General features: G+C 33.5%; 4 protein-coding genes across 9 annotated transcripts in view; all 4 read right to left on the bottom strand.

The window, feature by feature from the left end:
• LOC101217045 (DNA ligase 1) overlaps positions 1-8396 on the bottom strand; it is a 9107-nt gene extending 711 nt beyond the window's left edge. Inside the window, exons 1-7 of one of the 2 annotated variants that reach the window (XM_011650892.2) lie at positions 8172-8396; positions 3048-3153; positions 1592-1908; positions 1076-1181; positions 662-985; positions 506-585; positions 291-415 (exon numbers count right to left, since the gene is read on the bottom strand). In XM_011650892.2, coding sequence (XP_011649194.1) covers positions 291-415; positions 506-585; positions 662-985; positions 1076-1181; positions 1592-1908; positions 3048-3153; positions 8172-8296 — 1183 coding nt within the window. In that variant the 5' untranslated portion in view covers positions 8297-8396. The remainder of the gene's footprint in view (positions 1-290; positions 416-505; positions 586-661; positions 986-1075; positions 1182-1591; positions 1909-3047; positions 3154-8171) is intronic. The other variant, XM_004145315.3, reaches the window with a different exon arrangement.
• A 21619-nt stretch (positions 8397-30015) lies between these two features.
• On the bottom strand, positions 30016-31011 carry LOC101216812 (putative gamma-glutamylcyclotransferase At3g02910). Its single transcript, XM_004145314.3, has one exon. The coding sequence runs from the start codon at positions 30849-30851 to the stop codon at positions 30318-30320; it is 534 nt and encodes a 177-aa protein (XP_004145362.1). The 5' UTR covers positions 30852-31011; the 3' UTR covers positions 30016-30317.
• A 17820-nt stretch (positions 31012-48831) lies between these two features.
• On the bottom strand, positions 48832-53372 carry LOC101208760. The gene is made up of 5 exons (XM_004145313.3): positions 53209-53372; positions 52534-52657; positions 49896-49995; positions 49400-49489; positions 48832-49153 (listed from the first exon to the last, which is right to left on the bottom strand). The coding sequence occupies exons 1-5, from the start codon at positions 53243-53245 to the stop codon at positions 49016-49018; spliced, it is 489 nt and encodes a 162-aa protein (XP_004145361.2). The 5' UTR covers positions 53246-53372; the 3' UTR covers positions 48832-49015.
• A 1319-nt stretch (positions 53373-54691) lies between these two features.
• Positions 54692-68278, bottom strand: LOC101208726. Of its 5 annotated transcripts, XR_968694.2 has the most exons (14): positions 67914-68278; positions 67353-67433; positions 65896-67008; positions 65411-65496; positions 65209-65303; positions 65023-65109; positions 64636-64938; positions 64033-64539; positions 63143-63878; positions 62777-63007; positions 62554-62678; positions 59173-59579; positions 56382-56499; positions 55890-56032 (listed from the first exon to the last, which is right to left on the bottom strand). XR_968694.2 is itself a non-coding variant. In XM_011650894.2 (13 exons), exons 1-13 carry the CDS (start codon positions 67983-67985, stop codon positions 55085-55087), a joined length of 4791 nt encoding a protein of 1596 aa, XP_011649196.1. In that variant the 5' UTR covers positions 67986-68275; the 3' UTR covers positions 54692-55084. The 5 variants fall into 5 exon arrangements, 4 of the variants coding, with proteins under 4 accessions (XP_011649196.1, XP_011649197.1, XP_011649198.1 ...); XM_011650894.2 differs by lacking the exon at positions 56382-56499 and having other exon boundaries at positions 54692-56032; positions 67914-68275; XM_011650895.2 differs by lacking the exon at positions 56382-56499 and having other exon boundaries at positions 54692-56032; positions 67353-67423; positions 67914-67985.
• Between the last annotated feature and the right edge of the window lie 3811 nt (positions 68279-72089).

A 72089-nucleotide genomic window follows, 5' to 3' on the forward strand; every position in this document is an offset into this window, starting at 1 on the left:
TGATTAAGAACAATAAAATAGTAATGAAAAGCTACAAACTGCTGCTATATCCGTAGTGCTAGTATGTTTACTATTCTAGAGCCATCAGCCACAAAGGGTAGACCTGACAACCCAAAAAAGGCCCACCAAAGAACATATTTTACAAATTAATATAACTTCTGCTACATATCTTTTTCTTATATGAAACTAATTTCATTGAACTGAAATTACGAGAAACCAAGCCCATAAATAAGATCGTAATCTACTTTTTTCCCCACATCCAATAGTACCACTCCATTCCTTTCATTCACCTTTTTCCGTGGAATTAGCAGATAGTCCTTCTCTGGATAGTATCCCCTCCAACTCCTTTATAAGTTGTGATTCACGTTTGCTTTCAGGTGCCTGCTTGACTTTCTTATAAATCGATGGAGGAACACTGTATGCGAAATTACTGATCTTAAATCTTAATTCTTTACACATCAACTCAGAAATTAAGCATGTAATTGGTGAGAGATAGAAACAAAACCTCATCCCACATGATTTGATAACAGATTTCAAGTGCTCAACACGCTTGCCATAGACAGGAGTGGAACTTGAAACTTCCTTCTGTGAGGTTTAAAAAAATCACCCGGAATTCAATATGTTAATTATTAAATATAAGAAAGGAGAAAATGAATCTAACCTTCACAGGTTTTTCATTAGATGAACCAGATCGACCATCTTCAGAGACATTTCCACCACCTTCATCACTATCCTCATCTGATGTATCCTGGACATGCTTGCTTTGCTTCTGGGCAGAGACAGTCTTCTTTGTAGACCTTTTCCGCTTTTTTGTTTCATTAGAGTCCGGTATTCTTCCTTTAGTTGCATTTGTCTTTCCAGGGTTTACCTCATCGTTTTCCTCCTCACTGCTGCTCCCTTCAGTAGAATAAGAGCTTTCTTTGCTGATCTTTTTCGGAGATTTCAAATTAGAAACTTGTTCAGCAGCTTCACAAGAAGTCAATATCTGATTTTAATATTCATAAGAAACAATTTATCAGTATGGTTGTTGACATTATTAGCCTAGAGAAATGGGTACTCAACAGGATTGACTCACCTCCTCTACTTGTTGGCTTATAAACTTCTTACAACTGTCAAGAACATTTTTAGTGAGTTTAAGGTCATCCTCCAGAAGGCGGCGAACTCCAGCCATAGTAACTTTCCTGAATAAACACATTGTTTTTACTATTTATTTGTTTCCTATCAGATTGAAGGACAGGAAGAGCATCTATGCAAATAACATTAAAACAAATAGACCTGTCTCCATAGAACAAACATTAAAACAAGTAATAATTTGAGGCACAATGACTTTATGAGTACTTGATTAGCAATTCTAATACCCACTCTTCAAACAATCTCTTTTTCAATTCCACTATGTTTTTAGTGAACTAGAAGTAAATCAATGCATTATGAATTTCTAGCAAGAACAATTCCATTAGGATGTTTTTCCAAACCAATTTTGGACTTTAAGAAAGCAACGAGGATCAAAATACAGGAAAAGGTACATAGCTATGCAAAGGAATGAAAATTCATAGCATAAAGATGATCCATAATGGAGAAAATAATAACTTACTCTGAATTAGCTTTAAGATAAGAAGTTCTTTTTCTAATCGCTTTCATAATTGTACTCTCACTAGGAACATCTTTGTCATCTTTGCCTTTGATTCCTTTGATTCCATCAGATTCAACATTTTTTGTGCTACGTCCTGTGAGAAGGCCCATAACTGGAGAGTCCTCCATTTTTTCCTCATCTTCCAAGCAAGGTTCCTTTGCACCTTTCTTGGACTGATGCCCTTCAGGTGATTCAGGCGCTTCTTCTTTATTTACACTTTTCCTCCCTGTCAACTCAGAATCCTTGGATACATTGTCTTCCAAATCAGCTTCTAAGCACTAGGATAAAGAAGGAAATAAAGAGCTCAATTCAAGGATGATGAAAGATGTCCAAAAGACATTTTCTTCCAAGTACTCAAATAACTAGAAAATATAATAACATTGTCATCATGAAATTTTTTGGACAATATTTGTGATCAAGAAATTTAAAACTCTGAATCTCAAAAGACGCCTCATAAAGTATTTGGAGCATATTACTTCCAACTATGATCATGTTTCTCAATAAGAAATCGACTTCGTTGAAGCATATATTAAATAGTTACAGAAGAAGCCACCAAGGCTTATAAAGAGATACCTGAGTGCATGGTCAACCTAGGACTATAACTGCAGAACAAGATAGAAACAGAGAGAGTACACCAAGAGAAGGCCAAAAGATGAGTGATGTCCCACCGCACCCAATCTCTCACTCCTCTCCAAAATTCTAGAATTTTTCTCATTCCACATCTTACCAAGTGTGGCTTTCGTAGTCACCATCCAAATGATATTTGTAGACTTGAGTTTGGATGCCACACATCAATTGTATAACATTCAGATTCATACACATGGAATCAACAGGAAATCCCAGTAGAGTTCAGTAAACTTACTCAATTACGACATAGAAGATTCACATGATGAGTATCACATGCTAGTGACAAAATGGTCTAAGGGGTTGTGTTAACAAGTTTAAAATTCTTCAAGGAGGGTACCCACGAAGAGTTTGAATGACCAAGAAGCAAATGAATGAGCTAACTTGATGAGGTGAACCAATATTCGTGCCAATAAGGTATAGGTTCCTTCTGTGATTTTTGGGTTCATTGGTCTGGATTAATAATTGGCGACATGATATATATACCTACAAGATCACAATTCTTATAATTTCTTATGTCTACATTCGTATTATATACCTTTGTCAACTTGACTTCAGCTTCTAATAAAACAGTGTATTAACAAAAGAAAAGATAAAAACCACTTATTCCTTGAGGCTCTGGTCTCTCAATTATCATCTTTCCTTAAAATATAAAAACTTATCAAATATCAAAACAAAGAAATAGATATTCATATACACTTGACATGATATCATAGAGCAGAAGGCATAACAGAAATAGTATGCCACCTCCTAGAAAACCAAGATGTCATAAAGAGAAATAAGAAAACATTACCTTCACCAAACACTGCTTGACGTATCTTTTGTGTACATCTAAAGTATACGTCTCCATACACAAGTCCTTTTCCAACAACCTTCTAACCCCCTCAAATGTCAAAGAGCTGTAACCAATAACAGACAAATGAATAGCAGATTGAATAAAGGTATCAAAGTTTTTAATATTCTTATAATTAAGGTTTATAAGATAATAAAGTAATTGTTAAACGATAAAAAAGAAAACAATAAGTTTATGTGTAAAACCCTATAACTGGGAGAAAAAACCACGATAAAGAGTCGATTTTTATTATTTTCACACACCAAAAGTTACAAGAGAAGAAACTAGGTGTTAAAGCCCTAATACAGAAAAAAAAAGAAAATTTAGGGTAAAGTAAAATACTAAAGTACCCCGAGACAATAAACTATCAACAAAGTCCCTTGTTCCAACACTCCCCCTCATGTTGAGCATAGATATCAATCAGACCCAACTTGCTAACACATGAGAAAAAACTTGGCTTGAGTAACCCTTTGGTGAGAACATCAGAAACTTGTAGAGAAAATGGAATATATGAAATACAGATACTGGTCCAGTGTCTCTTTTATAAAGTGCTTGTCAAATCTCCACATGTTTCGTTCTATCATATTGTCTAGAATTATTTGCTATGCTTCTAGCCAATTTATTATCAGAATAGAGCTTCGTAAGAACAACCCAATCAGAGTGGGTATGAACCTCAATGCATTTCCTGTGAGTTTTTCCTTTACCCGGAGGAGCTTTTCAAATACCTCATGTTGAGACGGGAATGATCATCAACAAAGGACACAAACCAACGTTTTCACGAAGAGGTGGTAATACTCGAGGAACCCCAAACATCACTGTGAATAAGGGTGAAGGGCTAAGTAAGTTTATAGGTTGAGATAGAAAGATGACCCTACGGCTTTGCACAATGCACACATCACAAGACAGGAGACATCAACTTTATTAAATAAGCAAGGCGAAAATGCTACAACATACCATCTTTTGTTGAAGTTGAAAAATAAGAAGACATCTAACTAGTCCTATAACAATTCCTAAAGAGAGCATCGTCATCAAGGAATTAGAATCCCCTATTGTGTCGTGAAGTGTCAATTGTCTACCTCGAGCTCAAGTCCTAAAAGAAAACATTATCTAGTGAGAAGGCCAACTTGAAAATTCAGATATCCAGTTATCTTACTAATAGATAGTAAATGTGGTAAGATATTTTAAGTACATACAACACATTTTGTAAAGTTAAACCAACAAAGAGTGAAATATGACCCTTGCCCGCAATTGGAGCAAGGACCAATCTGCAATCTGAATCTTTTCATTACCAACACTCGGAAGATATAGTAGAAAATTATCATAAAATCCAGTCAAATGATCTGTAGCCCCTGAAATCAAGTATCAATGGTTTCTTGCCATTTATTAATTCCTAGGTAGGTTGGTCACTATGGATTGAACTCATGACCTCTTAGTTAGTTATTGTGACTATGTCTCCTTTTTTACCACTAGGTCAACCCATGATGGTTGGTTTCCCTATCTTATTAATTAGCAATGATTGACGTAGGGAGTATTCTTCTTTCCAAATGCACTCTTGAGGATCCCCTAGTTTAGGTCTTGGTATCTCAACACTTGATACCCAAACTTGTGATGCCCTTAAGATCCTAAAACCAAGAGAAATAATTTTGACCATTCAATTTTTCTCCTACAATTAACCCCATGAAATTTCCCATACAGCTACAAATAGTTTGCAGTAGGAAAAGTGCTTAACATCTCTAAATACATCGGTAGACTCAAAGGAACGTCAAAATTCACGGTACTAAAAATTATGTTTGTGGAAGCATTTAGGGCTGTCCCAAGAGAGCAATTTGTTGCTGAAAACTTGTGTGAAGATTAGCCAACTGTTGTTGTACCATTATCAGAGATAAACCAACCAAATCTTGATGTTCATAACTAGGCAACGCAAGATAAGGAAGAACTGGTTATTGCGAGACGCTTGTGATAAACCAACCAAATCTTGATGTTCATAACTAGGCAACGCAAGATAAGGAAGAACTGGTTATTGCGAGACGCTTGTTGCCACGACAGAGGATTTATCTCTGTGGTAGGCAGATGACGAATTTTTTTTAGAAATAACACATTTTTGGTTTTATATTTCAAAAGTAGCACAGTTTGGCCCGGGATTAGATCATTTAGCTCAGGATCATCTCAAGGCAACTTTGGCCCGAGATCAATGACATAATTGCTTCTGTTTTTAAACTCAGATACATCTCAAGGCAATTTTAACCCGAGATCATATTGCATAATGCTTTTGTTCTTTAGCTCGAAGACATCTCGAGGCAACTTTGGCCCGAGATCAATCGGGATCAGTGACATAATTGTTCTATTTTTAAACTCGAGAACATCTCAAGGCAACCTTAACCCAAGATCATAATATATAAATGCTTCTGTTCTTTAGCTCGAGGCCATTTCGGGGTAACTTTGGCCTAGGGATCAATGACAAATTGCTTCTGTGTTTCAGCTCGGTACATCTCGGGTCTCGGGGCCAAGATGGCCCAAGAATAGTTAACCTAAATGCATTTCCAACTCAGGGATTCCCGTGGCAAATTTGGACCGAGAAGAGTTCACCTCAATTTCTAAATCATTTAAGTTACATGATTTCAATATATAAATTACTTTTGTCAATCTCATCAGTTTTTTAAGCACGCCACACAGAATATTTGGAGTTTAGTGTTTTCGAAGAATATTTAAGGTTCAAAATACTAAGGGTATTTTGATCATTTTATATATCCCTTTATTTTCAAGTTTATAATAAAAGAATGCACTATCTCGGTGATCACTCAGCCGAGATTCACTAAGAAATTTCCTTCAAAGAGTTCTTTAAAATTTGGGAAGATTCTCGAGGTAGATCTCAGGCCAAGATTGACCTCAAGAAAAACAAAACTACGAGTTTTCTAAAACTATGCTACTTTTGAAATATAAAACCACAAAGGTGCTAGTTTTGTCAATTTCCCATAGATGACTCACTAATCTCAGTTCCACAGTGTATGTTCGATTGGTGGCGCTAGAGTTGGATGGATATGCAAGAATTGAGGATAACAACCAACAGCGGCTTGGATGGCAACAAAAATGTCAAGGGTGGAAAAATCAACGACTCCAGCTACGACATTGACGACGGTGGTTAGAGGCCCCATTGGCAACTGTGGCAGAAGGGAGGCTGGTGCAAAACTAAGGTTATCTTGCACTGGTTTGTTTTCACCAATGGCATCTAGAGTAAAAAAGGCCACTAGATTTATGTAGAAAACCCTAGAACAGGTTGAGAAAACCATGCAGATGGTCACTTTCATTATTTTCACACACTTAGAAAGTTACAAAAGAAGACAACTTTATAGACTTTAGCAAGCCCTAATCCAAAAAAGAAAATAAACCTAGGGTAAAATAAAATACTAAAATACCCTCGGGGCAATTAACTATCAACAAAGCCCCTTGTTTCCAACAGTAATAAATAAAATCTCTGGCAACTGAAAACTTATAAGCTTCCAGTTATATTGCTCGGTGACTAGTAATACACTCATACTTTCACATTATCCAAACTTTTTAACCAGTAAATAATGGTGGTTAACAACTTAAATTCATTTTGCGAACATTGTAAGATTTTTAATTATACAAGGACAGCTATCTTGAGCCCATAAATAATCTCCTGCCATTGAGTGTGATATCAGCAGCTCTTACAAGTTGAAAGTAAATTGCGAAAATTTTCAATTGTGTGAAGTAGAGCAGCATCCTGGTGTCTTATCCTTCAAAAAAAAATACACCATCTTTTGAAGGTATTTTTAAGAGAGAAAAAAGTTCATTCAAATCCACTCACATTGTTGATCTACACAACCTGCAGTCACGACAATTGCTCTATACCAGATGTTTAAATTCCAGCTAGTTTTAGATCTATGGCACAAAAATACTTGTCTAAGGGCAAAAAAAGTTCTGCTTATTCAATAAACAGCAAAGTGAAATTACGTTTGGTAACTGATCTTAAAACCCCTTCTCTCTTGTTTTCTTAGATGACCTGTTTCTGAGTCATTGGCGGCTTTAAAAAATCTTTCAGTTCATGAAGTTGTAAAAAGTGACATGAGAGAAAACAATGTTATCGTTATTGTCAAGTAGAGCTCAATGGTAAGTCCTTAGAATGTAGGTTCAAGTACCTGAACTGCATTTGCAATGTAATATTCTAGAGAAAAAAAACTGAATTTTTATCAGCCGCCTGTCCATGGTTATTAAAATTAGTTCTGGAAAAAAAAATCAACATCTGATATGAAATTGATTTCCAAACCAACTACCAGTGACAAAGGAATTATTTAGGAGACCACCAAAACATGGCTAACACTAGCAGTTAAGAATTGTTGGATGTATGAGAGATAAACTACACAAGTATCACGTATTTAGTATTTAGTTGTTAAAAGTGCAGCCTAATTCAATAATCTTTCCCCAGTGCATGAAAAAGAAAAAAATGGAATCGAACACTATAATTATGTCAATTCAAAAATTAACAATTACAAACAAATGTAAATGTTATGTTGCTACACACGTACAGACATGCAAGAAATTGACGTGAACGTTATGCTTGTCGTGTTTTTAGACACGAGCCTACATGATTTGATATCAAACACTAAAAGCCGCTTATACAACCGCCTAAAAATTTAACAATACCGAGAAGAATGGAAGAGGTAGAAAAATTCACCTCTTTTACAGATTCCACGCCCAAAAGAAACCCTAGAGGCTAAAGCAACCACGAACTTAAAAACAAGAAACTCAGCTGACGGAATAGGTCCGAAAATTTATACGAGTCTCAAAACGTAACACACATAATTAAACAAGACAAGGAAAATATTACCAAGATTTACAAATAGGAAAAGAAAATCAACTAGTGGTGATCTAATAACCATTTTCGGAAGTGCAGGATAAAACATAACAGCATCATTAACAGCAACTGAAAACGAGAACACCAAAAATGACAGAGAATAACATAAACATCTCCCAAGAAACATAAACTAAAAGACAAGCTTGACAAGTCCACACAGAGGAATTACGGTGATGGGAATGAGGAGAAATTGAGAGAAAGAAAAAGCTCACTCGGCTTGTTCCTTGAAGTGAGAGATGCGAGAGCGCATAGCGTTATGAATCTTCGTCTCTATACCAACAGCTACATCCATGGGTTCTTCTTTCGGAGTATCGTTGCCTTGTAATTCCTCTGCCATTTTGCTGTTCCACGACTCGCACCGATTGTTGTGCGAAGAAAGGAAATTATGGGCTCTCGAGTGAAGGTTGTGTTAGGACTTTCCAAGAATGACTATGCTTGACAGGTAAAAAAGGGGGAGATTTTTTATACTGTGTGGGCGCTCATATAGAATGAAGATCACGCCAAATTTTATTTCGATCTCCACTGTCCGTTTGTGTGAAATGAGAAGCCTTTGGAAAAATGTTGACTGACTATTTAGAAGCCACGTCATCTTCGGTTTTCTTCAACCGGTTCAGTTGGATTTTGGATGGTTGATGGAAATTTGTAGGCTATTTGCATAAGTAGTCGTCATTGCCCATTCTCGCTTTTGAATAATTAAGTGGTTTTTCTAAATAGAATTAAGTGTAAAAATGTTTAGATGGTATAGAACCATTTTAAAAAATGAAAAGGCTAACAACGTGAAATAACAAAAATACTCACCATTAATTAGTTGCATGTGCATGAAAAAATGATTTTGTACGATCTCGTAGCAAGTTTAAATGATCTTGTACATTTGTAGAAAGTCTAAATAATCTTCTACCATTCTAACTAGTCTAAACAATCTTCTAGCTAGTAAGTCTAAATGATTTTACACTCAATCTAAATGATCTTATACCAAATTAAAACGATTTATTAATGATAATAATTTATCTTTATCTATCTGAGATAAATAACTAAATTTGTCTCCTGCATTTGTTGACGAATTCATGAGAATGGAGTGAACTTTTTTTATTTTGTTACATACGTCGTTTAAAAATGTTTAATTTAGGGATGGAGGTAATAAAATCCTTAAATATTTAACCTCGGTTGGTTTTGAATATTTTTAAAAGCGTGTAAGAGCCAAAATTAGGGCGCGTATGATACACGCGCGTCTACTAGAAAAACCATGAATTTTTTTTGCAGGTGACGAACGAAGGGGAGCTATGGTGCAATCGGTGTAAACCCCAATCGGCTTACGATCAAATCTGATGCTATTCTAATCCATTAAGGCTTCTCTGGTGAATATTCATCATCGTTTTTCATGGGTTTAAAAGTCTTCAGTATTGATTTTGTTTTTCAATTCACTGTGAAGTATTAGGTGTTAATCGGTACTCATTTTTTATTCTTGCTTGAGTTTCTGGCTGAGTCTTCCCCTGTATGTGCACGATCTACTTTCTTTGTTAATTTTGACTGGTGAAGATCGTGGGGGCTTTTGTGAATAACGAACGGCATGAACTGAGATGTTGCCAAAGATGGGTGACTTCAAAGGGAAGAAGGCTGAGAGAGGAATAAGAAGAAGCTCAAGAAGTATTGGTTGAAGAACACAAGGAGTTTGCAAGATCAACTTATTCATAGTTCACTAAGCACATCTCTGGTTTTTTATTGATTACGAACTACACAAACAGAATTAAGAGGTGAGGTTTAAATTTACTCAAAGCTAATTCATTTTCAAACAAACTTTATGAAGAAACCTTGAGCAAATTCTTATGTTCATTTGGTAAATTTTGACAAAGAAAACATGACAGGTTGTTTTCACGCAAGATCAGAAAGTCTCTGGTTTGTTTTGTATTTTAGGGTGTACCGATGGAGTTAGAATATGTATTTGGTATGGTTGGAAATATTATTCAATTTACTACAACTTTTCTGAATAAACCATGAATAAAAAATGACTAAAAATAAGTTAAATTGCAAGGACAAGCTAAAGGGGTCGTTGTACCCGCAATTGTTGGAGTGGTTCAATTTCGAGGGATGCCTGAGATTATACACAGGGAATAAAATTTACATGTCTTGAGATAAGTTTTAAAGGACCTCAAAATGAAGATTTAGACCTAAATAAATCTCATTTTGGTTAAGTACTGGAAGAGTTATGATTATTTGAAGTTTGTGCTGTAAATGTGGAAAATTCTGAGAAATGTGTAGAGTATGGATTATTTTTTTTAAGGATAGACTTCTTTAGCAATATCCTTAATGAGCTATGTCAAGCATAATATTTTAAAGGGCACTTGCAAAATGGCAAAATAAGTTATAATAATTAAGTTCATAGCACACACATTTTATTATTTGTGAAAATGGTAAAAACGAAACCTAGCCCACACATCAAGTGGTAAAATGTCACAAATGCCCTTGTTACTAATATACATTTGATACACCTCATCAGCATTGGCCCAATAAGCCTCACATTTCAGGGGTAAGATCCGGTGGATAGCTGGGAACACACGGTATAAGATGGAATTGATTCCTACCCGCTTTAGGGTTAGTAGATAGGTTGTTCTCTTAAACACTGAATCCAAGTCTTGAACAAGGGGCCCCACCCTCTCATTGGCCCGAGAGGGATTAAGTTTATAAGTTGAACCTTAAACCAATTGTTTAATAGTGGATTAGTGGGACTTAAGGAGCAAGATGTAATCTTGGGAGTAAAACAGTATTTTGACCCAGCCAAGGTTACGAGCAACCTGTGAAGGATTAACTTACTGATTGTGGTTTTATCAAATGGACACAAATATATCTATAGTGAAGGGAGTGCAACTATGGGACTTTAGTGGAATGACCCATTAGTTAACGAATGTTGATTAACTCGGTCTAAAAGAGTTTAGCTAGTTAATCTTGAATCGTTGGAGCCCATGATCTATAGGTCCATTAGGTTCCCCTACTAGCTCATTTGGTTTAAACTTATAACATTGTGATGAAATAAGTCGAATTGTTCGAATTGGGAGAAGAAAGAGAAATCAACAAATATAGTGATATAGTCGTCGGTCTTCTAATTAGAAATAGAGCTTTATGTTTTACATACTATAAGTATGAATGTGGATTCATACTATAAGTATGAATGCAGATTCATACTAAGAAGCTCAGAATTGATGGAATTGGTCAAAAATTGTAAAAAATCAAAATGTTGATTTTTGACTTTGAAAAGTCAAACTTTGACTAGCCTTGTATTCAAATGTGATTTGAATTTTGAAAAATGAATGCGGATTCATGCTCCGGAGGTTGGAATTAGTCAAGACAGACAAAATGGTAAAAGTCAAATTATTGACTTATTTTGACTTAGAAAAGTCAAAGTATGACTTTTGACTTGAAATATCTAATGACCATTTTACCCTTGGACTAAGTTAGTGGGAAAATCCAACATTTTGTTGGATAATCCCACTAACTCTTAGTGAGATATGTGGCTATATGAGATGTAGACACCTAGCCCACTAAGTTCCACTAATTGTTAGTGGAACATTAGGTTTTGAGATTTGGCAAATTAATTAGATTATAAATAGGGGTGTTTTCAAATGGTTGAAAACTTTTGCCTTTTTTATCATTCTCCAATATCTCAACCTAGAAAAAACACTTCTACCTTCCAATCTCCTTTTATCTTCATTACTTTCTAACCAAATTGGGTCACACAACCCGATTCTTTGTCTAGAGGATAGTAGTTGAGTACTAGTGGTGGTCTCAGTTTGAATTGGTAAGGAGATATCGAAGTTTTTTTGAAAGCTTCAAAGGTAATATTTCCTAAAACCCTAATTTGATTAGTTTAGGGTTACATGTTAATTGTGACAATTAGGGTAGAAATTTGATTCTTTTTCTGTTGTGCATGTCTTAGTTCTATCACTGGGTGGTCCGATTTTAAGTGATATCGAAGTTTCTTGCCGAAAAAAGCTGAACGGTGATGCCCCATACTCGGTTTCTTGGTTCCGTACCAAAACGTGGAAGAAAGGGCAAATGGCCATGGAATGGAACGACCCAACTTAAAACGGTGCCGGAGGCCTCGAAAGTTCATGTTCAACTACTGGGTGGTCTGATTTTGAGTGATATCAAAGTTTCTTGTCCACAAAAGCCGAACGGTGATGCCCTAGACTTAGTTTCTTGGCTCCGTCTCAAAACGCCGAAGAAAGGGCCAATGGCCATGGAAAGGAACGACCCAACTTAGAATGGTGCTGGAGGCCTCGAAAAATCATGTCCAACTACTAGGTGGTCCAATTTTGAGTGATATCGTAGTTACTTACCCACAAAAGCCAAATGGTGATGCCCCAGACTCGGTTTCTTGGCTCCGTCCCAAAATGCCAAAGAAAAAGCCAATGGCCATGGAACGGAACGACCCAACTTAGAACGGTGTCGGAGGCCTCAAAAGTTCACGTCCAACTACTGGGCGGTCCGATTTTGACTGATATAGAAGTTTCTTGCCCACAAAAGCCGAGCGGTGATGCCCGAGACTCGGTTTCTTGGTTCCGTCCCAAAACGCCAAAGAAAGGGCCAATAGCCATGGAAAGGAACGACCCAACTTAGAACGGTGTCGAAGGCCTCGAAAGTTCGCGTCCAACTACTGGGTGGTCCAATTTTGAGTGATATCGAAGTTTCTGGCCCACAAAAGCCGAACAGAGATGCCCTAGACTCGGTTTCTTGGTTCCATCCCAAAACGCCGAACAAAGGGAAAATGGCCATGGAATGGAACGACCCAAATTCGAACGGTGTCGGAGGCCTCGAAAGTTCACGTCCAACTATTGGGTGGTCCGATTTTGAGTGATATCGAAGTTTCTTGCCCACAAAAGCCAAACGGTGATACCTCAGACTCGGTTTCTTGGTTCCGTCCCAAAACGCCGAAGAAATGGCCAATGGACATGGAAAGAAACGACCCAACTTAGAATGGTGCCGGAGGCCTCGAAAGTTCACATTCAACTACTAGGTGATTCGATTTTGAGTGATATCGAAGTTTCTTGCCCACAAAAGCCGAACGGTGATGTCCCAGACTCGGTTTCTTGGTTATGTCGCAAAAAGCCAAAGAAAGGGCCAGTGGCCATGGAAAGGAACGACCCAACTTAGAACGGTACTAGAGGCCTCGAAAGTTCACGTCCAACTACTGGGTGGTCTGATTTTGAGTGATATCGAAGTTTCTTGCCCCGAAAAGCTGAACAGTAATGCTCCATACTTGATTTCTTGATTCGTCCAAAAATGCCGAAGAAAGGGAAAATGGCCATGGAAAGGAACGACCCAACTTAGAACGGTGCCGGAGGCCTCGAAAGTTCATGTTCAACTACTGGGTGGTCTGATTTTGAGTGATATCAAAGTTTCTTATCCACAAAAGCCGAACGGTGATGCCCTAGACTTAGTTTCTTGGCTCCGTCTCAAAACGCCGAAGAAAGGACCAACGACAATGGAATGGAACGACCCAACGGGCATCTGGGCGTGCCATGGGGCTATGTCGTGGGCTGACACTCGAGCTGTCATGGGCACTTGTCGTGGCATGCATGCGGGGTCTGTGAGCTGTCCTTGAGAGGTGCCTGCCAATGCCGTGGGCATATGACGTGGTCACCCTTGGGTTGTCTCGGGACCATGTTGGGCTACTCCTAGGCCATGCTAAAGGAGTCGTGGCACGTATTGGCGCAATTTTGGGGGTGATTTTTGGGGTCAAAACTTCACACGTGACATCAAGCTTACTTCTTTTCATTTCTTTCTTTTTTCTTCTTCTTTCTTTTTCCCTTTTTAAATTTTATCTCTAAACCAAACTCCAACTAACTCTAATTTATGTTTAGGAACTTGTAATTTTGGAGTACAATATAAGTATAATTGTTTGTGTTATATTGTTTTTTTTTTATTATTACTATTAAAAATAGCCAAATCAATTAAAATATTTATAAGGTATTTTAAAATTTGATATTCGATAGATCGATCAATGTCACTAAACATATAAGGGTTTATCAATATCTATTATTAATATAATATAGTAAATATTTTGACGAATTTATTATTTTTGATAGTTTTGTTCTATTCTTTTTTACATATATTAAATATATAAAATATCAATTTTTTGAAAATTTCATATAGGATTATTAACAAGTTTAACAAATAGATAAAATGATTTTCAACATTATTCTAATACTATGCTTTAAATTATGTAAAGATAAATCTCTACAAATCATGGATGAATTATTTTAGAATGGAAAAGAATACAAAAATGTGAGTGTTGAGCAAGAAATTTTGACCAATTAAATTACGTCACATCATCACAGTAAATAGTGATGATTATACTTTTGTTTGAGTTTGGATAATTAAGTTACTCAATCCAACCCAATTCACGTCCAACAAACAAACGAGCTCAAGCCCAAGTCCAAGAATCAAATGGGCCCAAATCCAAACTCATCTTGCAAATTGGCTCAAATCCAAGCCCAACAAGCAAATAGGCTCAAGTTCAAGCCTAGTAAGCACATGAGCCCAAGTTCACCTAAAGCCCATGAAATGTCAATAGAGAGCACTGTCATTCATTTTAAAAGGGGTCTTTGGTTGAAGGAAGAATTGAAGCTCTGAAGTACTGAAGCTCTGATGAAATACTGAAGCTCTAAAGAATTGAAGATTCAAACTTCTACAAGCTCTCAAGACGTGCAAGTTCGTATCAACTTCGAGATCAACAACTTCTGAAAGATTGAAGACTTGGAAGATTAAACTTTTCTTGGATTCCAGAAGATCGAAGTTCAAATCAACTTACAACTGCAACATCCTGAAGATCGAAGATCAAAAAGTTCTAAGTTTTAACTTGTATTCGAGAAAAAGCATAAAAAGAGTAAATACTAGAGGTTGTATTCACAATATTCTTTAATATATAAAGTTCAATTCCACGAAATACATTTCTTCGAAATCTCGTATGAACAGTTTGGCACGCCCAGTGAGACATTCTCTACCTTTCATCTCTTTCTGTTTTGAAGAACATCTAAAGAAATCATGACATCCCAAGGCAATACTTCCAAAGCTTCAAGTAACATCGGCAAGCAGCCAAATACTCACAGCCGCTCAAGGGAGACTCAATCATCTGAGGAAATGCCATCCTTTGAGGCCGCAAAGAACATTTGGGAGAAACTGTCCAAGCCACCAAAATGTGGAATTATAGTCAAAGAAATTCCTATGATTGACGAACAAATTTCCTCCCGTGAACCATCGAATGAGAAGATGCCTCATCCAAATATCATGTCGATTATGGTGACTGACGTGGATACAAGTGAAGACAGAATGACTGAGCCTAAAAAGAAGATCATCATGCTCATTAAGGCCGTTGAAGAAAAGGATAATGAGATTGCATCTCTCAAGAATCACATTGAACGTCATGATGTTGCTGAATCAAGTCATACACATACTATCAAAAATACTGACAAAGCGAAGACAATTATGCAAGAAAGTCAACCACAAAATTAAACCTCAATTGCATCGATGTATGTTCAGCAGTTGCAGGAGATGGCTACAAACTCCATCAAAACTCAATATGATGGACCTGCTCAAACTCTCTCTCTGTATTCCAAACCATATACGAAGAGGATCGACAATCTCATAATGCCGAATGGATACCAACCACCCAAGTTCCAACAGTTTAATGGAAAGGGTAACCCAAGACAACACGTTGCTCACTTCATTGAAACATGTGAAACTTCTAGTACGAGAGGAGATTTGTTGATAAAACAGTTCTTTCGAACTCTGAAAGGAAACGCCTTCAAATGGTACATCGACCTGGAACATGAATCCATTGATAGTTGAGAGTAACTTGAGGGGGACTTTCTCAATCACTTCTACAGCACCCGACGTATCGTCAGCATGATGTTGTTCACAAATAGCAAACAACGAAAGGGGGAGCCAGTCATCGACTACATAAACCGATGGAGAGCTCTAAGCCTGGATTGCAAAGACAAGCTCATAGAAATGTATGTAGTCGAGATGTGCACCCAAGGCATGCATTGAAAACTTCTCTATATTTTGCAGGGGATAAAACCACGCACGTTTGAAGAGTTGGCGACTCGTGCCTATGATATGGAACTAAGTATCACTCGTAGAGGAGCAAAAGATTTTTTGGTTCCAAAAATGAGGAGTGACAAGAATGAAATTGATGACACTAAAATGATTACAGATAGTGTCATAAATGAGTCTATGGTTGTTCATGCAACCCCTTTGAAATCTTTCTCTAAAAGAAAAGAAACAAAAATTGAAGGAAAGCATGATAGAGAGAAAAATCGACGCCCAACTCTTAAAGAAAGACAAGAAAAAGTTTATCCATTTCCTGACTCTGATGTTGCAGACATGTTAGAGAAGCTGTTAGAGAAGCAACTTATTCAACTACCAGAATGCAAACGACCGAAACAAGCAGAGAAAGTAGATGATCCTAACTACTGCAAGTACCATCGGGTCATTAGTCATTCTGTTGGAAAGTGTTTCGTGTTGAAGGAGTTGATTATAAAGTTGGCTCGTGAAAAGAAGATTGAGTTAGATATGGATGAAGTAGCTCAGACAAATCATGTTGCAGTTGAGATGACTTCAAGTGTTCCGCCATCAACACAACTTTATGATTAATGGAAAAACTTGGTCCAGTTTGGGGCTTTTGAACCTGTACATGTTCGATTCCAACAAAGGATCGTGACAAAGAAATCTCAAAACAAAGAAAAGCCTATTGAAGATGATTGCGAAGGATGGATAGTCATGACTCGTAAAAAGGGGAGACAATCAATTTTCGTACAAACGAAGTCGCACTTCCATCAGAAGCATGGAAAAGGAAGCAACTCTCGTAAAAAGGAGAAAATAAATAAGATGTGAAAGTCTAAGCCTATCAAAGGAAAAGACGAGGACTTCATCCGACCCCGACGGTCGATAACTTTGAAAGAATTTCTCCCAAGAAGCTTCCTTGATGATCATCCAAAGAAAGTATTAGAAGTCTTTGCATGTCATGTTGTTAGTATAACAGAAGTCAACAACAATTATGCATCTTCTGAAGAAATCGACAATTCAAATGAAATTAAGCAAAGGACCTTTGTCTTTGATCGTATCAAGCCTTCAACTACTCAATCTTCAGTCTTTCAAAGATTGAGTATGGCCATGAAAGAAGAAGAAAACCAATGTTCAACATCTACTTCCACTCGAACTTTAGCTTTCAAAAGGCTAAGTATCTCCACATCAAAGAAAGATCAACCTTCAACATCTGTTTTTGATCGACTAAATATGACAAGTGATCAACATGAAAAAGAGATGAAAACTTTGAAGGTAAAATCGCTTCATGAAGAAAATAATGGCGAGAAGATACGCAGTTGTGTCCCATCACGCATGAAGAGGAAGTTATTTGTTGACATAAACACAGAAGGTCCCTTAATCGTGAAGCCAATAATTATTATATTCACCAATTCTATAAATGAAGAAGGTGAACAAATTTTTTATGAAAATATTTGTTAAATGTGTAAAGCTCCTTATCGCAAGAGCCTAAATTGCTATGACTTGATCTCTATGTTATAAAAAGGATACGTAGGCAGCTTAAAGTTTACTTTAAGTTCAGTCGCATGAAAAAAAAGTTATTATGCTTCATCGTAATGATGTAATCTCAATAGAAAATGAAATTCATGAGCAGTTACAACAAAAAAGAAAGGGGATAAAGGGGGCAAAGTCAAAGTAGCGAGCTTTACCTTTTCTCTCAAGTGTTGCAGCTGAAAAGATATTCATCTTCATCTTCTCTCAAGTGTTGCAGCTGAAAGGATCTTTATCTTCACCTTCTCCATGTGTTTCAGTCGAAAGGATTCATCTTCACCTTCTCCATGTGTTGCAGTCCTAAGGATTCATCTTCATCTTCTCCATGTGTTGCAGTCCTAAGAAACTTTAATTAGATTAACTTACCTGTAAGGTCCAGATGATTTATTGAAATGGAAAATAACTTTATAGCGGGAGCACTTTGCTCCACTCCTCACTTCCACCCTCAGTTTCAATGGATCATTTCGACCATCTTTTTTCAAGGAAATTCGCATCATACTTTCATTGTGAATGCTAAATGAAGTACTCCACTTATACCCCTCGACCCGCAATTGAAGAGAAGAAAAAAAAACTTCACTGATGGAAGTTTGAACGAGAAACCAAAGCTCTATAAATTTGTTTATTTATTCTATTTTACGGTAGAAACCTTCTAGAGTTCAAGTTTAGCATAGAACTGTCATCCAAAGGATTTTGGAGGATCAAAAGGATGAAACCATGTTGATAGCTGAGAATCACATTGCTGCAAAGTGAGTTAGAGAGAAGACTAATCCCTCAAAATTCTTGTCCGAGGAAAGAGTCTATCCTTCCTTGTTGGTTGGTAGTCATTCTTTGGAGGGATTTCCAACTCTGAAAATCGTTAGGAGTTTCTACCCTCTGTTATTCTGTTCTATTGAAATATATATGTAGATGTAGTTAGAAGATACCATACACAAGCTGCTAAAATTGAAGAAGTAAAGAATAAAGACTAATAAGAAAAACTTGTGGGCACACTAATTTATTTATTTTATACAGGCTCAAATATTGTATTTGCAGTAAGTCTCACATGCATCAACTATTTTTGAGGTTGTGCACTATGACAAAATCTTGAGATATTACTTCACTAGGACGACCAACTTCAAGTTGTTGTTCAGAGTTTTTTTTTCTTTTGAGGAAATTTAGTTATATTATTTAACTATAAAGTTAAGCTATCAATATTGTGCAGGTCAGTGCTTAACTGCATAAAATTATCAACAAATACATTCAGGCCTTCTCAATAACGATACCACATTTCACAAATCAATCAAGCAGTTCAGGTAATAATATCTCACAGCCATCAACAGATGTAGTCAGATGCATTTTTGTGTTGAAGAAATGATAGGATGTGCTGATCATTTTATGATTATAATCTGGGACAACACTCGGTTTGAACACATTCTTGCAATGCTAGTGCATTTATGCATCAAATGTACCAACGGTATCAAAAAATCTCGCCAAAAGTTTTTCTAATCAGATTATAGATTAGTGTGAAGAGAGAGCATGGGATCTATGGATTAGCATGAAGGGGGGCATTTAGCTAACTAGAACTTTTTGCCCGTATACAGGAAGATTTCTTGAGCCTATATTATTCTATTTTATTATCTTTCATGATTTACCTTTTAACATAGTAGATTTTTTTCCATGTACAGACAACTTCATTCATAAATAAATTTAAGGATTATTTTCTTATCTGATGCAAATTCCATTAAATGTATATGGTATGCTTAAGTACTCTTTATTTTCTGTGAGATAATGAAATTTTTCTTCTTAAATATTGTTGAATTTCCTTTTCTCTTGTATTATTATTATTTATTTATGTAATTAATTTTTCCTAATTTGTTGTTGGTCTTTCTCTGTTTAAGAAGATATTGTCCTGACTTACATTCTGTTTTGCCCTATTTTCTTTTCTAGTTTACGGTGATTTTTTAGACTTGTTGTAATAGGCTGGAGTCCGCTCTCATTGTAATAGGCTGAATTTCGATCTCACTGTTGTAATAGGTTAGTCTTATTTGGGATATGATTTTTGGTGCTAAGGAGGTGTCAACCTAATTGAGATGTCCGGGTGCACCTTCTGATCCCCTAGTTCTTCTTTCGCTTGTTTAATCTTCTTTATTTCGCTCTTTGTATAATTCTCTTGTACATTGAGTTCTTATTATTAATAAGGAGGTTTGTCTCCGTTTTTTCTTTTGAAAAAAGAAAACCTTATATTTGGTTCAATAATGTAATGAATAATATTACATATTTACATTACTTTACTTTCCATTTTTAAGTAATATTTTATGATAAACCAAAGCATGTTCCTAGATATACTTTATCATCAACTGGAACAAAATTATCACAACTTAGAGACAAGAATTTATTTTATGCACTGCACTCCAGACAAGAAAACTCAATCCAATTGAACTGTCGTAAAGATATCAAACCTTTGTTCTGTCAGAAGTCATGCTAAGAAGAGTTGAAAGCTTGTAATAAGATCCATCAAAACTGAAAGATTTTACATCAACACGTTCCTAACACAGTAATGCAGTATCAATGAGCATCAAATTACGTGAGATACGTATTAGAAAATATCTAACTGCTCAGTTAATTTTTTATGGACATCAAATCACATTTTTTCAAGCTTAAGGAAGGAAATGTCGGCACTATATATGTCAGAGTTGTGCATTGCAATGGAAGTGCCAACACGAGGTGATACATGTGTGTCTTTCTGGGATGTAAATGCCACTCCCTGACTAGGACCAGCATAGTCTTGGCGAGAAAGCATGCTAGGAACTGGAGTTGTGTCCTCAATTTCTTTAAGGACTTGAGCATTTCTTCTTACACTAGAATGTCTCATGTTCAGAGAGTTTATAGGATTTCTCAAGGCCATTTTTGCATACTTAACAGCTCTTGACAATGGTAGAGAGTCTAAATCTACACTTTCAGGGGGTTCCAACTCCACCCTCGATGAGCCAAAGATAGAGACGAATCATTAATGATCCAGTAAGCAACATGAAACCTTGTAATTTTGGGGCCAATGATAGTCCCTCTCATTACTAGCTCAACACTCAAACGGAGTCTCTTGTATAAAATATAAAATAATACAGACACAAATAGTGAATGAAATCTTGTGATGTAACAAACACAAATTTTATGTATACTGCAATTTGACTAAATATTGAACAAGAAAGCCCAAGGGAATACACAAAAATGTAACTACAATAATTGTGTTTAGAAAGACTTTTAAACCATGTTCATTTGACTTAATAATGTTAATTAAATTATAATTTCTATCAATATTGGTTTAAAAGTGTCATTAGTGTAATTATTTCAATATAATGCAGTCTTATCCAATTTTACGAACAAAAAACAAGTCGAATATGTACCAGTCGATGCACAGTCTTAATATCTGTAATTATTTCGTTTCTACATTGTAATGAATTTATGTTATGCATTTCTCAGCTTTTAATTTTTTTTACCTAAAAAAGATATATCAACTCATATCATAACTTCTTTCTTAATATCTCCGGAATCAACTAATTGATTCCACATTTTAATAACTTTATTCAATCTTACTAATTTCAAAATAACCAAATTGAATTTGAATTTCAAAATAACCAAATTGAATTTCAAAATAACAAAATTATTACTTTTTTAGAATTTGAGAATCTAAACAGATTTTTCATCAATAACCTTAATTGAATTTCAAAATTAAAAACATCAACTTGTTCGCTATCTTTTATCTCAAAATAACATTAACTGCTTGATTATCAAGATAACAAGATTATTATTTTAAAATTTGGAGAATCTCAACATTAAAAAATATCAACTTGTTTGCACACACGCATAGACACACACACGCACAGATGCACACACCCACGAACACACTTACACCCACACACACGCACACACGCACACGCACACGCACATATGCACACACGCACAAAGATGTGTAAATTAATTAAAGTTAAAAAAAACAAATACATTAATTGTGTTTAGAAAGAGTTTTAAACCATGTTCATTTGACTTAATAACATTGATTAAATTATAATTTCTATTAATATTGACTTAAAAGTGTCATTCGTGTAATTATTTCAATATAATACGGTCTTATCCAATTTTACCAACAAAAAACAAGTTGAATATGGATTAGTAGATCTACACTCTTTGTCATAAGAGACATAACAACGTTTTTAGGGGTCATTTTGAAAAATGACAAAACTACTTTTTCCTTTGAATTTTAGCAACTAGCATTTTTTGCACGTGCATGGTATGTTATAAAATACCAAAATATCCACATTCTTCAACTGTAATTATTTTGTTTCTACATTGTAATTAATTTATGTTATGCATTTATCAGCTTTTAATTATCTTTTACTTGAAATAGATACATCGACTCATATCATAATATTTTTCTTAATATCTCGAGACTCAACTAATTAATTCAACATATTAATAACTTTATTCAATCTTACTAATTCCAAAATAATTACCTAATTGAATTTGAATTTCAAAATAACAAAATTGAATTTCAAACTAACAAAATTATTATTTTTCGGCATTTGAGAATCTCAACGATAGATTTTGTATTAAAATAACCTAAATTGAATTTCAAAATTAAGAAATATCAACATGTTCACTATCTTTATCTCAAAATAACATTAATGTCTTGAATATCAAGATAATTAAATTATTATTTTAAAATTGGAAGAAACTCAACATTAAAAAATATTAACTTATTCGCACACAAGCACACAAGCCCTGCGCACACACGTACACATGCACACTTACACACACGCGTGCATACGCACACATACACACAGACACCCACAGACGCACGAACGCACACACACACATGCACACGTGCACGCATGCACACACACACACCTATCCACATGCGCACAAGCACACACACATGCACAAACGCACACACGCGTACACACATACGCACAGGCGCACAAACACGCACGCGTGAGCACACCCACACACCCAAGCACACACGCAATAGCTCACGCACACACACGCACGCACAAACACACAAAAACATGCGCACACACACACACATGCACACGGACACTCGCACAAACGCACGCACATACACATACGCACGCACGCACGCCTACCTACACACGCACATATGCATAAAGATGTATAAATGAATTAAAATTAAAAAACAACTACATTAATTGTGTTTAGAAGGACTTTTAAACCATGTTCATTTGACTTAATAACATTAATTAAACTATAATTTCTATCAATATTGGCTTAAAAGTGTCATTTGTGTAATTATTTCAATATAATGCGATTTTATCCAATTCTATTAGCAACAAACAGGTCGAATATGAACCAGTAGATATACACTCGGTCATAAGAGATATAGCAACATTTTTATGGTTCATTTTGAAAAATGGCAAAACTACTTTTTTATTTATTTTAGTAAATAACATTTTTTGCACGTGCATGATATTTTATAAAATATCAAAATATCCACATTCTCCAACTGAAATTATTTTGTTTATATATTGTATTATTTTGTTTATATATTGTAATTAATTTATATTATGCATTTATCAGCTTTTAATTATTTTTTACCTGAAAAAGATACATCAACTCATATCATACTTTTTTTTTAATATCTCAGGGACTCAACTAATTGATTCAAGACTTTAACTTTATTTAATCTTACTAATTTCAAAATAACCTAATTGAATTTGAATTTCAAAATAACAAAATTATTATTTTTCATAATTTGAGAATCCCAGCAATAGATTTTGTATCAAAATAACTTTACTTGAATTTCAAAATTAAAAAATATCAACTTATTCACTATCTTTATCTCACAATAATATTATTGGCTTGAATATCAAGATAATTAAATTATTATTTTAAAATTGGGAGAAACTCAACATTAAAAAATATCAACTTATTCACACACAATCACGCGCGTTTACCCATACACGCACACACACACACACGAACGTATGCACACACACAAACGCACACACGCACACGCACACCAACCCGCATGCACACAAATGCAAATGCAAACACGCAAACACCTACTCACGTACACATGTATGTGCGCATACACACACCCAAGCACACGTGGACATGTGCACATGCGAGCGCACACACACGCACACTGATGGTTCAATTTTGTCAATAGTTCCTATTTCTGCTGACAGTTTATTTTTTGCCATCGATAGAGGATCTTCCGACAGACCTACGTGACGATGTGTGATGACAGCTTAATTTTGTTGGCAAAAGAAAAGTCGATGAGTTTTTAAAGATTTACTGACGATATTTGTCATCGACAAAGGGTAAATTTCTTGTAGTGCATGTACATCAAACGTATCAAATTTGTTAAGTGTACCAATGAAGCATAACAAGTTTATTAGTGGTATATCAAGTGTATCAAACTTATAAGTGAAGTCTTTAAGTGTATCAAACTAATCAAGTGTATCAAGGCCTCAGGGGTATCAAGTGTATCAAGAGGAATCAAGTGTAACGAGAAGTATTATGTGTATGAAAATGTTTCAGGTGTGTATTAAAAAGTATCGAGTGTATCAATGAGTACCGAGTGCATGAAGTGTATCTATCAAATGTATCAAGTGTATAAGCAAGAAGTATCAAGTGTATCAGCAAGAAGTATCAAGTGTATCAAGGGATATTAGGTGTATCAGACGTGCATAAGGTGTATCAAATGTACATCAATAACGAGGACATTTGTGACATTTTACCTCTTGATGTGTGAGCTGGTCTTTGTTTTTGTCATTTTCTCAAATAATAAAGTATGTGTTCTATATACTTAATTATTATAACTTATTTTGCCATTTTCGCAAGTGTCCCTTAATTGTAATACATGTATATGTGACATAATCTAATCAAACTCATAAATGGACTTAATCAATCTCATGGACCACAAATTCTTCAATTACTTGCAAATTTGATGAGTTCCTTCAAACGGTGGGCGGAGAGCTTAATTTTGAGAGAGAGGAAAAGTCGTGAAGAGTATTTGCGAGAGAGGGGGGAACGTCGCTAGAGAGCATTTGCGAGAGAGAAAGACAGCGACGATGTGGGATGAAGTAAGGTTTTTTTCGGTCGTTGTTCACAAGTGGGATGAAAGCTTCGAATTATTTGTTTTAAATCAAAAAGCGTATGATTGAAGGAAAACATTGATTTTTTATTAGGGTAATTTTTAATGACACATAATTTATGTCATTAATTAACAATGCAAAAATTTTGTAAAGAAAACTCAATTTGTGTCACGAAAAATTTTGTATTTTTATTTTTAATGACACATTTTATTCCCTCATATCCCTTTTTCTTGATTTCAAGTGTCATTAAAACTTATATTTCTAAATAAATTTATTCGACGAAAGTGGCTAGATTGGTGGGTTCGACGCCGAAGGCTTGTTGTGGCAGCAACGACAACAGTGGTTGGAGTGTGGAATCGACGGCGGCAAGTGGCAAAAAATTGGAAGGCAAGGGTTCTTCATAACGACTCGGTAGCCCACTTCGTTCGACGAGATTTTTTTTGCATTTTTGGTAGAGTGAGAAAAAAAATGCATTAATACTTCATTCGACGACATAGTATTCGACGACATCGTTTTTGCTTAAGAGAAAATTTGAGGTTTTTACTTAGTTGTAATTGCATGAGAGAGGGAAATTAAAAAATTTTGAAATTTGAGGTTTTTTCATTTGAAATTTTTTTTAATGACAAAAAAATTGTCGTTAATTAATGACGCAAAAATTGTGTTAAAATAAATTAAATTGTGTAAATAGAATTGTTTTAAGAAATAATCCATATTTTTATTTTCAACAACACAATGTACCTCATCCCACCTCTTTTTTCTTTTATTTTCAACGACACAATGTCTTGATTAAAATCCATTTTTACAGTAGTGACTGAAAAAAAAACTGGACAAAATCATAATATCTTTGATAATTAAATCACCAGTTGGTTTGAACGTATACAATCTTGGATCTATTCTATTATGACATGACCATGGTACATCATGAACATACATTGACTAAAAATCTTAAATTGATGAGTGAATGTAATAAATTTAATATTAATTATATGATCAATACTTTAACACATGTGTATATTGGTTATATCAGTCAATAACAGTAGTAAGACAAATTATAAAATATAAGGGATAAAATTAAAGTCCTACACATGCATGTATGGTATACTATCTTGATAGCAAAAAGGAGATCAATATTCAGTAAAAATACATAACAGAAACTGGAGAGGAAAAAAGCTAAAATAGAATATGTCGGGGAAGGCTAGCTAGGAAATGCATACATAGCAGACAATATGGTTTGAAGGAGGGTGAGAAGAATGAGGAAAGTTGCAGCTAGCAATGATAACTTTCGCCTTGTTCCAATAACCTTATTTTGCCTTGCTCCTCTGTCTCTTGCAATGTACACATAAAGCTTTGGCGATTTTACCAAAGTGGAAAGCAGCTAAGGGGACGAAGGTATATTCGGAGAGAGATTGTTAAACAATTGTAAAAAGTAAGCCCAAGAAGAGAGGTCCAATAAAATTCAGCCACCTCTCACATAGTAATTGAAATAGTCTAGCAACTTCAACCATTTCCCTCACAGAGAAGAAGAAGACCATAGCCACTCGAGGCTTTTGCACAGACAAACACCAAGAAGATGGTGTCCGGTTCCGTATCTGTGCTAAGCGCGTCATTGTTGACGCCAGGCATCACACCTTGGAAAGGCTCTCTTTCATTATATATAGCCAAAGAACTTCCAAATTATTGAAAATAAATATTTTCAACAATTTTATATTCTCCTTTAATTTATATTCACTTTTGTTAGAAGTTATTTCTTCTTCATTTTTCTCACGAAAATCACATAATTTATTTATTGTTCTTGTAAATGTGTAATGATTATTTTATCATTTCATGTGAACAATATGATTTTGTTACCATTTACTCTCTTTGCTTTTTACTATTGAAATCTCCCTAACTATAAACTAATTGCACAATTTTGCTCCTAATATACGATCATGTAGCAACCTATAAGCCAAGAGTAAAAACAAGAATCAATTGAAGAGGGAATAAATTGATATATATCACCCTGGAAGATGAAATATACATGAAAGAGGGAATAAGTTGATACAAAAACTAATCACCATTCATCATATATGAACAAAATATGTAATGAAATGCTTGGAATGAAACATGATGAAATAATTTTCATTAGAATAAAATAAAGGGTAAGAAAATATATCCATACCTTCGGATGGTATTCAGAAACAATCATCATAGGCAAATTCTGGGTAACGACACCAAAAAACTGAACTACATTAGGGTGACGAATCTTTTCCAATAATGTCAACTCATGTTTGAATGCATTTCTAGAGGAAATTCAATAAAATAATTAAGAAACCTTGCAATATGTGAGAGATATACGAACTTCAAACAAATTTTACAAGTTTCAGCAAAAATTTTCAAACAACTTTTAAAGTTTAAGCAAAAAGTAACCGTAGGTAGGAAGGGGAGCAAAAGTGGGGTCTCGAATTAATTCTGCAAAATTAGTAGGCTTTCAAAATTTAGTTTCTAAAAGTAGAATTATTGGAGAAAAATAAATAATTGCATCATTCAAATTGAATCAAACATATAAGGATGTTATATTCTCCACAACGTATAATGGAGTATAAACATAAAATTTCTATATACAAAGCTATGTATCTCTACCCTTGACTTCTCTTTCTCTCTTTCTACCTTTTTTATCCATTCTTTCTCCCATTCACTCAATACACTTGCAAGAACCTTCATTTTTTTTGTATTTAAATTTTCTTGGCACCATCCTTTTTTTAATTATCAAGGCTTTGTCATTGTGTACCAGTATTGTGTCGTGCCTCCTTCACTTCTCATCATCATTTTCATGTCACATCTCTACCTTGTCAATTTTCGTTTTTCACTCAGCTTTCTTTCTTCTTTTGTCTTCACTACTTTCTTCGCTCCTTCTTCTTAAGCTCTAACTTTTGCTATTATCAATCAGTCTCAAATGACCATTGGAAAACCTATAGCCCACTGAGAGGCAGCCAATATAGTAATGCCTCTAATGATAAACTCCAATGAAATCAAAAGTTCTTTTTTAAGATTTGGAAAAATATATTAGATAAAGCATAATTAGTTGAAAAAGAACCTCAAAATTTTGTGTTAAACGACTACAATTTCATCGTATAATATGCCATATTGACATCATATTTTTCCTACAAAAACATATTAACTAAAATAAGCTCATAAACACGAAAATGCACTAAGTGTTGGTTAACATTCACTACCTTGAAATATGACAAAGACTTTATTTCTCCCAACCAGACAGCATAATCAGGAGGTAGTTTGGGAGCAAACAGAATTATGTTTAGGTTTCATATACAAATAAGAGGATTGAGAATATGTGTGGGTCATAATGTCAAGGACAACCAGTGTGCGAGTAAGAAATGAAAGCAAACAGGGGTGCATTACCAAATTTGTAAATGAAAAATAGGTTAAATTAATTAGTTGCAATTACATGGGTCTACTCAAGCTTGGAGGAGTTAGAATGAATAAAAATGCAATAAGAGAGAAGATTAATTTCCGATGTCAAGTCATGACTACTCTCACACCCTTTTCTCCAGTTGCCAAAGATTACTTCATTTGAGAGAAGGACAAAGAGAAAAAAAAATGCTTTATATTGATGAAAAAAGGTTTAGGTCCCTGCCCATTATGATAAAGTATTCTGTCCTCATGCCTTGTGTGGAATGGTGAGTATACATACCCAAATATCGACGTCGTTACTTACGAACTATTTTTAATACTCAATATTTTGTTTTAAAATAACAATTTGGTAAAGATAAACTCATACAATAACATGAGTGACTAAATTGTTTTCTAGTTGGCCAATGGTCATCATGTCTTTTACTCCCACATTACTTACGAGTTAAAAATAAGATTTACTTGTAAAAGGATAATTTGTGTTAGCATATAAAATTATTTAGTCTATTATCAATACAAACGTTCATTAGTATATGCATAGTGTAACAGGCTCCTGCTAAATTATCTATAAATTTCAAATAAGTTGGAGAAAGGAGAGAAATTTAAGATTTTTCATTTTTTTTTTTACTTTTTCTATTTATATATTATATTTGATTTATTTTTAATATCACAGTTTTCATTATCCAATTTCGCTTCGATTTTACAAAAAATTATATATTTTTAAGGAGAATCCAAATAAACTTTTTTAAAAAAGAATTTTAATACAAAAGGACATTATTCTTTATTCTTTTATTTAAAGTTATTCTTTTATTTAAAGAATTTCTAAATGGAATTAATATGGATGTAGTAATGTTCCTAACTAGTGTTCCTAATTAGTCTTAGTTTAAAAGGTTGAGTCATTACACCTATAAAGTAATGAAATATAATATAAAAAAAAAACGAGTTAGGTAAACGATCATCCGTCAAACCCTTAAAAGATTTTGCGTCCACGAGAATAAAAAGCAATTGACCTATATGATCCATAAAATTCCTTTTCTTTTTCCTTATAAAGATGATATGACCATGTAATTAAAGAATGAGAATAAACATCTTTGACATCCTCTTCATTCTGACCTATACATGAATGAGCTATGGTCACCACAAATTTTGAATTAGGTACTTATATCAAGATTATGTATGAGAGAGAGAGGGGGAGAGAGAAATCCTCCCTCTTCTAGATAATGAATTAAACTCTCCATCCTCTTTCTAAATTTTATTCTTATGTTTTAGTATAAAAACCATGTACAAGTAAATAATTAAAAAATAATAATAAATCAATAAGGACCTCTTAAAATTACAAATATATAAAGGTATATATTTTGATAATCATTAAAAAAAAAAAAAAAAAAAACCTTTTTTTAGTTTTGGAAGGCACCCATCACTAACTAGGGTTTAGAAAGGAGTCTATCCACCCAAATGTCAAAAACATTTTTAGATTAATGGTTGAAAGCTTTAATTGAAAACTAACCACCCATAGACCCAATCAAACTCAACCAACTCTTAATGGTTGAAAACATAAAAGAGTCCCCATCTGAATATTATATCGAATAAAGGATTCAATGAAGAAAAAAACAAAATCAAATTATTCTTTTTGTACTTATTCTAAAACAAGTTTTTCAAAATTAAAAAAGGAAAAAGTTAAAATAAGTATACGAAACATGGTGTTGGTGTGGGTGCATTCTTTGTTGAGGAAGGACGGTCTTTGTGCTGCCCACTTCTATGACACACAACGTCGCGAACTACCCAAGTTTTTTCCATCTTTGTTCTTAGAAAGCATAAAAAGTGAATGAAGTACAAACTAAAGGGACCTTAGGTTTTGTGGTTGGTTAAGAAAAGATACTCCAACCCAATTAAGGGTACATTCTAAGTTAAAATTTATAACCATTTGTTTATTTACTAAGCTAAATTAACGGGGAAAAAATAAAAATCAGCCTACTAAAAAGGGAAAAATATTTATAAATTGAAGAGAAAATTAGGGGACGTTTCTTCCATTTTCCACCCTATGATTTTCTCGGTATCCAAACATCCCAGCTGACCCAAGAACAACACCCTCCAATTTTCCAAATCCTTGAGAAAATTTACATTCAAAAAGAAAAAGCCCTAATTACCATCGGATTTTGGTTTTTTCAGTAAACGAAATCCTCAGTCAACAATTACACACAAGATTTCATCATAAATTAGGGCAAAAAATTGCCCCAAATTTTGAAGAAGCAGAAAGGAAAAAAGAAAAAAAAGCTAATCAGATGAAGATGACAGAAACAAACTAATATGATCAAGGAACGTTAAATGTTGAGGCCTATCTTTACGTTTCACATAACCCTTCGCTTCTTTCTCCGAATACGAACTTATCACTCCACCTATTTCCTTCTTCTTCTTCCATAGCTCCATCGCGTAACTCGGATGTGCATAATACGCCTCCGCCGCTACTACACCTCCCCCCTCCGATGCTTCCACGTCAATCGGCAGCCGGATGTAGTGTCCGCGGCTCAATCCTTCCAGTTCATCCGTTCTCCCTAATCCTCTGTTCGTTACCGCATAAACCTCGCCTTCAACTATGTGACCAGAACCAGGCGAGTTAATCAGAAACGGGACTTGAAATGGTCCGCACACGAGAGGAAACCTCTCCCTCGTCCGGTAACTTCCGATGAAAGAAGCGTCTCCTGTTCGCATCAGGTCTTGTAATAACGTATGGTTCCAGAATCCGCGTTTGAGAGTACCGTAGGTGAAGATGAAAGTGGTAGGAATGGTTTGATTGGCTTCGGCAACCATGGCTCCTCAGTTTTGGCTTAAAAGATGTTGATGATGCAGCCGCAGCCGGAGGAAAATAAGAGAAGAGAGGGAGCAGAATTTCTGAATGAGATCAGCAATTTGATTGATTATCGAATAGAAAAGCTGTTTGGGAGAAAAATTAGGGGAAAAAAGAGTTTCAATCTCAAATTTATAGTCGTTATTTTATTTTATTTTTAATTTTGAACGGTAAATATAAAATATTTTTATTTATTTATTTATAATTTTAATTTTAAACCGCAAAATGAAATAAGAGGTGAAAATAATTTTTACTATTTTAATTGAGGATCTATATTATTTTCCTTTATTTAACTTAAATAATTTTAAATGCTTCCTCTTGCGTTCTCCACTTGTCCCTATATTGAGTTGGGCCAATTAGAATCACACATGCCTTTTTTTTTTAATCACCCACTTTTTAATATATTTAATTTTGCACCTTTCTTTTCCTTATTCCAAAATTACCCCTACCTGGTAAGTTTACCTAGCACTTGTATGTAGGGCGGAAGAGAGGTGATATGCTATTAAAATATATGATGAAAAACTTGAGAGTAAAGAAAGTTTAGTTTATTATGGATAGACCAATATTTACATTATAGCATTAGTGATTAACTTTTATGATTAATAAACTCTTATATAATTTGTTATATTTGCATTTTTTTTTTTTTGCTATTGTCCACACGAGATTTTCAAAGAAATATAATTCGTGAAATTAAATTTGTACATTGATTTATATAGTGGATCCAATCTCTAATATTTATTTTTTTGATGTTTTATCTTTAATTCAAATTAAAACTTAGAACTTATTGATATTCGGTCTTTAGGATATCATAGTCGTAACTCAATTTGAGCTTCAATCTTCTAGAATCCAAGAAAAGTTTAACACTACAAGAATACGAAGTTACCACCACGCTCGAAACAGTGTCGCTAAAAGAAACGTCAGCGTTAGCGAACTTTTCACGACGTCCGCCTCAAGACGTCGCCATATGCACCTTTCCGCGACGTCAAGAAACACGTCACATAAAGTTTACTAATTAATAGTAATTTATTATTTTACTTTTCCGCGACGTAATTCTCAAACACGTCACGGAATGTCGAAACGTTTCGTTCTAGACTTTTTGCGACTGACGTCTCCACCACGTCGAGGAAACCTGAATATTTAATTTGTTTTTATACTTTCCACGACGTGTCTCCGAGAGACGTCATAGAAAATCTAACCCTAATTTCAAATTATAAACTTTCCGCGACACACATCTGATGTACGTCGGGGAAAGTTGGACATTTAATTTATTTTTTGCACTTTTCGCGACGCACGTCTGAAAGACGTCGTGAAAGTCGCGTGATAAATTCAAATGAGAACCATTTCGCGACGCAACGCTGACACACGTTGCTGAAGGTCAAACGTAATAAATTCATTGTCCGATTTTCCACGACGCAGTGTCCTCCCACATCGTCGAAAGTCGAAACATCAACGAAACGATTCAACATTCCGCGACGTGGCCGAACAGGCGTCGCGGAAAGTGAACATTATCCGCGACGTACCTACCTCCAGCGTCGCGAAAAGTCTTGCCTATTTCAACTCCGAATTCATTCACAAACTCATAATTCATTCGCAAACTCACATTTGAGAAAGAAAGGGAGAAAGTTCGAGAGAGGAGAGAAAAGTCGTCGTCGTTGTCGCCCTCGCCGTTGCACTGCCCACTGCCGCCGTCACCGCTCACTACTGTCGTCTTGATGTCGTTTTTTTTTTTTTTTGAATTTATGTGTATATGTAAGTATATTTTTTTGTAAATATAATTTTATGTATATGTATATTTAATGTGTAATGTGCAATGTATATGTATGTATAGCTTAGTGCATTTGTATATTTTTTTAGGGTTTAGTAAATTTGATATCAAATTCAATAAATACGGCTTATGATGTCGCAAATCGCTAAGGGGTCTTTATCAAATTCAATAAATACTACAATAAATACGGCTTCCAAGACGCGGACGTCCCAAAACGATATAGCGACGCCAGCGTCGCAATATTCTTCTACGACGTCTGCGTCGCAAAATGCTTCTGCGACGTAATGGGCTGTGCGCGGGGAAAACTTTCCTCGACGTTGAAACGAGCTGCATAGCGAAAAATATCTCCGATGTGTATTCCGTGACATGGTTGACGACGTCGTGGTAGTCTTCCACGACGTAGTTTGGGGTTTTCGGCGACGTTGCACTGCGTTGAGGAAGACCGTAATTATTGTAGTGTAATCTTCCAAGCCTTCAATCTTTCAGAAGGTTGATACGAACTTACACGTCGTACTTTAGAGCTTCAAGTCTTCCTTCCACCAAAGATCCCCAAAATGAATGGAAATGTCTATATTTATAGAGAATTTTCATGGGCTTTAGGTGAGTTTAGGCTCATTTTCCTGTTGGATTTAGGCTTGGGTTTGGGCTCATTTGCTCGGTGGGCTTTGACCCATTATTTCTTTGGCCTAATTTTTACATCGAAGGCTTGAATTGGGTTAGATATCAGAAAACTTGACTACCCAAACTCAATTAAATTATGATATCACCGGTTTGTTGTGATGACGTGGCGCAATTTAATTGGTCAATTTTTCTTGTTCAACAAATGCCCCCTTTCGAGATTCGTGCACTTGTATGGTGGACGAATCTAAAAAATGATAAGTTGAAATAAAAAAATACAAGTGATTTGTTTTTTACTTATGTGAAATTAATCACTATGCATTTGGACATAAGTTTGATTAAAATGAAGTTTGGAATACAAAGAGAAAATTTGAGCAGGTCCACATATTGAGTTTTGATGGAGTTTGCAATCATCTCTTGCATTTGCTGAATAGACATGGATGCAATTGAAGTTGAATTTTGCCATTGACTTTCCTACATAATTGTCTTTCCTTTGTTAGTATTTTTGATGTCATGTGTATGACTTGATTTAGCAGCGTCACGACTCTCGATGTGCTTCTTGAGAGATTTAATCTTGTAGTCACTTTCTTCAACTACCTTTATGAGCATGTTAACCTTCTTTTCAAGCTTTGTTATTCTGTCTTCACTTGTATCCACGCCAGTCACCATAACTGACATTATATTTGAATGAAGCATCTACTCATTTGAGCGTTGAGAGGAGGAAATTCATTAGTCAATCACAAGATTTTCTTTGATTATATAATTCCACCTTTTGGTGTCCTGGACAGTTATTCCCAAATGTTCTTTGCGGCCTCAAATGATGACATTTCCTTAGATGATCGAGTCTCTCTTGAGTGGCTACGAGTATTTGGTTGTTTGCCGATATCACTTAGAGCTTTGGAATTTTTGTCTTGAGATATCATGATTTCTTTAGATGTAATTCAAAAAAAAAAAAAAAAAGAAACAGATGAAAGGTAGAGATGGTTCCACTCGGTGTGTCAAATTGTTCACACGATATTTCAAAGAAAGTATTTCATGGAATTGAACTTTGTATATTGATGAATATTGTGAATACAGTCTCTAGAATTTCTTGATCTTCGGTCTTCAGGATGTTGTAGTTGCGAATCTATTTGAGACTTAGTCTTCTGAAATTCAAGGAAAGTTTGTTCTTCCAAGTCTTCAATCTTTCAGAAGATGATGAAAGTTTGTTCTTCCAAGTCTTCAATCTTTCAGAAGATGATGATCTCAAAATTGATACGAATTTGCACGTCTTAAAAGATTTATATAAGTTTGAATCTTCAATTTTTCAGTGCTTCAGACCTTCAATTGAAGATCCCCAAAATGAATAGAAAAGTTTCTATTTATAGAGAATTTCCATGTGCTTTAGGTGGGCTTAGGTCCATTTGCTTGTTGGCCTTGAGCTTAGATCACTTTTTCTTGATGGGCTTGGGTTCGGGCCCATTTGGGTTCGGGCTTGAGCTTGGACTTGGACTCAATTAAATTATGATATCACTATTTTGCTGTGATGACATGACACGATTTAATAGACCAAAAGTTTTTGTTCAACAACTATATATGCTAATACTTTAAATCTAAATACTACATGTGCAATTGTCGTTAAGGTTTGAATGTTAGTGTAATGAATGAATAAAATATAATATTGATAGGTTTTAGGGTTGGCTCATCTTCTAAAACCAAAGGAGGAGTAGACTTCCACCTCGAATTTCTCAAAATGCCACGTTAGTATTTGAATCAAATCTTTTGGCCTTAACTTTGCCATAAGGGCACTTGAATATTTAGTAAGAAAGCAAAAAAAATTCAATATTAAACTTCTCAACTACTATTGCACTTATTTTGGCTTTGACTATGCCTTACGTCCGTACATTATTGATTATTGGCACACCTTTTTGGTCCAACTCATTCCAAATAAAATAAAAATGGCCCATATTCCTACCCATTTAATTTTCATTTAAAATATTTTATCTTAACTATTAAGGTATTTGTATGGGTGGAAAATGACCTAACTCTATCTCATTTATTCCATCCTGATTCTATGTCAAGTTTGAATCTCTCTAAAATCAAGTTACTTGCATACAAGAAAAATTAAAAAGAAAATTCATCAATAATTCTTTTATGACTAGAGAGTAGAGAGTTCAAGTCAAGTTTCTTCTTGTTCCATAGGTAAGATATCATGACATCATCAAACCAATTATGAATCCATTATACATTAAGATTCATTAAAGAAACATTTCCAACAACTAAATAATATTTTCAAAATTTTAACATTGGGAGGTGTCTTGTTGGTACAACACAATCACAAATCACTATGACTACTCTAATGCCACTTAAAGATAACAATAATCTTGATATTGTTTACTTTAGACATCATATTTGTGATTCTTTTTTTTTTTTTAATAGTTAAAAGGAAAAAGAATAAAATAGAAATCCACAAGTTTTTGATTTTCCAATAAAAGAAATCCATAAAATGGTTGGGTACGGAATCAAATAAATATCAAAATGTTTACGCAAAACAAAGAATTTGTTTTAGAATAAAACACACATGGAATGGATCTGAAAAGAAAGATAAAAGATATAATAAGCCAAAATAGAACAGCTCATACAAAAATTGATATGTAAATCAAGATATCAAATCAACAAAAGTTTTGAACTTCGTGGTTTCTATTTCTTTTCCCTTTATTGTACGGAACTGTTTTTGGCTGTTTTCCTTTTGCCTTTCAACTTGAGACCTCTGAACACAACTTTTTGACACATTTGCTTTGGTATTTGTGAATTTCTTATCGCTTCTCTGATTCTCTCCAACAAAACCAATGCCTAATTTTCAAATAAAAACAACTTATGAAAACCTTCGCCTTCGTATTTGGGAATTTCTCGTCGCTTCCTCACTACATTTGCCTCTAAAGTTGGTTCTTTATAAATGTTTTAAAGTAGAACTTTCTTATAATTTAGATAAAGATTGAGATATATATGAGATAATGTAATAGGTAACATGAAAAAGAAAATTTAAATTACCACATCGCGTTGGATTATTGTTACGTAGTTTTAAATCTTGAAACTAGTTTTGAAACATTTATGGAAGTTTGGAGGTAACATTGCAACTTTTGGTAGTATAGATGTATTTTTTAAACAAGGAGGAAAGTTCAAATTATTTGTTACAGCTTAGTCTTTTTTTTTTTGTAAGCGTAATAATTTGAAAAGTTGGTTTCATTTGATGATGTTTGTTGTTATTTAAAATAATTATAATTAGGATTGATCATTTTTAAATTTTCATTTTGAAAAGTAGATAACTAATTAGAAAAGTAATAGTTGAACGAGAAATTTTGGACAAAAACTGCATACTCTTTCATCAAGTGATTAAATTTGAGACTCATATGATAAAGCTAACCTGTTCCAAATTGTGAAATTGAATACATAAGCTAGCAAATAAAATATTTGGATCCAATATGGTATTAACATTTGAGCCCAAGGCCAAACAATTGTAAGATCAAGTGCAACATTACCGCCTTCCATCTCTCTCTCAACATTAATACCAATAAATGATATCAAAGTCTCATTTAAAACTACAACTAAAAACAAGCCTTCACCGAACCCATCATCCCTATAAATGACATCAAAGTCTCATTCAAAACTACAACAAAAAAAAAAAACGTTGGTAGAAAGGTCTTTTTATCCACAATCATCATCACGTCAACAAAAATAGACTTTTTGACCACGTTTGTTTCTCAAAAACTATTTCTCTGCCAACAAAAGGATGTTTGTCGGCAAAAAGAAAATTTCTCCCTTCACTAAATTCATTGGCAAAAGTATATATTTGCAATGTGTCAAATACTTTTTTTAGTTAGAAATTTGATTGTTAGCCCCAAATGATTCGTGGACAAATAATAGTTGTTTCTTTTTTGTCCACGCATAAAATATTGTCAGAGCTTTTCTAACTACCAACATATTTTTAGCAACAAAAAGAAACATGGCAAACATGATTATAATTTTTTCACATTTATTATTAATATTGTATGCTTTTATATTAATTTTAAAATATATAATGAATTTTCTGACTATACAAAATATATCAAACATTGCAATAAAAAAAATTAAATGAAAATATTTTCAACCACCTTCCAAAGAAGTAGCACACCGTTCAAATCGAGCTAAGTTTGTTGCTTCTCCATGAAGAATCCATTTATTATATGAAGAAGATATTTCATACGTAAACAAATGACACTCTACTCCGTCTAATGTTTGTGTCATTGAATTTTGACAATACTTACATGGACGCCTAGTTTTTCCCACATCATTTACATGACACTTGGCCACTTCCATAAATTGAGCAACTCAATCAATATGATTTTGAAAATCTATTTTTTTAGTTTAATCTAATTCCTATTCATCTTCAAATAGAATGGACAAAAGGTCAACCTTGTAGCAAATTACAACATATTAGCTTAAGTGTCAAACCAACCGACAAAATGCCCAGAAAATGTCAATGTTTCACTTTAACTCTCAAAACAACCTAAAAGATACCCATACACAAAATCTCTAAAATGAGTCTAAGTGTATGTTTCTAAGTCAAAACCAAATATAAAATCTCTAAAAATGATCAATGTTGACACTTTAACTATCAACACAGGTTAGAAATGACGAAGTGTGACTTTCAAACTAGAAATTACCCTAAAAGTGTCTTAAGTCTAAAAAAAATCTAAAATGCCTAAGTGTGTATTCCAAATGACTCATATCCAAGCACAAAATATAAAAACAAAAAGAGTCTAAGTGACACTTTAACAAAAATATAGACATTTTATATCGTTTTACCAAAAGTTGGGACAGCCCACGCTATTAAAAATCTGAATTTTTAATAGCGTTTTACAAAAGCTATAAAAAGTATGCATTTTGATAGAGTGTTGGAGAGGTTATAAAAACCAACTTTTTATTAGTGTATTTTTCTATTTATATCATTTATGATAGCATCTTTTTAAAGCTATGAAAAACGTTTTAAAGCAAGTTTAAAAAGTTGTTTGATTGTTTATAATCGCATTTTTTTTAACAAATATAAACATTTAGTCACACCTTTAAATAAAAGCTATAATAACGTAGTATTTTCACATATTTTATCTATAATAAACTTTTTTAAATATCAATATTCAATTGCCAAAATCAACATATAATATACAATGTATACATTGTTAGCAAATAAGAATTCAAATAACAAAAAATCATCCAATAATAATAAAAAAAAACACATCAAATGTAATTAGCAACGTACTATACAATGTTTACAAAATAGAAAATTTATCAAGCGTTGAAAATTATATAGCATCATGGAATTGAGATTCATCTTTGAACTTTTTACGTGCGAAGGAACCATTTCATCCATCTACAAAAAAAAAAGTGAATAACATCAGTTTGCCTCTTAAGGCCTTAAGTATGTAAGTATCAACTTGAATCTCAAAATTATATAAAAAGTGTATAATTATCATTTTGGCTCTCGAAACAAACTAATTAAATCTCAAAATTATATAAAAAGTACATAATTGTGATTTTGGCTCTGGAAACAGAGTAATTAAAATATGTGGTTGATTAATAATCAACAAATTAACCACAGAAACAATATATTAATAGACAAATTATAAAAAAAGATATTGGACGAAAAATTCAAATTTGAACCAACTTTCAATTTAAACGGCTACACTAAAAAAATATACAAACTTGAACTAAAATTACCGTATTCAACACCTGCCAGAACTGCCAGAAAAATCCTTCTTAGTCGTACATCAGCTGGAGGGAAAATTATATTGTTTTATATACGAATTTTTTCCTATGTTTCAATGCTCCTACTTTTACTATAAGAATTAGGAAATTATATGTATGTGGACTTTGTCTTAATTATTTCTCAATCAATATATTACAATAATTTTCTTATGAATATTTTAGAATAATTGTCATGATTTTCTCTTTCATCTTTGTAACCGTTAACAAAAATCCTCTTGGGATGGGCTAAAGGTAACAAAGACAGGCATAGTTTCAATATCTAACTAAAAAATTATTGGTTCAATCAATGGCGATCAATAAGTATGGTGCACAATAACCTAAGTTGATGCTAGGTCGAAAGAATCGTATATAAGTGTGTTTACATGTTTACGAGATACATGTGTACGCCAAAAAAAAAAAAAAAACAAAGGTGAAACGTATCGAAACGATTTAATAAGAAATTTATGGAATGAAAAGTAAGACTATTTAATAGAATAAATTTATAAAATTTGTGAACGCATGCAATCATAACACTACTACATAATTCTTCTCTTAAACACATATTATCATAACACCACCTATCATAATTCTTTTCCCAAACACACATACTATCATAACACTAACGTTTCATAAATCAACCATTTCCCGAAACAGCCCCTAAGTTTTTCAACTTACAAAACTACATTGGCTATAATTTAAGTTGTTCATGAATAACAAGCTTTTTCTTGCAAGATTCTATCACTTTCATGGTTGTGAGGTCATTTTACCATGCTCTTAATCAATACTTTTTGTCTTTTTCATTCTTATATTATATTATTTAAAAATTAATTAAAAACTAATGACGTGAATATAAATATTGGGTAGGTTTGAAAAGAAACAAAGATATAAAGTATGAGAGAGTAATTAAAGTTTAGCTTTGTATTTAATTTGTCTCGTCTAAGATCCAAAATAGCCCATTTCTACATTAAATTAAGAGAAGTTATTTGCCTCCTTTGTATTTTCTATGACAAATTCACTTTTTTTTTAAAAAAATGGTCTCTCTTGTCCCACTAGAGCATTGCTACGTCCGAATCAATTTTTCGATCAAACTATCACCGAATTGATTATGATCGATTTAGTGAATATTCAAATGGACTTTGATCATGAAGGAATACAAATCAGTCATTGATAAGTTGACGTCAATCAAATATTGTCAGTTTAAATTTTTTCTAAGCTGACACTCAACGAACTCCTCCTTATCTTCAACTAACTACCTTTGATTTGGTCAATTTTGGTAGGTCCGTTCGATTTTTTTGTCTATTATGCTTAGTCCTGCCAAAAGCTTAATTATAAACATTACTCTGACTCAGAGTTTTCTTGTCGATTACATACTTTACAAAAGTGATTTGAAATATGAGTTTTATTTATATATATATAAAAAAAAAACTACTAAAATACAAAAACTCATTACACTTGATTTTGTCACGAAGTGTAAATATTTTATTAACTTTTTCATGTTTAACAATTTTTCAGACATTTTCATACAAATAAAAATAAACCAAAATACAACAAAATTCAATATTTATCACTAATGAATATTGATATAATTTTATCAATGTCTATAAAGTAATATTGATAGACATTGATAGAAGTCTAACAATGTTTATTAGTTTCTATCACGTTCACTAATAGAACATGAAATTTTACTCTATTTTATAAATACTTTCAAATAGTTTTGTCATTCGGGAATAATTTTGTCGTTTAACAAGTTATTAAATAATAAGAAAAATAATAATTAAATATCTAATGTAACGTCACTTAGAGAAAAGTTGTAGGGTCTTAGAATATGAAAATATGTTTAATTAGTTCATGTTTAAAAATATGAGAAAAAGAATTTAAAAATTCCCTCCACACCTAAACTGATTCCAATATTGAAACCTATGATTAAATAATTATAATATAATTATAATATAATTATAATAGTTACAATTTTAAATATTTTTTATTTTAATTTATTAAAGCATATAAAAAAATTAAAGAAAGTAAAGGTCTTTACATATTATAAAAAGAGTATTTTATGAATTTAGTTTTAAATTGTCTTTAAGATATGTAGCGCCAACCACAAATCCAAAATAACATAAAGATAGAAATAATTTACAAACTAATTTTATTATATTTTATTTTTCTATGAAGTTATATTTTTAACAAATATTTTAATTTTTACAATTTTCTAAAAGTTATTGGTTTGACTTTATTTTAAAAAAAAAAACAGTTAAAACCAATATGAACAAAGGGTGTTTATATACATAAAATAAAATATACACCAATTATTACTTAAGTATTCTATTATTTTGTATGAACGTAAGTTCAATTATTGCTTGTACTTTTATAGTATTTTAATTATTATGGTGTCAGTATGATGTTATTTAGAAAAACAAAAAAAAAAATTGTTAAAAATTGCAATTGAGATTAAGAATTCTATGCAGCTGTTGAAAAACATAGCATAGTGAACTTCTTTCTGGTGTGTCTCATCAGTTTTTTCATATAAATTCTTTCTTGCTCTGTAAAGATTCTGATTTTTTATTAAGAAATTGAAAATAGTTGAAAATCTTAAAAAACTTTTTAAATTTTATTTTAATAATGTCACATGTCGCCTCAGTTCACCTTCCTCCTCAACGAGCTCTAATTTCCATGCCTTCTTCTTCTCTTTCTTTTTTTGAGTTTTTTTTTCCATCTTCTATCATTTCGTAGGAGCAAGACTTTTAGTTGTCTTCTCTTTTTACGGTTTACAATTATCCACCCTTTGTTATCTTTTATTATCAAATCTTACTTTTCTTTGGAGTCCTTTGCTGTGACCTCTTGTTGGAATCGAACGACAATCAGCTCAAAGGTCCCAAATTCGATCAAGTTTTCCTTTGATCATAAATCGTAGTTGACTTCAAAACATTTAGGGTTACCGTCATTGCAACGGCATTTGTCTAAGCTACTTCCTTCAAATCTAGTTCAACCTTTTTCTCATGAGTCAACTTTAGCTCCTTCAGCACAAAGCATGTTTTTCATCGAGTGATTAACAACTCGATGATACTTGCAGTAGTTGGTATCGTCTATTTTCCTACTTGTTCTAGCCATTTGAACTTTAACGATTGAATAAATTATTTTTCTAGTAGGTGTTCCAATATATTTGAAATAGTTAAATTGGAAAAAAATCTAATTATTTTTCTAGTAGCTGCTCAATATGTTTGAAATAGTTAAATTGGAAAACTAGTAGATTTTTTCCGATCTCTCCTTCAAGTAGGTGACATTTGTCGTTATGTCGCCTCCAACATGTTTATGCACTTGCTTCTTTTTCCTTTCTTGAAGAAGACTTCAACCATAAATTCTTTTACGACACTTTTCACAATTTTTTCGACATCCTTAACTTCATTTCTTTTCATTTTTTTACTTCAAGGACCAAAAAGTCGTTATGCTCCATTTGGCGTTAGAATTTAAATAGAAATGATTTCAAATCCCATGATTTTAATAGTGTGAAATGATTTTAAACTCCTATCTGCATTTGGAACAAAAATAATTTGAAATCAATTAAATTAGTATTTCTAAAGATCCAAACAACGATAAAGCAAAAGAAAGTATGTCAATTTACTCTTATACCCTTATTATATTGTACTAAACTTGTTTTAAGAATTAAAATTTATTTCAGAGTGCAAATGCTACTTACATGTAATTATAAAAAAATATATTATATAGTAAAATCAAGGAAAAAATGAAAAACCAAAATCGAGAAATTAATGGGGGATTTTAAGGAAAAGGAAGAAAGTTTGGTATAAATGAGAGATATTTGAGGAGGAAGTTTATAAAGACATTTATAAAAAGATATATAGGCAAAATTGGAATTACACGTTTTTCCGATCAAAATCATTCAATATTCTATTCAAATCTTTGAAATTTTTTAAAGATCCAACAACGAAATTCATTTCAAATCTATCATGATTAAAGTCTTCCGTATAGGACTTTATTACCTGTAAAATAAAGAAAAGTTTTCAATGCATACCTTGAGATATCTCTATTACAAACAACTTAGTGACTCGATCCTTGTAGTTAAGATTCATAGCTCTCTATCAGTTGATGTAGTCAATGATTCGTTCTCTCTTTCGTTACGTTTTATTTGTCAACTCCATTATACTTACGGTACGCATGGTGTTGTAGAAGTGATTCAGGAACTCTCTTTCTCATTGTAATTTCCAACTGTCAATCACATCAAGCTCCAAATCCGTATACTACTCGAAATGTTCTCTTTCAACTTTGAAGGAATGATTGTCTGACCAATTGGGTCTTCTCAACTTTCTGCATTTTTCACGAGTTTTAATAAAATGAGCAATGTATTAGCTTCGAATTGTCTCTTCCATCAAACTGTTGGAACTTTGGTAGTTGGTATCCGACAAGCATTCTTCAGTTGTTGATCTTCTTAGTATACAACTTGGAATATATACATAAGATATCTCAGTACCGATCCTCTATACTAAGCCCTTATGGAGCTTATGATCATATCCTATAATTACTAGATCAACAAGGAAGGGATAAAGGTGATGTGTTACAGTTGGCTTTCTGTAACATAGTTTTCTTTTATCGTTTTCTTTGACAACAGAGGTTTGACTTGACTCAACAGTTTCTCGACCCTGGATTTAATCTCTCGAGGCAACGATTTCATGATCTTGCTTCTTGACAATTTCATTAGGAGATTTATTTTTCTCTTCATTTTTGCTATGGTTGCCTCAGCTGTTACATTTGTCATCAAGACAGACACTACTTCAAGATGTAATTATTTCTCTAATCCATCAGAAGCAAAAGCAGAGTTGTCGAAAAAAATATTTTCTTATATATGATGATCTTGTCTTTAGGAGATTCTATTAGTTGTTCCCCGCTTTTCTTCGTAAGGACCAAGTCTTGTTCTTGTTCTTATAACCTCTTTGGTGACTCTAGGTGGCGGTCTAGTGTAAGCAACGATAGCTTTGGATGTGACTTTCTTTGGTGTCATCTGTTGATTAGAATGACAAGAGAGATGAGAGGTAAAGATATCCTACTCGACATGTTAATTTTTCGCACAAAATTTCAAATATGTGTGTGTGTGTTTTGTGGAGTTAGACTTGTGTTGATGTTAATTTTGTTGCAATGTGGTTCGATCTCTAGAACTTGGCAGGATGTTCATGAAGTCAAAGTCGAAGAATGTTTGAAAGTTCAAAGAACTTTGTTAGTTTTCAAAATTGATCAACTTCACAAATTAGGAAGTCTTCTAATTATTGGGAGAGCTCGAAGAATTCTCTCTTGATCTAACTAAAGTATGAATTATTTTTTACCCCTACAAATGAAGAGAACTCCTCTATTTATAGAATTCTCATGGATTTTGTAGGTTTGAACTCGATTGGTTCATGGAGCTGGCTCTTGAGCCCAACTATATGAGACTTGACCATTATTTTACATTTAGATTAAAGGGCGAACAAAAAAATAGCAAAATAAGAGGTTTACTTTGAATAGATGGAAAATTTTTATTTAAATTAATAAAAAAAAAGCAAAACAGAAAAATCTGAAGAAAAAAAAAAAACATTGCTGAAACAATGTCTTAAATGTCCCTACTTAAGTGAAATTTTTTAATCCTAAATACAATTATTCAATAATCAACAAATACCCTATAATTAAATGAAACTCCCCACACACAATTAAAACCTATGAAAATTCTAATTTCCTTACAAAATCCAAAAAATAACATTTGTCACACCCTTCACCGTACACAACCTTGCTTGTCGTGCGAGAGTACACGGTGCAACTTGAGCATCATTGACGCGAAAAATGCCAAAGACACTCATTCTTAAGGTCCTTAAGCTCTGCCTAATTGCCTAATGTCTTGAACTTATGCATAACAAACAACTTTTAGGAGACATAAGTAACTTCACATAGAAATAAACCAAACATAAACTTTATTAACTTAACAAGGTGTTCAACGTTAATACAAAATACCACCGTTAACCAAAAGTACTATACAACACTTTAAACTTAAATTAAACGCGTGACAGCCTTCTCACCCAACAAGTCTTTCCCTTCTTCTTTACTTGACCTTAACGCTTGATTCTTGGAAGATGAGATTTTGAAAACATAAGTCTACTCAGTGAGATTTTTATGAAATCCTTTTCACAATACTTTTTCACAAATATCATTTTATCAACATGAGATGGAAATATATCATTTATCATAAATGCACCATTTTGCATAACACAAATTAGTTACCAAACATTCCTTTCGTCGAGGATCCCGAATCACTCTCTACACTAAAGTCATGTAACTTCGTGTTTAGACTGCTGAGATCATCAGCATTCGAGAGTATATAGATTTGAAATGCTCCATAAGAGAATAAAACATTTAGTGAAAATACTTACAACACTTGATCTTAAACCTGAAATGCTCCTCTCTCCTCTTCTCGCTTAGGCACTTTGGCAGCACTTCAATACGTAAATTTTTCTCTTCAAATTTTAACAAATGACTGAGGACTCCTATTTATACTACTCCTTAAACAAGCTTAGTCATTACCAAACTCTTGTCTATTTACCACCTCTTCATTTTAATGGTGCACGTGTGAGCTTAATGTTTACTGTAAACATGTTTAGTCCTTAATTTTACACATTAACCTCTTTTCAAATCAGATTTGGCATCTTCTCGTCAACCTTTCTTCTCGTTTAGCTTTCAAAACACCTAAAGATCCTTATCACATAGTTACACTTACCCTTCAAGAGTCCTCCTCGCAAACTACCTTAGACATCAATTTCTTATCGCCTAACCATTCAAAAGTCTTCTCACATAGCTTTTCTCACGAAGTAACCCACCTCTTCTCGCATAAACCACCCAAAATGCCTATTTTAGGACACTTAGTCAAATTTTTACTTCTTAACTCTTGAATTATTAAGCATAGGTCTTACAACACCTATCACCGTCAAAGTTCCACATAATCTCTATTGTAGTTTCACATCTTCTTCAAATTGTGCATGCATTCAAACGTTTTCAATCTCTTCACATCTTGAAATCCTTGAAGCTCTTCAAAGGCGAAAAGATTGCAACTTTCCTATCTTTGGCTTCTGTAGGTTCTACCGAAAAAATTTCTTGAAACCCTCTGTTTTCTTCAAAGTCTTCCATCAATTGCAGAAAAGATTGGAGGTTAAAACTTCGTCCTCTTCAAAACCTTCATATTTTTCAAAGTCTTCATACATTTGGCGCAAACCAAAGGATTTGCTTCTTGTCGGGTTACTTCTTCATCAAAACATAATTTGCATTGCCACCAAAATATATTTTTTAAAAGTAAAAAGCAATAAAAAAAATATGAGTGAACGCAATATGCGCTAAAATTAAGGAATCTAATCTAAAATATAATTTCAAATTGTTATTAAAAATATATATTATGTATTATTTAATAATAATTACCGATATAATTGTTAATAAATTGTTTAAAATATAACCAGCCCGAAAATCTTGTAGATATATTTGGCATTATTATTTGTGGTTGCTTCAATCTTGTCCAGCAACAAGTTAGTAGATTTAGTTAGGATTCACCAAATTTGAACGTTGTTTACAAAATAAACTGTATTTGTGAAATTTGTGATATTTTGTCTCATCTTGAAGCCATTCAAATAAAATGTACTTTGAATATATGCATTATTCTATAACTAGAGGTACCAAGAGGTATTCTAGCATGCGGCAATTAAAAAAGACAGCTTATTTTGGAGAGTACGAAATAGTATTATTATTTATTATAGCAAATTTTTATCTTTCTTCTTAATTTTAGGAACACATTTAAAGTAAGTCACCATTCGTTAATCGTTTGTTTTTTAATTTTAAAATTAAGTATATTTTCTCCTCATTTGTTATAATGTTTTGTGTATTTCTAGTATAATTGTTGAATTCTTAGCAAAATTCCAAAACACAAAAGCAAAAATTTAAAAGTTGTTTTCTAATTTTCAAATTTTGGCTTGGTTATTTAAGCAACTGGTAAGAAGAGTATATAACAAAAATTGTGTGTGTAGAAAAAAATCTAGATTTCTGAAAAAATTGCTTGTTAGAAAATGGTAGATATCATATATACATAGGGTGAATTGTGAGTGTGCTTAAGTATTCACTACCATCTTTCAAAGTATTTTAAATAATGATAATGTATTGTAATATATTTAAATTGTAAGCCATTTTGAAAGTGTTACTATATATAAACAAATACAATGTTTGTAAAATATACCATACTTGAAGACAACAATTTTCATAGCGAAGATATACTGTAAGGTAACTATGATTACATATAACACAAAATGATAACTGTGATTACGTATAACACAAAATGGTTAACTATGATTACATATAACACAAAATGGTTAACTATGATTACATATAACACAAAATGAATCTTGTTCCTAAATGAGAACATAAGTCTCAAATTCCGATTATCAAAACATATAAAAATATTTATTACAAACTAAAGACGGTTAAATTTAATACTAATAAACTACGATAGCGTAACTCACAAAATAGTTATACTTACCTAGCTCTTGTATATATAAAATACACTATAATTGAATGACTTTGGGACAAAACAACATATAAAAAAAGAAAATTTGAAAAAAAAGACCGAATTTTCAATTATAAGAAATTGTTATGATCCTACTATAGTCTTCAACAAATATCGAAATTAATCGATGAAAACCGTTAAACAAAAAGCAGAACATTGAATGTAAGAAAATGCAAATAACCTAAATATTAACGTTAAACAAAAAACAGAACGTCTCAAAATAATTAACATAATATGTGTATAGATTTAAATATATAGTTTGTATTTAAAATCTATACAATTGGCCCAAGAATATAATTTTTTTTAAATAAACAAAAATAGGTCGATAATCGTAATTGACATTATTTTAGGAAATAATCTAAATATTTCAAAAATCTTGTAATTGTGTTTGTGTATATATTTGACATTATTTTAAAAAAAATTAGTACAATATTCTCTAGTAACAAAATAGCAAATTTGAATGTTAAATTTCTAGCAACAAAATAGCAAATTTGAATGTTGAATACAATCTACAATAAATGGATTATTATGTTGAATACCATCTACAATAAATGGATTATTTGCTAGCAAAATTTGAATGTTGAATACAATCTAAAATAAATGGATTATCGTATATCAATAGTCGACGGTGGTTTTCCCATAATTCTTATTATTTTTAATTATTGTCATTTTGCATATCACTACCCTCAAATTTGTTATTTACACATTTATGTGTAGATTAAATTAAAAGGAAAATTTTTAAAAATTGTAGATTTTACAAAATATTTATCACCTATAGCAAATTCTATCAGCAATATTCATTGATATGTTACACTATCGGAGATAAAATCCAAAATTTTGCTATAGCTTATAAATATCAATTTATTATTCTATTTTTAAAAGTGCCCCAAACTCAATTAAACTTCAGCTGAAATCTTAATATTTAATTTGACAAAATCAATACATCAAGATTTGCCAATTTATATCATCCATTTCAATTTAGGGCAAATGTAACTTTTAATTAATCCCAAGTTTGTCATTAATTTAGAAAATGAAATCAAAATTGTGATCGAACCAAAATTTCTCAATTCACACCTGTTATTTGTCATTAATCCCGACAATAAGAAGCAAACTTGTAATTTGACCCTACTTGAAAAATCATGATCGTCTTCTTTGAAATCTTTATACCATTTTTTTCAATTATTTAAACTTCTGAATGCACTACTAATTTCCAAAAAAAAAAATTGAATTCAAATATATATAACAAATTCTAATTTATCTGTAAGTAACAAGCGATTTGAACCTTGATGAATCCAGAAAAGAAGTTGCAATTAAGAGTTGTGGCATATTGTGACATGAATTCAACATATATGGTCTTTAAGAAGGTGGAATTTTAAAACAAAGCTTTGTGGAACAATGCTGAAATTGAATTTTTACACACCTTGAGCCCACCGATCAGGTTCTTCAACTGGGAGAGGTGGTTTCTTTTTTCCACCTTTCAAACGTGATGATACATTATCAATCGCTGAACCCAATTGTTTTATTTTTGCATTCAATGTCTCTCTCGTTGCCTGCATTTCAGAACAAATCATCAACTTTTACTCTCTTTACAGATATCATTTTCATTTCTTTTTCTATTTGACAAACATGGGATGATTGGTCGCGCTTTAACAAACAATCCATTCAACAAAATAAAATATCACTCCATACTACTCATATCCACTCAGTGATGTATACATGCAACTGAATCCCTTGGATAGTTAAGAGACTAAATAAACACCTCTATCAGAGTTCGAGGACTTATAATTTATAGTTACCTCAAGACCATCTTGACCTTCGTCGTAGTATACTGGGCGCTTAGCCCTCCTAAAACCATGCTCATTTTCATTTAGTAAAAATCTCCTTATCTGCATTATGTCCATACAAAAAGAAACGAGAAAGCTTATAAATAAAATTTGAACCTATGAGAAACCATAGAACTCAGTTTAAAACAATTAAGAAAAAAACAGAGTATAGCGCATCAAGGAGTTGTAATTTTCCTATAACTAACAAACAGCAGCTCATGACGCATGCCATTTCTGAAATTCATATAAAGTTATGCAACCAAATGCTACAACTAAACATATGATGGGCAAAGAAATAATTAGCCTTCTGATTTTGCATATAAACTTGAAAATGACTCTTTAAAGGAAATTGTTGACTTCATGAAATCATCTAAACAGACATGTTTCTGCGAACATTTAAAATACACCCTAGCTGAATCATAATGATAACATGCCGGAGAAAGAAGTTTAGACAAAAACATTTAATCACCTGGGGAGCAAAAACATAAGATAAGGTTCCAAATACAGCACCCCCAAGAAAAAAACCGGCAACAAAATCACCACCTCCACTTCCACTTCTACCACCATCACTGTAACAGAAAAAACAAACCCGTAACAATTAGTCCAACTATCCCCTAGGAAGAAGATAAAGGAACAATTTCCTCACAGGGAATAAATCTCTGGAGTAAATAGAATTCGGTTGCTTTCAAAACTTAGAAGAGGTTACATAACTTTCCAAACAGGTCACTACAAGGCTAAGCTGAATTTGCCTTTCTAATAATCTAAAACCGTAGGAAAGAAACAAGAAGATTTACAAAGTTAAGTGAAATCAAGAAATTAGGGGGTGTTTGGTGGCCCATGATGGGATGGGTTTGTAATAAAATGTAATCTGAAACTTATGTTTAGATCAAGTGTGTTTTGGACCTAATTTTTAATACAAAACTCATTTCATTTTGATGATTCTCAATCCAACCCTCTTAATGTTTTGGCCTTGCGTTGTCAAAGTCAATATATACAAAACTAACCCATGGGCACCACTTGATCCTAAAATATTTGGATTTGACATCTATTCTTATTTCTCCTTTTATCACAATATACACAGTCCTTGCTTCTTGCAATTAATTTCTGTCTTGAGGATGCCTTGTTGGGTTATTGTTTTAATGAATTCTCATCAATGAAGTTTTTTTATCCATATGGAAGTTTGAACAGTAAGGAACTAGTAGCAAACGCATCCAAAAAACATCCAATACTTTCTTTCAAGTACCCAGATGGAAGAGCTACTTCAGGAGTAAACAAATGTATATAATGAACTATCATTTTATGTGTAGTAGACAATCATAATTACTACAATTCATTTGTAAAATTGAAAACCTACAATATATACACACTCTATACGTATATTAAGAGCTATAAAAAAGATCTTGGAATTTAATACTATTTGTGTATAAATATTTGTCTCACTCCTTCGAGTGGCTATCAGGTTAGATTAAAGGAAAACACAAAAATTTGTCTCACCTCTCATTCTCTCATCGTGTCCCTTGGTTTGAAAAGGAGGGAAAGAAAATGTATTTTCTGGAGGATCAACAGGTGGGTGATAGACGGCTCTACACAATGTTTCTTCATATATCCCAAAAATAAAAAATAACTAAATAAATAAAAAATGGCTGAAATCTTAGGTAGGTGTGGTAGCTGTTTCTTTTCCATTTAATTTATGTAACCCTTTGTCCGAACTGCTAACAAGAAAACAAAGGATGTGACAGCTATCCTCTCTTTGATACAAAAGGTTAATTCTAGGATTGGGAGAAGAGATTTGTGTATTTGGAGTCCTAACTCTTATGAGAGGCCTCCTCTAGTAGTCCCTTCTTGTGTTGCTTACTCTTCTCCCATTAGATTTTATTTTCTCAACTTCTAAAAGATCGATATTCCAATAAATGTCGATTTCTTTCTCCAGCAAGGAATTATTTATGGTAGTTTAACATGCCGGGATGACCCTCAAGAAAGAGGCATTTTTTTATTGCCTCATTAGGTTGTATCCTCTGTTTGAAGGCCTGAAAGACCTCGACCATTTCCTTTAGAGATGCGACTTTGCACCCTATTGTGAAGTTATTTCTTTGAGATGTTCAAGTCTCAGTTGGTCTGCCATAAAGACCTGAATGAGATGATTGAGCAGGTCCTTATTTTCACATCTTCAAGGAAAAATGGTCATTTCTTGTGGCTGGTCAGGATGTGTGCTTCACAATGGGACCTTTATGGTAGGAGGAACAATAGTGTTCAGAGGTTTGGAAAGGGACCAAGTTACAAAATATCCATTGCCTCAAATTCAAATTTGATCTCCTTCCATACTTCACAAGCAGCAACTAGTTCATGATTCCATTTACTGGCCTCATGGATAATTTCGTTACCCGCACGAGCAAAGATCACGTCCCTCATTACAAGCTTGTACACATGCATCTAGAGCTACTCGGTTAGCTTCGGCACCAGGTGCATTATCCCAAGGGTGCCCTGAAGTTCCTCCGCCAAATTGCAGTACAGAATCATCTCCAAAAATCTGAATGGTAGTACAGAATCACGTTCCTCTTTAGACTCAAATTATGAAGGTTCTTTTTTAATTACTTGATAGGTGTGTTATTTTACAGAAGTGGAAGCCCTTTCTCTAGTGGTCTTTATTTTCTCTTGGCTTTCTTTTTAGTTGTCTGTGTATTCTTTCATTTTATTCTCAGCGAAAGGTTGATTCTCATTATATATGTGTGTGTGTGTTACTAGAAAAGAACAAAAAGAAACGATATTTTTTCTTATTTTACATGTTCTCCTTCCTACTCATCCCTACTCTCACCCAGCAGCTTCTTTCCTCATAAGAATGTTCGATTGTATTGCAACTGAGAAATACGATCCATCCTTCCACTAACTTGAATTTTTAGAAACTAAAATCGCTCAAAAAGCCAGCTGTCTGAAATTATTGCAGATTCATGAAACTTTAGAAGCCCAACACGAAATAATTGATCACTATATCCACCCCAGTTATCATTCATGCCAAAAATACAGCCTACGTAACTTTACTAAGAACACAATACTTCAACCATTAAAAAATTAAATTTAATAAGCTTTCTTCAAAGAACTACATCACGTACTCGTAATCAGCACGGACTGATAACTTGTGGTTGGTTTTCGAACACTTCCTCCGGATGGCGAGTTTTGATGTTTGCCCAAAGGAAATGGACTTTGAAGAGAGATCCGAGGGCTTGATCAATCCCCCTAGACACATAAGAAATGATTGAGAAAGGAAAATTGAATTACCTTGTTGAAAAAAAATAAGCTACAAAAAAGAAATAGAACTAAAAATTTAAACGACTCAAGTTCCAAAAAGCAATCAAGATTACCACCTTCAATTTTCACCAAGAAACTCATTTTTCATCCAAAAATTCAATTTTCTAGAGTAGTTTCCAAGAAAATATTTCGTTAAAAACGAGGGGCAAAGAGAAAAAAAAAAAACTCCAACAATCTATCATCAAAAATTAAAAAAAAAAAAATTCTACAATAGGAATATCTACATTGAAATCAACATTAATTAAAAATCCAAAATTCATCATCGTGGGGGTATACATAATAAACTTCCACAGAGAATTGAATACAAAACTCTTGTCCATTTAAACCCATCCGTTTCCATAGATTATCAAAGAAGCCTAACAACAAGCGATAATTACTTCCAAAGCTGATCAGTGGAAAGAAACGCAGAATCAAATGAATATGCATATGGAAATGAAAACCTGAAAGTAGTACGCGAAGAGAGGAAAGATTAGATATACCAGATACGGAGAGCGATGGAGCAAAGCAGGCGGCCATGTGAAAGGAGAGGATTCAAAGAAGAGATCTGGAGAGAAAGTGGAGAAGAGACGGGAAGAACGAAGTAGAGAGTGTTGTGCTGAAGATAGCTGCCTTTTATTCACCTCTATTACCAATTTTCCAATATATAAATTACACTATTATTTCTACGTTTATTTATGAAAATTTGTCCAACATTTTTGACAAAATATTTACGAAGAAAAAACAATAATTTTTAATTTTTCTATTTAAAAAAAAAAAAATCTTAGCTATATACAATTCATAACATGTGAAACGTTTTAAAATAATTAAGTACAAAAAATAAAGTTAACACATCAGTATATACATGACATTAATAAAAAAACACATACATAATACACCATTTAGAGGAATGATATTCTTTTCACACCTATAAATATTGAATAAGATATTTTTAGAAGTATTTATCTTATTTTTTGAAATGTATTTAAATTAAATAGGTGAAGTGATAAATCGAACATCTAACTTTTGATATTAATTATGTAAAAATATATCAGTTGAAGTATGTTCATTTTGACGAGTAATAATCAGCATTTAGTTCTACATTGCTATGTGGTGGTTCACCAAACTAGTGCTAAAATGTTTGAGAGAACGAAAGAAGTATCTTAACCTTTTCTTAACCATTTTCATTTTTAGAAACTGTGATTTAAGGTTTCTTTCCTTTGTAACAATGAAGCTATAAACTCAAAAAATAGGGTATAACTTTTCTCTCTCTCTACCATTCAAGGTACAACAACTTTAAGCAACAAAATTAAAATGAGAAACCAAACATAGTTTTGATAACTATTTGTTTTTTAGTTTTAGATTTTAAAAATTAAGATTTGCAAATACCTCTTTTATCTAAAAATTTCTTGATGGCAAATTCTATCAAACTCAACTATCAAACTTATCAAACTTTTATTGGACTGCCACAAAAAAAATACTTGTACATAATTGTTATTCATGTTTTCAAAAATCAGGAGTCTTGTTTTTGTTTTAAATCACTAAAAAATCAACTCTTTTTACTTAAACATGAAGTCCAAGGGCCAGTAGACAGTTTAGAAAAACCTCTACAAATCCAAAGAACACAAAAGAGAGTTCAAAGAATAATACTTTCCACGTAAACTTATAAATAGACGTCATAGCTCATATTTTCCGGTAAAATTTGAGTATAACATCGACCATCTCTAAATTTCTCATCTCCTAAGATGACCTTGATGGCTCAACCATATAATAATCATTTAGGAGAACATAAACCAACTGAAACATAAGGGGCCTAACAAAAGAGTAGAACAAGAACTACAGCTCAAATCTGAAATCTACTTCTATTAATTAAAAATAAATCAAGCAATCAACTTCATATGAAAAATCATAATGCTTCCCAACTATGATATTCAACGAATCAACATATGAATTGTAGGAAGGGCAGCAGAGTGAGAGACAGAGTACTGTTTAAGAACACATTAGTTTGTAGAACCTGACTGTTAGCAAGCAAATATTATTTCTGTTTTGCATTCTACTTATATATACAAACGGCCGTAATTCTGATCTTAAAAAAGTCAAAAGTTCTCAGATATGAATAACTAAAAAGCATAACCCACAAAAAAGGTGGAAAAAGGAAAGGTAAAATAATTACTGGTATATACTTTTGAGAGGGATATGAACAGATGGGAAAGCGGGTTCTCACATAATAGAGCCCTTCGAAAGATGATCAACTAACATAACCTGGTATACATTTTTGTCGAATGCAAATTCGACATGATAAAAGATGAGAGTAACAACATCGTGCTGCCTAAGTCCTCTGACAAACCCCCAAAGAGAAAACAGTGAAGTATTCACATTTCACATACCGCCTATCGGGTAGAAGCTGTTTTGTTTTCGAAACAGTTTTTGCGAATTGTTGCTTCTCTGGGAATGGAGTGATAAAGACAATGTTAGGGATGTAGAGTCATCTTCTTCTTCAAGATCAATCACCTTTTCTGAGGACTCACTGTGGTTATGTTTATCATCCACTAAATCCATAAGGAAAGGGATCATACTCTTCTTTTGTAATTTAGTCTCTGCCCCCAAAGCAAGCTCGAGGTTTGGTACTGCATCGTGATATTGATCCTCATCTTTGGCTGGAAGTGCTAAGTAGTGATCCTCTTGTTGATGTGAACCAACAGGAAAGAAGTGCTTTTCTGCCATTTCGAAGTCTTCTGGAATAACATTCACATCACAAACTTTATCACCTCCCTTTTTCTGAAATAAAAAGGTGGGACCGATATCGGTACGTGGTGAGATGTACGGATCAGATTGTGAATTTATACCGCCTGTACTACAACTATTTTCATATGAGTTACCAAACCCTGTCCTTGTTTTTTTGCGCACATTCTCTTCATCCAGCACTATGCAATCCACCTCTTCGTCCCGAGGACGATTGTTGGCACTGATAGAGACTAAAGCTGCTGACTCTAATATATCGACCTGTCGACGTTTTCTGTGATGGGACTCCAGACAATTGATTCCTTCGGTATTTAAATCTCTTTTTAAAAGACCCTCAGAGTCTGAATTCCCTTCTGCTGTACGGAGCACGGCTTTCTCTCCTTCACAGACCAATCTATCTACAATTTTTTCACCAGTACTTGTCTTTTTCATGTCATCAGTGGTCTTAATTAATGGTGGCATTTCTTCCGTTGAACTGAAGTCCACCTTCGCTTTCTTATTATCATTAACTCCTACAATTTCTTTAACTTGAATTGATGGTTCAAAATGCTCCCCGTGTATGCTCTCCAAACGACGAGATTCCTTCTGCATGATATGAGAACATCAGTGCATCCCATTAATCAAGAGGGAAAAGGTTGTTAAGACTCTAAAAGGAACAATTACACCAACTCGAAAAAGAAATGCGAGAATGTGACAGTAAACCACAAAAAGAAGAAAGTAAGAAAAAATAAAAGGAAATGGTGACAAGAAAATGGGCTGGAAGTAAAAAAGGGAGGAAAAAAGATATATCTAGGATTGAGTGTCATATGTCCGGTAAAAAATTTGAAATTCCATTCCAATCCACAATAAGTAGGTAGGAGCTAGATATCCCATTGCTAACCAATAAAAAAACAAGTTCTAATCCACATTGTATTCGTCTCCGAAATAAGCCCACCTAATCATCAATCAATACACCCATAAAACTGATGGGCACATTTAGCATCACATTAGATTTTCAGTTCATCCAAGCACCGCTCAATCTTCTGCAAGAAAGCCTTCACGGTTTGCTGGTTCTGGCAGGTTAAACCAATGTCTAGTCAAAAGAAACAAAACAACGTAGAAAATAGCGATCTAATCTGTTAGGATGAACTAGGATTATAAATGAGGAATGAGTGAAACATAAAGTAACATGCGATACTAACAATTCAGGAGGAATTAGATAACATGAGACAAAAGAGCAAATTACATTCCTCACCCCACACTAATCCTTCCACCATCAAAGACCGATTGAGGTTTAGAGAAGGAAAGTTACACTTTTGTTCAAGTTCCAAAGTTTGACATTTTAATCCCGAGTCAGTTTAATGAAATTAGTCAGAATGTAAATGGGGCACTATTATCAGTTATATCAACATCACCAAAAATAGAATTTAAAAACAAAACAAATAAATAAATCATATCTTCTTGTTTTTGGGTAAAATTTATTAAACCCTAAATTACCAGAATTATTATTTTACAAAATAAAATCAATAATTAAACACACAGGAACAAAATTAAATACAAAATGTTGGTTTACCAATCACCCACCAATGTTACCCGAAATTTGAAGTACAAAATGGGAATGATCTCCATTTCATTTCGGGAATAGGTAGATTCAGTATCTTAGCTCTGGGGTCTCTTTGAGGGGTAGTTGACGTGATACGAGGGAAGATAATGGCTTGGTATCATATTAATAAAATTAATCAAACCCGTAAAGGGGAAAATTAGGTGTTAAAGCAAAGCAGTTGAATATCTAGATGAGAAAGGGATGATACAGCAGCATTGTATACCTGAATCTCAAAGAGAAACTTCTGAGATTTGACAGAGAAGGAAAGTAATATGACGGTGAAGCAGGAGACTATACAATCTAAAGCTATCACAAGAAGCGTGTGTTCAAGAAGCGTGTGTTAAAAGAAGCAGGATTAAACAGCTAAGAAAGGGGATGAGAATTCAAAGCAGAGAGAAGAAAGGGTACCCTATCTGCATTGATTTTGAGCAATGGTGGTGTTAGCCTGACTATGATTGTGATATCTGTAGGAATAACTCTTTTTTTTCCCAAGAATTGTATAACAAGAGATAACTGTGATCTACACGTTTTCTTTTTCAGAAGGAATCTGATGGACTCCCACTTTCAGAAGCCCAAGGTGGTTGATCCAAGAGACCATTTGAGGAAAAGGAAATCTTCGTTCAATGCAATTGGAAGTTGTATCCTTGGTTCTTCAATAGAGGCACTCATGAACTCCAAAGTCCCATGTCCAGATAACTATTTGAGCAATTTCCTTAGAAATTCTAAAACGTTTAAATATGAATCTTTGGAAACTTCTTTTGGAGGGATAGCTCAACCTTTGTTATTTGAGGAGTTTTTATTTGCTTTATCACATTGAACGACCAGTAAGACATAAAAACTATCATCCTAACAGTTTGATAACAAGTGAGTATAAAATAATTTTTCCAAAGACACTGAAGTGGTGCTTCGTGCTATTTATAAAGTAATAATTTAGAGTTAAATTAAAATAACAAAAGACCTTGTCAACCAACCTAATAATATATAAAATTAACTTCTGTTACCACACCAGCACGATGAATACTATAAAATAAACTAAAAATATATCCAAACTAGCTATTACTTTGGAAGCCAAGCATAGCTCTAAAAGTATTGAATTAATAATTGTAAAAATAAAAGAGTACATGTAACTGTAAGTGATAGAATATCAACGAAACGACTAGTCTAAACTACTTACAAGAAACTTAAGGTTAAAAAGTCAATTTTTGAACCTAAGGATGTCCAATAAGATGATAGAATATTTATCTCGAGTGTTTGGACATTCATTTAGGAGAACATCTTTCAAATGTTGAGTGGCCCTTCATTATCTCCTAAAGCCCCAATCTTATGGTCAAACATTGTTAAGGCCATTTTATCAGAAATTTGGTTTGAATATTACCAAAGAGTGTTTCATGACAAGCCTACAAATTGGTCAGATCATTTTGCTTCAGCTAGGTTTCTTGCTTCATCTTGGAGTTCTCCTTCCAAGTTTTTGCGAATTACTCCATCCAAGATATAAGCCTTAAGCAGAATGCATTTCTTTCTTCTGTGTAATTTAGATGTTATGTTTTTGTATGTCCTGCACCTCTTTGATGTACCAAGATATGAACTATATGGCCAATTTAATGATTTCACTGTATTAGAATATGATGAAAAGTTGCTAAGGTTGTGTCAACCTAGTTGAGATAACACGGTACATCCACTGACCCATAATTTAGTTTTGTTTGAGTTTGAATTATATTTGTACTTCAAAGCACTAGTCTCTTTTCATTACACCAATGAAAAGTTTGTTTCCGTTTCATATACAAAAAGAAGTTCCCAAGACCAAAAGTGATTAAAAAATAAGTAGCTAGGCATTTAAGAAAACCTCGAACAAAAATAGAGAGCTGGATATCTTTAGCCGGTTGACAAATTAGACTGCATATAGCTTGCCTGCCCCATGCAAGCACTGATAATAGTTGTAGATAAAATAACAATAGTTAAACACAAAAAAGGAGCAAGAGAAATGATGGGAGTGGAGACCATAGCAGATGTGTGATGGTGTGCATCAATGCATGACTGTGATCTGCTATGGTTAGTTTACGCATAAGTGTGTGCATGCTTGAAAGAGAAAGAAACATCTCACTTACATAAAGCTATGTAAAAAATATGTAGAAAGAAACATTACCATGGAAGCAGAGGTAGTCGTTCCTTGACAAAATTCCATACTACTAGCCAGCACTGACGAGGCTTTTGTTTCAAACTGATGAACCTGACAGCCTGAATTTTCTAGGGAATTCAATGGTGCCTGGTAAACAGAAGATTCACATTTGTGACAATCAGTGCTAGTTGTGTCAGACATTTGGTCTGCTGAACTGGATGCTTTGCCTAATTTGGGACTATAACAAGGAAATATCTCTCCATTGGCACACTTAGCCAAACAAACATCATCAGACTTTGTTGCTGTGATATCGGGTAAGTTCTTGTCTAAAGGTACAGCTTCAGTGCTACGAATATTTGAAATCTTCAAAGCATTCAAACAATTCGTCTTCTTTCCCCTAAACACCCCCCATAGGAAAAACAGCATATTCCAACCTGAAGAAGGGAAGACAAGGAGGGAGATTAAGACATAGTATCAATATGCGTTCTCAAACAAAGGAGGCTAAAGCTTACAGACATACATTGTAAACAATAAATTTCTAGACTAAGAAAATACATCTATAGACACATCTATGCCTATACAACAACCAAAACTTGAAGTGTACATCCAAGACAAATAGACAATAACTTGGAAGTGATGATATTGCAGCAAACGGAATTCTTTTTGTTACGATATTTTCTATGTGCATTTATGTTTGTTGCAGTTTTCACAGCCTCCAAATTTAGCTGCTGTATAGCGAATATCTTTTTCAGAATTTACAGAGAATTCCATTAGGATTTCCTTCAGGAGTTCTCTCGATTTCCCACTTGACCTTGTTCCTAAGGCATTCAATCTCTTGGTTTCATATCTCCTACTACCTGTCTGAAACCCAACAATTTGGCATCTCTACCGTTTTGTTGGTGCAGGTTCAGCTAATCTGAATTTCAGATCCATCTGCATACTGTCTATGACTCACTCCAAAGTTGGTTACATTCATAGGGTCAATAATACACATATTTTCACAAACTCTGTAGGAAGATTCTACACTGGAGAAGAATGTCACCAAATTAATCATATATTGGAGAGGGGGGCGTTGGAGGAGAGAGGAAGAATTTTTTATTTTTAACTTTTCTGTCACACCACATCACACTCATAAAATATTATAAAAATATTTATTTTTAGTACAACGGCATCCTAGTTAGCATTTTGTTTAGGTTATTAACGGTTTTGTTATCTTAGGGAGTAGAAGGATAAATGAAGTTTACAAAAAGAGGGGCAAAGAAAAGGCACCAATCCAAGAGATTAATCATCTGCAATTGGACAAAAGAGAGGAGAGACTATAAGAGAAGAGAATTCAATTTAAATCTAGAGGGCTAAATTGTCGGGCAGAAAAAACAGGATGACCATTTTCCTCTGACCAAAAGTTCTGTTGTTTCTTTTGGTCCATATTGACCACAAACAGGCAAAAATACGAACAAAAATCTTCCAACCTAGCTCCTTCCCTGTCTTTGAAGGGGTGACCTGATAGAAGAATATGAAGCAGGAAGATGTCTCCAAAGTTTTTATTGATACCAATATGCCATGGGAAAGTTACCAAATGAAAATTTTAGTCTTCTTTGGCTACTCATCCTTCCATATCCTTTATGAAGAGGATGGGGTTGTTTGAAGTTGAATGATCAAGGCTTTCTATGAGAGATTTAACAGTGAGAATCTCATTTGTCTGATATGGCCATAACAAACAATGATATGATCATAACGAACAATGATATGGCCACAACCAACAATGGTTGAAAGAGATGTTGTTGAGTCGAGGTCAGCCCATTCAAAAACTTCATCGTCTTTAAGAGATCTTTGGAGGTTTAGGTCCCAAAAGTCCCATCAACATCCCACATATCTTCAACGGATATTTCTTTTCTGTTTGAGATAAAGAAAATTTTGTAGCAACAGACAACTAAATGGTAGGGAGGCTTTGGCCCAGGAAATATGGATGGGGAGCAACTAAACTTCAATGAAACATAATGTGATCGAGAGGAAGTCTTCAATTATCTCAAGATACCACATTCTTCATGAGAATACCCTACCTTAGTGCCAAGAATACTTTATCCTATAGCGTCTTCTTCTGGCCACCAGTTTTAACAAAAGCTGGGTTAGTCATCAACTGAACTTAACATGTTGCACAGGAAAACGTAACTCCCAATTTTTATGAAAACGACACCTTTCATTGAGAAAAAAAATGAAAGAATACAAAGGCATACGAAAAAAAACAACCCCATTAAAAGGACCAACTAAGTAAAATACTGCCTATGGAAAAGTTACAAAAGTTCTTTGAAATCGAAACCCAAAGAGACACATGAAATCTAACCAAAGACCAAATCTCACTATGCCCCTCTCCCTACCCCTACACACCCTATCATTTCTCTGGCCCCAAATGTCCCAAATAACCGCACACACTCTGGCAAGCCATAAAGAAAACCCTTCATCTCTGAAGGGCAAAGGGAGGAGGAACACCTCGATCGTCACTCTGACACTCCGTATACCAGCTCTACACGGCACTCCCAAAAAAGATTATCAAAATTTTCCTCCACCTTTCGAAAAAGCATACAACAAAAAGGTCCGACAAGCGAAGTTCCCCTCCTAACAAGCCTATCGACTGTAGTAACTCGACCAAGCAAGACTTCCCAAATAAAGAACCTAACTTTCTTGGGAACCTTAGTCCTCCAAACCAATTCAAAAATAGACTCATTAGGGGGACCGGGATCCAACAACGGACTAAACAGAAACTTACAAGTGTAAACCCGACTAGGGTTAGGGATCCGCACACACATCCCTTCTCCCCTCCCTAAAAGAGCATCCCTCAAGCAAGGAAAGAAGAGAGGCCACTTCCATTGTTTCCCTAATGGTCAAATTATGACGGAACCCAAAAGATAAAGACATGGAATTTTCATATATCACCAAAAGATCCAAAATAGTACAATTGTTGGAAGAGGGTAAATGATACTGATGTGGAAAATATCGAATGGAGGGGATTCTCCCCCACCCACTAGTCCTCCCAAAAGTAAGTGACCTTTCCATCCCCCACAAAACAACAAGAAAATACCTCAACTCCCATTGTTCCCATTGTGCAAATTAGTAAAAACAGACCTCACCTCAAAATCCCCACTTTCAAAGAAACTTGGACATTGAACAAGAAAAGCTCCAAAGGAGGAAGAAGGCACACCCTGAGGTGTTAAAGATAAACAAAATGACACCCTTAAGTTATTAACCAAATGAAGAGATCATAAAATATACTAAATAATAAATCAAACACTCCCAGTCTTGATATGTTCAAACATCATTTACGCATGACCAACTTTCAGTCTTGGCACAGTTTCAAAACTTATTTGATAAATAGCACAATTGAAATTATAGGAATTCAAAAAAAAATCTTACGTTGTGATTTTTCAGGTAGCTGATTTGAAGAGAATATCAAGAGCTCAACACCATCAAGGTTTCCTTTGAGGGCTAAATCATTCTTGGTCATATGATCCAATAAGCCTCTGTAGTTTCTTTCATAACTGCATAACAAGCCATAAGGTTAACAGAAAAATACAGAGACTGGCATGAAAAGAAAACCAAAGGAAAGATTAAGGATAGAAAAATGCTGAAGTGAAACCTGTGAATATCTCTTGCAAAAAAGTAAAGAGCAATATTATCTTCTTTAACACCACAATCATGGAATTGAGATGGCCACGTGCTCAAGCGAGGTACTTCCTTCAAAGAAATATTTTGAGGAAGTTTGCTTGCCACTTCAATAACTCTTGGTGATGCACAAGTTGACAGATGAGCCTGAATTCCATCACAAAAATCTGGAAGTTTTCCACATCTATGCAACTCAAAACCACCCCTTCAAGAAAACAACAAAAAGCTTTTTCAGATTGGTAAACAATGATAAAATATAAAATGATACGATTTTAAGAAAAAAAATAAATATGAGAATAAATTAATGAAATCAATGAGATAAGACAAATGAGAATCTTACTGCCATATATATTCATACTCCGGAATCACTATCTTCAGGAGAAGTGAGCTCATCCAAACCTTTTCAACAGGAATGGAGGTTGAATCTGTATCCTCCGATTGCGAAGGAACAGGAGCATCAAGATTGGGCAGGACAGGTAGTTTTGGAATACTAGAAACTGGTTGCCTGTGGAAATTAGTAGCAGAGCTATTGACAATTGTTTTCCCCTCATGTGCTCTTTCAGAAGAAAGCTCAGTTTTTAACTTGTTTGAAAATGAAAATGAAAATTGGTCTTGATGCACTATATCACTATTGGAGACTGTGCTTGATGAGGAAACCTCATCAGATGGGTCACTAAATTTTCTCTTTTTGCATATTTCAGGCCTTTTAAGCAGTGCTGCTTGAATTGCAGCTTTCAACTTGTTCTCCTCACATGTATCCTCTCTAGAGCTGATTATATTATTGTCAGAAACATAAGGACTACCACTGATACAGGATTCTGTAGCATGTTCGGTTCCTTTACATTTTAGACAGTGACCACTTTTCGGACTAGTGGCAACAGTAGGCTTTGATGGATTTGCAGAACTCTCCCTATTTTTCTCATCTAGTCCTGTCATTTCTCGTGACCTTCCATTATCATTATAAGACACCCTCTCAACAGTTAATGAACTGGATAATGGTTCTTCCTTGGGGATAACATGATTTATCTTTTGATCAACAGAAGAACTGCATGTTCCATTGGTCGATAAAGCTCTAGCTGTAAGAACAAAAGAAAACGTGAACTTAAAGTCTAAGCATCATCAAAAAACATGCACATAGAACTTGCAATACTATAAAATTAGAGAATAGGAAAATTGTGCAGAAAGAAGCAAGTATGAAATCAATTCTATCCAGCCATCAGAATGAAATACCTGGACTGAGTGGACTATCTACACCCTTATGAACTAGACTGCTTCTAGATTTAGGGTGAGTGCTTGAGATTCCATCAGATTGTATGATTTTTTGATCTCGGTTGTTACCAAAATTTGTTTCACCACGCGATGAGAGCTTTGATTCAATCTTAGATGTTGAAACTGCAGAGCTTGTAGTTACTGAACTAATCCAAGATCGATCCACTTTTGATGGATTTTTTCTATCTAACACGTTCCTGTCTTTCCCTTGTTTAATACCTTTTGGGTCCTGGACATGAGGAAATTTAGATGGTATCATTTTGACTTTTGCTTCGCTCATGCTTGCACGACCAAAACTTGGAGTTTTGAATGACTGAGATTTTCCTAAAGCTCTGGAAGGCCCCTCCTTGACTTCAAGGGATGTATGTTCTCTAGGTCCCCTAGGCTTTTGGGGTATAAAATCATCTACAAGTCTGACCTTCGGTTTGGAATTTAAGGTGTTGAATGAATTTGACTTTAAAAGAGTACCTGTATGTCAAAAGAATTAGGCAAAGGAATAAACAATAAACAATCCACACAAACATGGAAGGAGTAAAAAATGGCCATGGAGGGTTGCTTATTTACCCTTGAGTGAATGAAGTCTTGAACCAACAGATGGAGAGCGTGCCATTTCCGAAACATCATTATTGCATTGATCGCCCAGACACTTTGATTGAGAAAGCATCGATTTCCCTTTATCCAAACTTTTTGACGAAGAATCACGGGATAATCCAATACTCCTGCCGGGGCTGGATGCTTTTGTTGAGCCTTTGTTAGTTTCAAGGACCTGTCTTTTTGCAGCTACAGAAACATCAACATTGTCCACATTCTTCTTGCCAAAATTTCTCATACTTGAGCCATCTCTGCTTACTCTTTTTCCTTCAGTATCTAAGACATCCATGTAGAAATAAAATTAAAGTTGTTTTCAATAATGCCCTTATAATGACATCTAATTTTGAGCATTTCTCTTACCAGAAACTTGGGTACTGGGACTAACTATATTTGGCTTTCTCCCTTCGTCTTTTCTTTTATAGGAAATGTAGCTTTTTCCTTCAATATCTGTAAATAAATTGCACAATGAGATCGTAATAAGCTCCTAAACCAAACAATGTTCCCTTTTCTTCCTAGGTACTACAGTTTCATAAATTTCAACTTCACCTTGCTTCTGGTTCTCATTTTCTTCTGCTGATTTGCATTCCTCACACAGCCAGTCACCTTCAGGGACTTCATCAAGCCTTTCTCGCATGCAATAGCTGATATTAAAACAATTTTGTTACTTCACTTGATATTTAGAATAAAAGCAATTAATAATACAAAAGTATGCCAAAGAATAACTCAAATGAAAAGGAAACATCCTCACGTGTGTTCTGCACCATCAGTGCACCTACTACATATAGCAAGCAAATCCTCCCGACCAGCATCACCACAAATATCACAAACTTTGACCTGATTCCGAGCAGAAGTATGAGACCACCCAGTGTTCAAAATCAAACCATAAAACTTCCAAAAGAAAGAATAAAAGAAAATGCAGTAAAACAAAATTTGCAATGATATTCAATTTAATGATACAAAAAATGAGAAGAATAGAGTTTTCCAAAAGCATCTGCACAGTCAGCCTTTCCCAGTAAAAGTCTAACCTTATAAATTATGGCATGGACACATCAAGAGTTGGCATCAAGTAAGACACTAAAACCCTCTGACTTTTACTTACATAGGGACACCAATTAACTTTCAAAGTAAGAACCAAGGAAAAAGCAAACCAAAAGGAAAGAATTGTAGAATTGCTAATTCCAAATAGATAATAAAAGGGACTATTTAAATGTATAGAATTTCAATCCAACTCACATCATGCTCGACAATATCCGATTCATCGCTCTCAGATCCAGATGCAGATTGTGAATGGTGCTCCTTCACATCAGATGAACCAGACAAGTCCTTGAAATTTTCACAATGCTCGTCTTCATATTGAATTTTCATATCTCCATCAGGAGGCTCACTTCTATCAACATGATTCTCTTCTTCTGACTTCAGTAAAATTTGAGAAGAAACCTTGAAATCATCACCTACTTCGTTGCATATGTTGGTGACAAATTTCTCTCCATGAGGTGGAGCAGTAACTACTTCTCTAGTCAAAGAGTCACTATGTACCAAAGATGATTCTAATGGCTCTCCCTTCACACAAGTGGATGGATTCTGTTCATAACCTATTTCAGATAATGGCTTATCACTTGGAGAAAAAGAGTCCACAGTATGTGCCTCCTTTGAGCTGTTATGAACCTCTTTAGAAGCAGGAATATCTGAAATAGCTAACTTGGAGGAAAATACAACCTTATCAGATCCTTCTCGACATAAACTATCCACTGAAGCAGAGCCAGATGATACATTTTTATTGTCCATAATCTTTTCGTGAGAAACAACTGCAATATTTGCATCACTAGATCCACTAACACATGAAATGTTGTCGTCATGCCCCTCTGCACCCTTGATACTTCGGTGCTTCTCTGAAGTGGTTTGTACGGTTGGCTCAGTAGCAATATGTCCCTCTGGAACTATTCCACTAAATAATTTTTTATGCATGTCATCAATATCTACCGAAAAATTCGCTGCATCAAATGACCTTATTGTTGCCATACTGTCAGCATTTTCAGAAAAGGAATCGTGACTAGAGTTAACGCTAAGTAGATTACTGGTCTCGCTATTAGCATGTAATGAGCTTTCACACACTCTACTCTTTATGGAGGATATAGCATCAGCATCATTAGCAGAATATTGACTTGTAGCATTTACATGACTGGTTTCATCAGAAAATTCTTCAGTTTTTGAAACTGTAAGGGCTCGTTTAAGATGCATACAAGATGAACAAGGAGCAGAGCACACGTTACAAGTTCCAGATTCGCCTCTCATATGAACCGTCTGATTCATGGAGTTGGTAAACTTCTTACTTGATTGAGGTGATACCTAAAAAGATGGAAGTAAGATTAGAAACAGAGAAAGTAACTCTTTTCTTTTCTTTTCTAGCAATCACCATACTAATAAACACCCCAACTCCTAACACATTACTTCTAATCTGCTAGAATGGGAAATGAAGAATCAATACAACGAGACACCAAAATCCAGAATCCAAAAAATTAAATATCCAAAATATGAACTCAGTAGCTAAGCTATAACACTAACTTTAAATATAAAAAATGTGAACATCCAATTTTCATTACGAGGTTAGACATCATGATATACACAAGGAAAAGGGAAAAAGAATTATACTAATTCAAAACCCTAAAACACAAATTCCCCTGTTATCTCACCATATTCCACTGAGTGTCATTGTCAGTCTCACCGATACTCCCTTGTGTGCGATGACTGCCTCCTCCTAAAACTGGTGTAATCTAAAAAGCAAGGAGAAACGACATTAATAATCATCCTCTTACATTCACAAGAAACCCAAAAAATCACAGCATAAAGAAGCTTGCATCGCCACCATTTCCAAACACCAGTAACAACAAGCATTGACATCTCTTAAAAGCAACAGCAAAAAAAATCGTACAAAACACCTGCAAAATCTCTAGCAGACACAAAGACACACAATCCTAAAAAAAAAAAAAGAAAAAAGGAGCAAAACGAGAAACATCCCGTTTGCCAAAAAAGAACCCTAATTCAGAAAACACAAAACAAACCATCAATTTTCAGAGCCACCAAAGACAGAATATTGTCGTACAAAATTGAAGAAAATAAGCAACCAATCCGTTATTTAAAAAAGAAATGCCCAAAAAAGAACAAGAAACAATCCAATCAAACACCCAAAAAGAACCCAAATCAAAAAAATCATCCAAAAAAAAAGAACCCTAATTTGAAAAGCGATTACATGCCTTCATCTCCGAAACCACCAGGGCATCATCAGAAATCCCATCCACAGTCCGTTCCGTCCTCGTCTCCGGCATCAGTAACACGATCGGGCAGAGTCCTGAATCACCGGTTTCCCCCGTAGCAGCCGATGATAACAATATTGAGCAGCAATCAGAGCCAAAGAAGGCACTGTCCAGGTACAGTTCCGGTAATTGAAGAAATTATGGAGTAGGTTTATGTGAAAATTATAGAGAAATATAAATGGTAATCGTAGAATTACAAGAAGAAGAAGGAGATTCACACAGATAAACAAGAAGAAGGCAGATGAGAGAGAGCAAGCTTGAAGAGGATCTGGTAACTAATAGTAAAACCAAACAAGATTAAAATAAAATTCAATATATATATATATATATAGCCAAATGTAAATTCCTTAATTTAATTTCTTTTAATTATCTCTCTAATTTTCCTCCTCCCATTCCAATATTAATTGTTAATAAAATTTTGAGAAATTTTGAAAATTCAATCCAACTTTGTACTTTTTTTTCCTTTTCTTTTTTTCTTTTTTCTTTTCTAGATTTTCCCGAGAAAAAAAAAAAAGTAAATGAGGTTATGAGGGAAAGCATTGAATTTGGAGGTCCTTATAAATTTATGCATTTATGAATAAATAAAAGTGATTTTAAAGAGTCTTTGCCAAATGCCATTGCCCATTTATTAATTCCAATTCACATTAATTTTCTCTTTTTTTTCAGCCGGAGGAGAGGATTTATGAGAAATATTATTTTTAATAACTATATTTACAAAAATATGTTGCTTTTATTTCCACACAAAGAGAATATAGTATTTTAAGATTGATTCTTTAAAAAATAATAGTTTTGGAGGTTGGTTTTTTTAAAAAAAAATTGTTATTTTTTAGAAGGATTGTCTATATATTTTTTACTTATATTTAATTAAATTTTTGAATAATTAGTTTTGGTGCTAAATTTAAGATTTATAAAAAAATATATATGAATATCGAAATTAGAAAATTGAAAGTATTAAAAAATATATAATTGAATTGTAAAAAGTGATAATTACAAATTATATTCGCACTATTACAAAAGTGGTGAAAATCTATAACAATTTTGAAAATAGCTTCAAAGTTAAAAACAATTTTTGTTATAAATGATTTTCAAATTGCAATGCTAAAAAGTACATTGAACTCTTTTTTTTTTTTTTTTCAAAACCATTCACATTTTTTACAAATAAAACTACAGTACTATTCCACTTTCTTTCAAAATAAATAAATAAAAGTTTTAAACCAAAATTAAGATGGTAATTACATGAAAATGGTTGGTAGCAAAAAGTATGAGTTCATTCTAGGTTTAACTATTAGAGATAGAAACTCCACCGTTAGATTGAAAATGAGAGAGGGTTTGTGAAAAAAAATTGGAGAGGCAACCAATCTAATTTTTGTTTATATGTTGTTTGGCTATTTTTAAATTTTTATTGGAATTATTGTTATTTTTAAATTCCAAATTTTATTATTTAAGGATGAAGATAATAATTTGAGTGATTTTTCCTTGAATTTAAATTGTACATGTGAAAACAATAATTTAAAAGATAGTAAGAAATTTAATTGTTGAATGAGAATTTAATTCGAATAATAGTTATTTTAGTTAATTGATTAATAAATCCCACAAAAATCAACTAGGGATGGGGACAAAACAAGCCAACCTAGATCCCATCTCTGTCTTGTGAAACCATCTATTTTAAATCTCAATTTCAATTCCAAGTTATAATGCAATTCTTATACGATCATCGTTTTGAAAACAAAACTTATTTTGTTTAAATATGATATTTTGAAATTGACGGACCGACTGAATAAAAGCTAAACTCAAGAGTTACAAGAATGATATTTTTTTACTAAATTGAATTTGATTTTTCAAAACAAAACCCATTTTAATGATTTTCCAGGGCGGAAGGAGTGGAATAATAATAAATATATAATTCGTACACTTTTTTCAAAAAGGGTGCGCGCCACGTGGGAGGAACAAACACGTGTGGAGGAGGTTGGCAAATAAAGGCACGTGATTGGCATGTGGATTTTGGCTAGGAGAGTATCAGCAGCTAACATGCGCTGGTAGGTCCCATTTTGCTTGGCTCACATTTTTTCTCTTTTATTTATATTACAAAATATCCCTTTTTCTTTTCTTTTTTTAACTTCCAATCTGATTTTATTTTGATCTCCAAATTTTGGAAACGTATGATTTTATTTAATAAAAAACTTACTTTCATTCATGTGACTAAAATGGTAATTGATTATATAGATTTTTATGAAACATAATCAACATCCTTCAATCAAATAAACTCAAATTTAAAATAATTTTTTGTTGTTTTTTTCCAAAACTTAAATTTCTTATGTCCTTTATTTTTTTCCTTTTCAAATTAGAATCTTCAAGCATTATTATATAATAAAACTTACTTATTGATGTTAACGTTCATGACAAGATAGAATAAACTATAAAAATAAAATAAATATAAAACATGTGTAAAATAAACTTAACAAAATTGCAAATAAATATCTCAACAATAAATCACAAAATATCTCAAATTTGAAGCACTAAAAAATCTAAAGTAGAATAACAATGCATCGAAATGGTGATGATAAAGTGACTTTTTGATTTATCCGATAAATTATAAATTTACTATATAGCATTTAATTAAAAATAAAACCATAAATTATTAAGATTGATTATCTTATTTGACAGTCTTCATTTAAGAGTTATGAGAATTGTAACGTAAATGACCAAATTTTGTTATTTTTAAAAGTTCAATGATTAATATACAAGTTTTATAAGTTGAAAGACAAAAATATAAAAAGATAAAATGTTTATGTACCAAGTTAGAATTTAAACTATTCTTAATTTAGGGATAAAAAAGATGATTTTTCATGTGTTTCTAATCAATTGGAGAGCGACACGTGGTGTCTTTCAAATGGAAGCCATATAACTTCCGGTTTTGTGATTGGCAGAATTAAACGTGACAGCCAAGTAATTATATCTTTTCCCCAATTCTTTTGCTAAGAAAGGAAAAGAAAGAGTTCCATAAGAAATTGTAATTAATGGAAATTAGACTTTTGAGTCCTTCCTATCCAATTTATAATTCTTAAGTCATAAAGTATTGGATTTGTATTTTCCTTAAATAGATCATCAATTTGCATGTTATCCCCTTAGTTGTGTAATTATTGTATTTTCCATCCTTTTAAGTTTATTCCATATATGTTTTTATTTGTTTTTTTCATACCAATTATGAGTTGTTCTCCTCTTAAAATTATTACGATTCATTGTAATGATTAGATTTTAATTATGTAACAGTTTTATGGTATGTTGACACGCTATTTTAATTTTTTTTTTATGTACTTTGAGTAGTTTATTTATATATATAGCTTTTTGATTTTAAAAAGTCGTAATTTCTAGACTTTAAGATTGTATTAATAGCTTTACCTATATATTCTTATTCTTCTGTTAGTGTTAGTTGTATCATTTAGTATTAGGAACTTATATTTAATTTAAGACAACGGTGATGATGTTGATAATAGTAATAGTAAAAGAAAAAGAACTGTACATTTAGTTTTATGGTAAGGGTTAGGTTGTTTGTTTGGTTCTTTGGATTTTCAAACTTCACAATTGTACCTATATATGAGGTTTGATTTGTTTTGGTATCACACTCGATCTTTCTATAAGCTTTTCTATTAATTCTAAATAAAAAGCTAACATGACGTACTTTTTATCGTTTACCTTTTTTTTTTCTTTTCTTTATCTCGTCCACCTTCGAAACTTCTCATTTCTCATGATGTTCATGCAACTTTTTCCAAAAATATCTTCTTTAAAATATCAAACCAAACAAAGAAGAAGGAAAGTAAACCTACAAAATTAAAAAGTATGGTTGATAGGATGTAAGTGTAAGTGGTGATAGCAGCCTCGAAAGGGAAGATCATTTTTTTAAAAAAAGGTATTGTAATACAACTTGGAGGTGAGGGTGAGGGTGGAGATTTGAACTCGAACCTCTTATCCTCGATACATTCAAATGACAGTTGAGCAGAGGTCTAGTTAACTAGTGAGATCATTTATCATTGCACATGAAAACAACATAAAAAGATATTAAAAGAAATTAAAAAATCATATAAACAAAACATGTGTTAAATTCTAATAAAATCTATT

Source organism: Cucumis sativus, chromosome 2, assembly GCF_000004075.3.
Source record: "Cucumis sativus cultivar 9930 chromosome 2, Cucumber_9930_V3, whole genome shotgun sequence".
In the NCBI taxonomy this organism is placed as follows: domain Eukaryota; kingdom Viridiplantae; phylum Streptophyta; class Magnoliopsida; order Cucurbitales; family Cucurbitaceae; genus Cucumis; species Cucumis sativus.

What these genes read in the sequence shown, in the direction of transcription:
- LOC101216812 (XM_004145314.3), bottom strand. Translation starts at nt 30,851, where the DNA reads ATGGTTGCCGAAGCCAATCAAACCATTCCTACCACTTTCATCTTCACC.
- LOC101208726 (XM_011650894.2), bottom strand. Translation starts at nt 67,985, where the DNA reads ATGCCGGAGACGAGGACGGAACGGACTGTGGATGGGATTTCTGATGAT. An exon ending in AAGACTTCATTCACTCAAGG is followed by an intron (nt 64,540 to 64,635) that starts GTAAATAAGCAA and finishes TTTGACATACAG; the next exon opens with GTACTCTTTTAAAGTCAAAT. An exon ending in GCTACCTGAAAAATCACAAC is followed by an intron (nt 59,580 to 62,553) that starts GTAAGATTTTTT and finishes TCCCTTCTTCAG; the next exon opens with GTTGGAATATGCTGTTTTTC.
- LOC101208760 (XM_004145313.3), bottom strand. Translation starts at nt 53,245, where the DNA reads ATGGCCGCCTGCTTTGCTCCATCGCTCTCCGTATCTG. An exon ending in TCCATCGCTCTCCGTATCTG is followed by an intron (nt 52,658 to 53,208) that starts GTATATCTAATC and finishes TTATGTGTCTAG; the next exon opens with GGGGATTGATCAAGCCCTCG. An exon ending in TCAGTCCGTGCTGATTACGA is followed by an intron (nt 49,996 to 52,533) that starts GTACGTGATGTA and finishes TTTCTGTTACAG; the next exon opens with TGATGGTGGTAGAAGTGGAA.